This window comes from Schistosoma mansoni, chromosome 4 (assembly GCF_000237925.1).
Source record: "Schistosoma mansoni strain Puerto Rico chromosome 4, complete genome".
NCBI classification, from domain to species: Eukaryota; Metazoa; Platyhelminthes; class Trematoda; order Strigeidida; family Schistosomatidae; genus Schistosoma; species Schistosoma mansoni.
Window position 1 is genome coordinate 26,483,772 of NC_031498.1, and position 72,089 is coordinate 26,555,860.

General features: G+C 37.1%; 3 protein-coding genes across 3 annotated transcripts; 1 reads left to right on the forward strand and 2 right to left on the reverse strand.

The window, feature by feature from the left end:
* Positions 1-23,046: 23,046 nt before the first annotated feature.
* On the forward strand, positions 23,047-28,347 carry Smp_027220 (hypothetical protein). The gene is made up of 4 exons (XM_018797340.1): positions 23,047-23,108; positions 23,142-23,271; positions 23,308-23,412; positions 27,826-28,347. The coding sequence occupies exons 1-4, from the start codon at positions 23,079-23,081 to the stop codon at positions 28,146-28,148; spliced, it is 588 nt and encodes a 195-aa protein (XP_018652392.1). The 5' UTR covers positions 23,047-23,078; the 3' UTR covers positions 28,149-28,347.
* A 4,042-nt stretch (positions 28,348-32,389) lies between these two features.
* Smp_027210 (hypothetical protein) lies at positions 32,390-33,031 on the reverse strand (the record flags this gene model as incomplete). The annotated part of the gene is made up of 2 exons (XM_018797341.1): positions 32,390-32,746; positions 32,792-33,031. 2 exons carry the CDS (start codon positions 33,029-33,031, stop codon positions 32,390-32,392), a joined length of 597 nt encoding a protein of 198 aa, XP_018652393.1.
* A 1,738-nt stretch (positions 33,032-34,769) lies between these two features.
* Smp_136910 (DNAj-related) lies at positions 34,770-59,519 on the reverse strand (the record flags this gene model as incomplete). Its single annotated transcript, XM_018797343.1, has 7 exons — positions 34,770-34,895; positions 36,931-37,192; positions 40,400-40,608; positions 43,416-43,577; positions 44,384-44,532; positions 52,692-52,823; positions 59,438-59,519. The coding sequence occupies 7 exons, from the start codon at positions 59,517-59,519 to the stop codon at positions 34,770-34,772; spliced, it is 1,122 nt and encodes a 373-aa protein (XP_018652394.1).
* Positions 59,520-72,089: the final 12,570 nt, after the last annotated feature.

Here is a 72,089-nt window from a genome sequence, read left to right on the forward strand (position 1 = left end):
TTCTTTATACAAGAACTCCTCCTGGAGACCGTCTGGGGTTACTGCCGGTCCCAAGCCCGGATAAAGGAGGAAGGTTAGGCATGGAGTTAGCAACCCCATCTCGTAGAAAACTAACTCTCTAGAAAAACGCTACCCAAAAAAGTAAGTAAGCTTTATACTGGATTTATCAAAAGTTATTATAAACATGTTAGTGGGATGACAATAAAGTGTTTTTAAATTCACTTGGTATTGTTTGTTTGAATCTTCCCATTGATGTTTAGGACTGTAACTGATCAGTCTCTAATTGGCATATGTGCATACTATGCGTTTTGCCTCGATATAGCCTTATTTCACAAGCATTGTAAGCAAAGATGGATAGTGGCTAGCAGTGGAATCTAGAACGTGCGTTTCGTCCTATTTGGAACTTGTTAGTTACATCGTTCCCGTCTAACTCGAGTAGGCCTCCAATCATTCGACAAAGATCATCATCCTTGATGGTCTTCAACATAAAGAAGATGAATTCACATAGGAATTCATATAATTATATTACTGATTACATGCAGTAGTTATTAGTTAAAAATGTCACTTAAAAGTAAAATCACAGTGAATTGATGAGACTGTAACGACAATTGTACAATCAAAGATCAACTTAAATCAGTAGTTAAATTTTCATTATATGGTTGCATTTGACGAATTAACATCCGAAATAGAATTTGTAAAGTTCTAATAAACGGACATGGTCTGTAGAATAAATAAAAGCGGTAATGAGATAGCAACTAGATCATGCCGCTGATTATAAACTGATTCAAGTTGAAAATGATGACTGTTGTAATCCAAAGTGGTGATCTAAATTTATTGCATGTACTGTAAGACCTGAAAATCGTAAATTCAATCATACGTTGAACTATGCGTATATCCGTGTATTGCTGATACATTACATACTAGAACGAATCCTATCTTTAAACCATTTCAAATTTCTACAAGACATATGAATACAAATCTATTAGGTTTCTACATAATAATTCCATTCATTATACAATCTATATATTTCAAAGTTCAATAATTTTGATGGACTTTTGTTTTCTGAGCTGGATAGTGTCGTCGTAGACCTTTCATCGTCCTTCTAAACGACATCATCAGCACAAACTTCAGATAGAAGTTCAATAATGTTATTACCTTATTCATTGTTGACTATAAACTTTAAATCTTGTAAATATTATAATATATCAATTCATTGGTTGTAATGATTTCCAAAATTTATTGATCTATTAGTGTAATAGTAACCGGATTATTCATCAAGCTGTTTCAAACGGATACTGACATTACATGATCAATATATGAAGACTTCAAAAAGAAAAGGTATCAAAGAAAACAAAATCACGATAAAATTTAAAAACAACTGTTTCAGTATACCCTAATGAAAGTGATTCATTAACATTTCAATAAAGAAGACTACTACTACTACTACTACTACTACTAGTGGTCATAATTTCATGAATCATCATCATCAATGATCCTTATCATCTTACTAATCAACATTAGTTTATTACTTATATGTTGATGTCATATGAATTAAAAGAGATTCATTTGTTATATTAGTGTGTAGACAAGGTAATCAACGCTGACAACTGGTTTAAAAATAAAGTTAAATCAATTGAAACATCTTAAAAATTTACAATAGTTAAGTTATTTTAAAAAATTATATACTACTGAAAAGTTATTAAATTTCACTTGTCAAATAAACTAAACCACCAGGGAAGACATGGAAGCACTGGACGGCCGTTTCGTTCTATTGTTGGACTCCTCATCAGTGCACATCCATGACCTCGCCTAGCGAGATTCGAGCCCAGGACTTACCAGTCTCGCGCCAGAGCACTTAAACGATAGACCACTGTTTACTAAAATGAAAGATCAGTTACTTTGCTTTGCTATTTTGACGTGTATTCATCAGTTCAGGTATTCATGTAGAGAACGATACGTTGGGCTTATCATTAGGCAACCTAGCGAACAACTGGATGAATATCTTCGTGTGTCGTTTGAGCAAGGTCAAAGTCAATACCCAACTCTGTTTTGATACAGAAATCATGTGTCAGATAAAGCTAAATTATTCCGAGTAATCTATGTTATACATTTTCAGTTTCCCAATAGGGTTTGATCTCGTCTCTTACAAATAACATGAGCTATAGAGATATGTGCCAACGACCTTTGTTCATATGAAATAGAAGTGGAGTAAAGGATGTACGTTTTATCCCATTTGGAACTCATCAACTGGATGTATCTGGATTTTAGACTAGATTTCCACTCCGCGATATTAACCCAAGACTTATCGATTGAAATGCCCAACATATAAAATACTTAGCTACTGAGTCCAGGTAACTAGGTATATTAAACCTATACTCTAAAACCTTGTATCATTATATATATATATATATATATATATATCGAGGTAATCTTCACTAAAATTTAATGAAAAAGATCGACAACGGAATAATTATAGTGGCTGATCCTATGTTGGGCTCACGTAACTTATTCTAGCTTCTGGACAACCTAACTAATCCATTCTCCTCAAGCTTCATTTTGACCTTGCTAACTATTCGCTTGTCAACTTTGTTTTTATGCAAGCGTATGAGTTTGCATTTTCTATCTTACTGATCACATGTCTGTAACTTATTTTCCTCTGACTATAAATATCGATTCATGCTTGAATAAATCGATTTGGCTCACACGTCTTCTCCACCGCCCATCATTTCATTTCGCTTCGTTTTTCTGATCGTCCGTTTGGATCGACGAATGTATGAAATACACATATTCGAGATTCATTCTCGTATTTGACTTATTTAATTCCATTGCACACTAACGCGAATGATGTCGATGATTATATACGAGAATAGTCAGGATGTATATTTTGACAGCAATTATTTGAAAACACTCAGATACGATCCAAATGTAGTAAGATATAGGGTCACTTAATAATCACAAACCATATCAGACTGAATCATATTTATGTTTAAAGAAGAAATGCATGATACTCTTAGCGTTCATTGACCAAATAAGACTTAGTATATTACTTTATTTATTTTTGGTACCCTTCCTTTATTTTTCTTCACCCTTTTTATATCTCCTCTTCATTCCTTATAGATTTAACTTGGTGATGGGCATATAATTCGTACCACTCAATTTTCAATCATCGTTATTTTATTGTCAGTATGGAGATTTGTAGAGATTGTAGTACTTTTCAAAGTTACTATTTTAATTGGCTTATTCTTGAAATTACTAAAGAAAGAATTATATTTACGAAAACTTCAACCATTGAATTTAAAATAAGGTCAACACTTTGCTCGTCAATCTGATTCCTTGAAGAAAAAAACGATTGCTGAATGAAACGCCGATTGCTAATAATGTAGTGAACAAGAACACAAGTTGGGACAACTGAATGTATTTAGTCACAAAATTATAGAATATCTCAGTAAAATATAAGAACTATATAGTAAATAGTTGATTTACAAACTATCAATCAATTGTTTCAATTTTGAACGTTCCTTCTGCGAATACCAGTCCATCGTCTCCGATTATTACTGTTCATACATTTTCATACCAACTGAGTTTCGTTCCTGTTCTTTCGTTATCGACTTTCTACTAAAATACATTCAGTGCCCAATCATGGTTATATACTACTTATGTGAATATAGTGTAACCCATACTACAATAGTTCATCTAGTATCTTGTCATCAATTACTTACTTACGCCTGTTACTCCCAATGAAGCATAGGCCGCCGACCAGCATTCTCCAACCCACTCTGTCCTAAGCCTTCTTTCCTAGTTCTATCCAATTTTTGTTCATTCTTCTCATGTCTGTCTCTATTTTTCGGCGTAATGTGTTCTTTTGTCTTCCTTCAGGATTCCATGTGAGGGCTTGTCTTGTAACACAATTGGGTGATTTCCCCAATATGTGTCCAATCCACTTCCAGTGCTTCTTCCTGATTTCTTCCTCCATAGGCATCTGGTTTGTTGTCTCCCACAGTAACTTGTTGCTGATAGTGTCTGGCCATCGGATCCGAAGTATCTTGCTTAGACAACTGTTAATAAACACTTGTATCTTCTGGATAATGGCTTTTGTAATTCTCCACGTCTCCGCCCCATGCATTAGAACTGTCTTGACATTTGTATTGAAAATTCTAACCTTGGTGTTGGGTGTTTTTAATTGGTACTTGTTATTTCTCATGATTAGTTATATAGTCTATCTCATCGTTATCATTAGTTCAAAATCAATTACCCTGAAGCCTGTTGCTAATCTAATTAAAAAAACAATACTTCGCGCTTTTTGTTTTGTTATTTTAATTTAAATAACAAGATTTTCTAGTAGTTTCTTAAAACAAAATCTGAATAATAAACATCTGTTTAGATATAAACATACATGATTCATCAATTCTTTCCCAGTGTTGTTCATTTCATTAAAACAGAACAACAAATACTCTTTGAATAACAAGATATGTGTGAAATCAAATTATGTTTATGAAATTGATGTGATCAAAGAAACAAGAAGCTTTGACAAACTAAGGAGGCTATTTTTTTGGGGGGGGGGACGTTATTTCATTTTAATTCAAAGCTTGTAAAATAGTAACATTTAGTGTTGTCCCTAATCTATTCTACAGATCATAAACTTTCGTTTGATGTATGATTCACTGTCATAGCCTTTTCTGTCCCAAAGCTATTGTAATTTAAACGTTCATTAAAGGGTTCGAATCTCGCGAGACGGGATCGTGGATGCTCACTGCTGAGGAGTCCTACAATAGGAAAAAACGGCCTTCCAGTGCTTCCAGGTTTTCCATGATGCTCTAACTTCAATTGGCTCATGATCTCAACTCTATGTTCTTTTCATTATAATTTCTTGAATAAAACTATTTTTATTATTATTCATTAAATTTGCTTAGTAAATTTAGACTTTGACTGAATTATACTTTATTTACATGCATTGTTCGGACATAAAAAACATTTTCATATGTATAAGCGACCTTAATCGTATAAACCCCCACGATGTCCTAAAAGTATAAGATTCCTGATCCCTAAGAGGAATAAACTTGATGCCTTTTGTATCATTCAACATCCTGTTACAACTGAAGCTTCTATGAAGAAAACTGAAGATAACGACACTTGAGTGTTTACTGTTGACCGACGAGCGAATAAACCAACAATCAAAGCAGCCATCCAAGAACTTTCAAATATCAAATATACAAAAGTCAATAGGCTTAATTCATGTTATATGAATGTGAATGTTACTGAAAATATCACTCCGTTGACATAAAAATAATAAATTACAATTTTGTTTGAATGTTAAAAGGGCACTATTCACAAGAAATGGATCACTTATATCATAACATGTATTTTAATAATGATTACGATTATACACCTTCAAATCAATTTTAATATCAAATTCCTTTTGGTGATGTAAGCAAAGGGATGGAAAGTACATTTTTTGGGGGGTTGTTGTTTTTCATCTTTCAAGCTATCAACATATACATGTACTTTGTAAATTTCTCATATTTGAAATATACTGTGCTTATTACATCTTAAACACTTGTTGTTATTATAATATATTAACATATAATTCCATGACCTTAGACTATTTACTATCATGAATATTGAAAATTGAAATGGTAATAGTTCAGTACTGAACAGTATATTAAAAACAAAATCTATTAATAAAGTTAACCTGTACATAATCAGAGCTTGGCTTTTTTGGCATATCTGTTAACTATTAAAGTAATTTTCATAGCTGAAAGCGTGAGTCAATTGAAGCTAGATCACCAGGGAAAACCTGGAAGCACTGAACGGCCATTTCGTCCTATTTTGGGACTCCTCAGCAGTGCTCATCCACGACATCGCCTTGCTCAACATCGTGGATCGGTTGGAGTTAAACATTAACACCATCGGATGCTTACTCAGTGGTCTGGCGCGAGACTGGTAGACCCTGGGTTCGAATCTCGCGTGGCGGGATTGTGGATATGCACTGCTGAGGAGTCGCACAATAGGACGAAACGGCCGTCCAGTGTTTCCAGGTTTTCCCTGGTGGTCTAACTTCAATTGACTCACGCTTTCAACTATGAAAATACTAAATCTCCTCAAAAACCCCTTCTGATATTAAAGTAATGCAGAATAAATCAATGATCGTAATATTATGATGAACTACATGCTTGTTGGATCGAGTTAAGTAGCTAGATATTCACTTCAAACAGTAAATTAAGTATTAAAAACCGTCAGAATAAAAAAAATCAAACCCTATGGTTTGATCTAATTTAATAAAAAAAATAAAACTTATTTAAACAAGACCGCTGGGAAGTCAGTTGCTACTTCATTGAATTAATAGTGAATAACTCTGATTTGAATAAGAAAAATACGTTCTAGTGAATTTAGGAGCTTCCTCCTGGTAATTTTTAGTCAATAAACTAACATTTCATAAAAATTACCCTATGATAAAATATTTTGAATTAGTTTAATATAATAAAACTGAGAAACAGTTCATTCTTATCAACCGTTACGGTAAACGATTCTCCAAAAATGACTCGTAGATCATCAATGTAAGGAATCTGTGTAGATGGTTGGAAACCTACCTGAGTTGGACGGGCATGGTAACCTCCTAGTTTACGTCGAAGTCTCACCTCACAGCTAATACCTGACTTGAATCTCTCTTTTGTCGCATCCGGATACTTTGGCTACTTTAATGACCATATCTAACGAACATAACGTTGTTATAAAAATGAATTAGTAAGAATAGAGAGGAGAAACAGAGTAAGACCGATGTCGGATGTGCATATCCATAGCTTACAATCGACTGATCTGTGTTTGTCGCCCTTCACCTTGGCGAAGATCGGTAAACTGCGAAAAAGTGAAGCTCTATAAGGTAACTGTTGTGATGTACGGTGTCCAAAATCTGACACTGATACATAGCCTGCTACGCGCTAACCCCCTAATTTACTGCTTGAACGAGAACAAAAGAGTGAACGAGAAAGTGTATTGGGCTACCGAATAAAATGTTCAAATACTTATTCATACATATACCACTCTAATCTTCGGGAAATTGATTAGTTTCTTAGTCAGTGAAATGCACTTATCCTTTATGTCGTTTCTGATAACCATCGATTGACCATCTCACGACGGTACTTTTGATTGGCTTTCTATATCACCTTTTATCCTTGGGAAATAAGTCTTCTTTCTTGGATTTAACGAAAAGCGTTGAGGGAAATATCGTGTTATTTGTGGATATATGCTGTCAAATGAAGTCGAAGCCTCCCTTTCGAACAGTGACCCAGCAGGGGATACACCCTTGGGTGAGGCCGGATTCAGGTTTATTTCTGTTGATTTCGTTGGTCATTTCCTCGGCTTGTGATCATTTTGAAGATCACTACAAAATTTCTGCCTTCATTTGTGTATCAAACAAGGATATGAACATAAGTGATTGAAAAAAGATTGGATGACTGATCCAGCATTTTTGAATCTGGATTCCAAATTAGATTAAAGGATTATCAGACATTTTACACTTTGTGATCTAGTCAGGACCCAATAGATTGAAGCATTCGTCAGTAAAATGGCACTTGGATTTAATTATTAGATTACTGAATTTGACTGTACACTTGATAATTCCAGAAATTTTAATTGGGATGCCCAATGCAATCTTTATGTAATCGTTAGTAGGATGGATGCTTGGCCCATTAAGTTCATGTCAAGTTTTGTGAGGAATCAGAGTAACATCGGATGCAATGTCCAACTGCAAAGTAAGAATATGATCATTAACATCAACGGATAAATACTTGCGTAAGCATTGGGAACCAGATTTAGACAACACATGAACACGAGTGACCCTTTATGGCATTCGATAATGGGGTGAGGGTTCGCTGGGTTTGCAAAACCCCTCCTTATGGCTAATTACTCTACATTTTGCGTGTTTATGTTTATTGAATGGGCAGAAACGAGAGAAATGCCATTTAGAGGCTATGTGGAGCGATGTGAACTAGAGTCATGTACATTATATTTTCGGTTCGCGCGAGAAAATTTTCGCGAATCACGCTTTGCGACATTTATGATGCGATCTGAATAATTAATTTTCACCAAATCAAATGAATTGTGATTTGGACGTTTGATTAAAGTAATATCATTTTTAAGATTATTAATATAACGACATTCATTTGTGGTATCTTTCAACGTAAGATTGGGATCTGACTCGATTCTGCTTAAAATTCCAGTACGAATCCCTAAGTGTGACGATAATAGCAATGAGTATACAAATACACCGTTAGGTCACTTCTGACTGTCATCGACTGACTGTGGTGTGGGTTGCTTATATCCACATAAGTATTTTATGATGATGGTCAGGTATAGAATGTATTTCACTAGAAGATTGGTAAGTAAAGAACCGAAACGGAACGTAAATGGTATAAAAATGCATGAACATTGAAATCAGAGAAGATGGATTGATATTTGCAGAAGGAACAGTCAAGATTGCGACAATTAATTGTTATTTTGCAAATTAACTGTTTACTGTATGGTTATCAGATTTTAGGAGAGATAGTCTGTAATTTGTGCTTAAATACATCCGATTGTCCCCACCTTCTCATTAGGCTACTTCTGATTGGCTCATCATATTAGTAACCTCTGGAGAATTAGCAAGTATGATTTTGACGTATGTCTTTTAAATAGTGTGTCTATGGGATTCTTATATTTTACTGATTGTAAACTTAATTTTGGATCATTACGTGTTGTTATTTCTTTCATCGTTCATAAATTATGGTAAATTAATCACAAAACTGTTACTCAAATCCTTAGCACAAATATCCTTGTTACTTGAGTACTGTGGTTTATTATTTATGATACGTTGTAGTGTTGTATTTTATATATATAATCAAGTGAGTTTTATATCTAATTAGTACGAGATGATTTATTGATCTCTGAGGCGTTTTGTTCAAGACATCAGGAGGAAGTGAAAATCTTGAGCGTGTTATAATTTGTTAGCAAATACAACAACGGCGTTAGAAAAGTTAATGTTAGTAGGCACTAATGGGATATGGTTAAGCATCTTCGCTTTTTTGGACCGTCACTCCTTACTTAATGCTTTATACTTACGTACTTGATAGTCAGTCCTACTTTCTCACTATAGTACACATCCTCGCTTAGTCAGATACACCGTGCCTACCCACAAATATTCTCCGCCTTCTTAGTGCAAGTTAGCCGAATATAAACTCAAAAGAGTTTAGTATCATTGTCGTTAGATTCTACCATCTCAATTATCTACATTATCATTCACCGCCGTTCTTGTATAGTATACAGTGATTTTTCTAATTTCAGCTGTCTCTTTATACTAAAAAAAGACCGATGAACATACAATCAAACTGTTAGTGACATACCTATTGTTTTACATACACATAGAACTATCAGTTTTAAAAGAGCCTTATTGTCAATCATTAGCGTATACGTTCCTCCATAAGGTTTGTCACATTTAAGACTTCCATACTGCAAAGCTCTGGCTTTTTATCCGAATAGTAATTGCCTCGGAGGTCTGCAGGATTCTCAGTCTGAAGAAAATTCGGTAGACTGCTGTTAACACGATATATGATGGCGAAAGATTGCTCCATGTTGGCTGTATATTCCATCTGAATTAAATGGGCTAAAATGGAGCTAACTACACCTTTGCTTAATCACACTGAAAGGTGCTCACGAGCCCGAATATACAAATTCCTAGAACATTTGCTAATATAAATTACTCCACAGGCGCAGCTGAACTGATAGATACAGAAAGAAGTGGCTAATCTAGACAATTTATCTTTCAATCTCGGAGTGATCACTGGACATGTGGAAAACATTAATTGTAATGTACTTACATTAAAAGTTCTTTGGATTGATTTGCAAAACTTCAGTCTGAGCATTTCATTAGGTGAATCGCCTCTAAATTGTAAGCATATATACAGAGGCTTTTTAATCACAATTAGGCATTCCTTATGCTCTCTATTATTGTTTATGTTTCTATTTATAACTTTCTCCGGATACTCGTTTTCTTTCAGAGTCATGTAAAATGACTTTGTTTCATCTTTGACTGCATCTACAGAGCACATGGTCTTGATTTTATGGTTCAGTGTCTTAATCAGGTTCCTTTTGTATTGTAGAAGAACAAAACTAAGAAAATTTGTATATTGGCCCGCCCAAGTAGTTTTCTTGTTTATGTTTATTCTTAATGATCTGTCTTTTTTTCTTGTAGGTAGAACATCTAGAAAGGCTATTCTACCACCATTTTCTTCCTTACATGTGGAGTTTATGGACGAATGAACTGTACTCTATCGCTCCAGTGTTTCTGTCAAGCCAGTATGATCGCTAAAAAGAATAAACGTAACGTTCATATATCGGCAGTAAAATGAAAACTTGTTAATCTGTTATGCCAGTGGGCTGTTCTCCAGTTTAGAGAGAAAAATATCAGCCAATATAGGACCTAGTAGTGAACCCATCGTGATACCGTCTATTTGTCTATAGATTTCACATTGAATTTGAAATGTACAGTCATAGTAGATTTTAGTTATAATTCTTTGATAATCTCTACAGGGATTGTAGTTTATATTTCTTGTTCTCAAAGTTGTTCACAAATATATTCTACAGTCTCTCTGAGTGTGACATTTGTGAACAGTGACGTTATGTCAAAGGACATCATCGTTTGACCTTTCGTGTTTATGTTTTTAATCTTGTCGACGAATTGAGTGGTCTTAAAATGGTTACTAACCCCTTTGCTACAGTATGATTTGGGGAATCGTACATGTCCAAAATCGGTCTCAATGGGATATATGCCTTACACCTTACTTAATTTTCAAGATGATAATACCTAAAATAATAGTAAGTTAAATTAAATAAAGGCATTAAAACGTTATATTTATCAGGGAAACTAATACTAGTTTTAAATTTGTAGTATCAGTTTATTTGTTAAACCCATATACTTTATCCTAGCTACTGGCCAAGCCAATTCGCCTGTCATGAGTCATATTTTGATCTTGTTAATTATTCGCTTATTAACCTTGACTATACTTTTATATGAGCATATATGTGTACACTTCGTATCTTATTCATCATATGTCTGTCACTCATTTTTGTCCGACTATAAATGTTGATTAACGCTTGCTTAAATCGAGTTGGCTTCCCAGCCATCTCCAATACGCATTATCTTTCGCTTCGCTCTCGAGTTGGCTTCCCAGCCATCTCCAATACGCATCATCTTTCGCCTCGCTCTCGAGTTGGCTTCCCCGCCATCTCCAATGAGCATCATTTTTGCTTCGTTCCGCTCTCATCTATTTGCTTCATCACTCTGATTCCCTGGCCAGACCAATGAGTGTAGAAATTATATTTTATTCTAAATCCATTCTCGTATTTGACTTATTTAACTCCGTTATTCACTAACGCGGATAAAGTCATTTATTACATACGAGGATAGACAGTACGTACGATCAAAAAGGAATCAGATTTACAGCGCTACAGAATTGGATGCCTCGCCGAACGAACACGGACCAGAATCGACAACCTCTACGTACGAACTCACTACATAATTGGCGACCGCAACAAGCGAACACAAACCAAAAATGGAACCGCCGACGAAATATTCCGTTATGATTCGAATAATCATCATATGCTCATTATTACAATAATGTCATATCATCATCTAACGTGGAATTATTGTTTTTGTTCGTATTGACATTAAACTATGACATTTACGCAATCGAATCACTGATCAAACAAATTATAATTATATGGACATTACACGTTATGATATTCGAAACTCACTGGATTATTTTTATTATCCAATGACGTAAAATTTTCCTGATTTAAGTGAGTTCATTCCAATTTTTTTCGTGTCATTTTCGGTCTAATATTACACTCTATCATAGACATAAGTTTGGAGTCATACTCCCGATAGTAGGAACTTATGTTCTCGATGCAACTAATGTTCATTCATCCCATTGGTACGCAGCAATCGTCGTTTCCTAAACTTTCAGCGACAACCTAAACCGAACTTCCGCAATCTTTGTTTCACGATGATCCCTACTTTAATGTTTATACACAAACCAAATATTCGACGCCGCATTACCAGACGATTAATAATGATTATGTTCATATTATTTATTCATTCACATGTATAACTGAATGCTGTATCATCCGTTACCCATAAATACTATTCGATTACTGCTATTAATATTCTATTCTCAATGCACTGTACGCCAGAACATAGAGTTTAGAGCTAGTCTCTCAAAGATACACTCTTGTTCTTCACATCCAAGTCAGTCTCATTCGCTGTCATTTATTATCATATGTATTGGTATTTTTATTACGCCTTGATACGGTTTCGTAACAAACGAGGTTGAGCGCATATCCCTCTAACTACACAAACCACGATAGGCTGCATGACCATAAAGGAATACGACTCCGCATATCTCGTCTCAGCAGTCATTATCCTGTTCCTCTGGTCATTCTACTAATACATATTTAGCGATAACTCAACGCAAACGACAACGTACACTGACTTCGCATTTTATTATCATTATCAATAGCAGTATAGCAATGAATATCAATCGTTGGTGAAGTCATCATCCTACGGCTGGATTATTTTTATCCCACATAAACTTCAGTTATGTAAATTCGAATACACTCATCGCCAATCGAACCTATTTACTCTACTGCAGCTTATCAGAACATACTAATATTTCACTGTTTTTTATCCTCATGTTCAGTCAGCACCACAGAGCAATTACTGTTATACTTTATTTTCACGACATTTCGAATCGCTTATACGAACATGTTATTTTATCATTCGGACAGTCACTACATAAATGCATGTTAAATTTTTTTTGTACGCTTACCAATTTACTCATAATCACATGCTAGCATTTCAATTTTTGTCCGCATCTTGACAATATTCATGTACCTTTTTGCATAAGTATGACACATTCGTATAATACGCTCACCCCTTATTTGACAGGTGTTGTACAATTTTTTCCCTACATGTTAACACTGTTTACATACCGCTTCAGTGTTATTTTTCGAAAACAGACATTTTTTTTATAAATGTGCTATTTTCTACAAGGGGGCTATGTAGTATCAGTTTATTTGTTAAGCCCATATACTTTATCCTAGCTACTGGCCAAGCCAATTCGCCTGTCATGAGTCATATTTTGATCTTGTTAATTATTCGCTTATTAACCTTGACTATACTTTTATATGAGCATATATGTGTACACTTCGTATCTTATTCATCATATGTCTGTCACTCATTTTTGTCCGACTATAAATGTTGATTAACGCTTGCTTAAATCGAGTTGGCTTCCCAGCCATCTCCACTGCATGTCATTTCCGCCTCGTTCGCTTCCTTCGCTTATTCGCCTGTTCACTCGCTCGTTATTATTCGCTCAGGTGTTGCTAACTTTCTGACCTGAGTTATTCGACAATAAACTGTAGTTGCTGCTATCCTTTGTCTTCTGATTTTACGCGCCGTTAAGATTAGAATTATATCGGTTATCGAAACGAACGATTAACGAATCGCGGCACTACAAATTCACTTGGTGTTGTTCGATTGTATCTCGTAGGGTTTGAAGATAGATAAAGAAATCGTAATTGGGACAGAAAGACTCAGCATAATGCGATAAAATGTTGAAATTAAAATTAAATGTTATCAGGAGGATCATAGAAACAGATACAAACCAGTTGGGGGCAAAAGGTCTATAGAGAAGATAGATGGGAAGTAGATGGCTGTGAAGGAAGAAAAGTACGAAGATAAAATAATATTATGAGAGGTTAAGACCATGGTACCCCTTTCTTCTGAACAGATAATTCTCATTTTTATGGATGTAAAACTAGTACTTTGGGAATGGTGAAGATATATTTGCCACAAGTAAATAAATTTAGTAGTATCGTGATCATCAGTCTACCTAACTTTGAAAACCATTCAAAACTTGTTAGCATTGGACGGCCTTTTTGTATATTCTAAGGGGAGATCACAGTTTATTTGATACTTAGGAATAACAGTAAGATAAGAAACAATAAATAAGATCGTAGAATGAATCCATATGATTCCACTATAATTATTGTCATTGCTTTATTTACAGATGATCCAATGATTCCAACCTTTATTTATTTATTATTATTTATGTTGGTACAAAAAGGCACCAGATACAAATGCGCCTCACAAATCTTATTTGATTTGTGTGAGGGCTGTGATACTGCCCAGGTGCCCAGACTGAAGCAGGTGGTTTTCTTAGGGGGCCACACCCAGAGCCTTTGACCTAAGATCTGATCCACAAGACAGTGGAGCATTGTAAGGAGATGCAGGCCAGTGGTAGCCGGTGACCAACAATTGATTCATACTCCATTTGTTCCATCAGGATACTGGAGCCCATGTGCACCATTGGTTTGGAATCAGGGTTTTCCAACTCCCCTAAGTGAACTTTCCGTGTCCGCCAACCTGGTTAAAGCGCTGGATATTCGTTTTTCGTCCTCTCAATTTCGTAAACAACACCTGTGGCACGAGAAGGCAGTGAGTAGGACTTCCCTGGTAGAGGCTGTATACGCGTGGCCATGTGAGAGCATTTGGAGAGGGAGAGCGGATTCTCCACATTCTCGGCCGTACCAGGGCATTTTGGGGCTCAAATAAGAAGAAAGAGGAAGAGAATTTTTAGAAGAGATTTTCTATCACAAGACAGTTAATTCATTAATATTCTAGTGCTAATAAGAATCAATGTAATTTATATGGCATTACTGAGTTACATGCGTAACAATACAATGATAATACTTATGATGTTCAACCTTAACAGTAACTAAACTTTACTTTTTGCATAATAAATAAAAGCAACTGAATTGAAATTCATTTTATTACTCTTCTGTGTACTTTTTTGAAGACATATGTTATTGTTTTAGTTTCCTAATTTTTACTAATGATTTATAAATACCTGTTCAGATTGAAAATACTTCATATGGTAAACTGAATCATACTAGTTGAAGAAAATCAGATGTTTTATATGAATCCTTTATTTCTATTTGTTTCCAAGAAAAAAGAGAGAAAACATATTATGACCTTGTTTTTCTCACTTTTCTGGGAGGGAGGAGTATGGTTCTTTCATTAAGACAAACTTGATAATGACATAGACAGAGTTGGTTGATAATAAGTGATTATATGAAAAAATCCATTTTGAATATACGGAGTTAGTATAGAATATTGGATTTCGTTTATCTTATATATATATATATATATATATATATATATATATATATATATATAGCTATTCTAGAGTTACTGCCGGTCCCAAGCCCGGGTAAAGGAGGAGGGTTGGGCATGGGGTTAGCGACCCCATCCCGTAGAAAAGCTAACTTGCTAAAAAAAACGCTAACCAGAAAAAATAATTCAAACCATTTAAACTCTGCCCTGGCACTTGAAGGAATAATTATGACGTCTCATGATGAAAGCCGAAATTCTTCGGAAGTCACGAGACCGATGAACCTTCTGACAACCAGAGCAACACTTTTTATAGGTATATGGAACGTCCGGACAATGTGGGAGACAGGAAAGATCAGCCAAATAGCAATGGATATGAGGAGATACAACTTGGCAGTACTCGGAATCAGCGAAACCCATTGGACACAAACTGGACAACAAAGGCTAGGTACAGAAGAGATGCTGCTGTACTCCGGTCACAAAGGTGAAAATGCTCCACACGCTCAGGGAGTTGCTCTAATGCTGTCCAAAGAAGCACAAAATACACTTGTAGGATGGGATCTTCATGGACCCAGGATAATCAAAGCATCATTCAGAACAAAGAAGGAGGGGATCACAATGAACGTTATCCAAAGTTATGCACCCACCAATGATAGCAACGACGATGATAAAGATCAGTTCTATGAAAGGCTGCAATCAATTATATAGAAGTGCTCACGAAAGGACCTCACCATCCTGATGGAAGATCTAAATGCTAAAGTTGAAGTGGACAACACAGGATATGAAGATGTAATTGGACGACATGGATTAGGAGAGAGAAATGAAAATGGGGAGAGACTTGCAAACCTATGTGCATTCAACAAACTGGTTATAGGTGGCACAATATTCCCACACAAGCGCATACACAAGGCTACATGGATCTCACCGGATCACACCACAGAGAACCAGATAGATCATATCTGTATCAACAGGAAATTCCGAAGGATGATGGAAGATGTGAGAACCCGGAGAGGAGCTGACATAACTTCAGATCACCACCTGGTTGTGGCCAAGATGAAACTGAAGCTAAAGAAACACTGGACAACTGGACAAACAACACTACAAAGGTTCAATACAGCCTTCCTTCGAGATAGTGACAAGCTCCATGAATTCAAGATAACTCTCAACAACAGGTTCCAGGCTCTACAGGATCTACTGAAAGAACAAGAAACTACTTTGGAGGACAACTGGAAAGGGATAAAAGAAGCACTAACTTCAACGTGTCAGGAGGTTCTTGGTCCTAAGAAGCATCATCACAAGGAATGGATCTCTATGGGAACCCTAGACAAAATTCAAGAAAGGAAGAACAAGAAACTAGCAATTAACAACAGCCGAACACGAGCAGAGAAAGTCAAAGCACAAGCAGACTACGCAGAAGCAAACAGGGAAGTGAAGAAAAGCATTAAAGCCGACAAGCAGAAATACATGGGAGAACTAGCAACGGCGGCGGAAAAAGCTGCAAGAGAAGGGAATATGAAACAACTATATGATACAACGAAGAAATTGGCAGGGAGATATAGCAAACCAGAGAGACCAGTCAAGGACAAAGAAGGAAAGACAATCACTGAGATTCAAGAACAGAGGAAAAGATGGGCAGAATACTTCGAGGAACTGCTGAATAGACCAGCCCCATTGAATCCACCGAACATCGAAGCAGCCCACACCGACCTTCCAATAGATGTCACTCCACCAACGATCGAAGAAGTCAAGATGGCCATCAGACAAATCAAAAGTGGGAAGGCGGCAGGACCTGACAATATACCAGCTGAGGCTCTGAAGTCAGACATTGAAATGACTGCAAATATGCTTCACCTTCTATTCAAGAAGATTTGGGAAGAGGAACAAGTGCCAATGGACTGGAAAGAAGGATATCTCATCAAGATACCAAAGAAAGGAGATCTGAGCAAATGTGAGAACTACAGAGGCATCAGTTTGTTATCAGTACCAGGAAAAGTTTTCAACAGAGTGCTGCTGAATCGGATGAAAGACGCAGTAGACGCCGAACTTAGGGATCATCAGGCTGGATTCCGTAAGGATCGGTCGTACACAGACCAGATTGCGACACTACAGATCATCGTAGAACAATCAGTTGAGTGGAACTCATCACTATACGTCAACTTCATTGACTATGAGAAGGCGTTTGACAGCGTGGATAGGAGAACATTATGGAAACTTCTTCGACACTATGAAGTTCCTGAAAGGATAGTCAACATTATTCAAAACTCATACGATGGACTACAGTGCAAAGTGGTGCATGGAGGACAGCTGACAGATGCATTTCCAGTAGGGACCGGAGTCAGACAAGGCTGTCTACTCTCCCCATTCCTCTTTCTTCTGGCGATTGACTGGATTATGGAGACTTCGAAATCTAAGGGGAAGCACGGAATACAATGGACATCTCAGAGTCATTTAGATTATTTGGACTTCACAGATGACCTAACACTTCTATCTCATGCACACGAACATATTCAGACGAAGACAGCAAATGTAGCAGCAGCCTCTGCATCCAGAGTAAAGGAGGAGGATCGGGCGTAGAACATTCATTGAGGAAATCACAAAACCGCGTCATGAGCCAAGCACTAACTTGGAACTCTGAAGGAAAAACGAAAAGCGGAAGACCAAAGAACTCAGTGCGTCAGAGAATTAGAAGCAGACATCAAAAGGATCAATAGCAACTAGAAACAACTGGAATGGATTGCTCAAGACAGAATTGGATGAATAATTCTGATGGGCAACCTATGCTCTTCTACAATGGGTAACAGGCGTAAAGAACCAAGTAATATCAATGTGATAAATGTCGTTCTTCTTTTCATTGTAAACTATAAAATATAAATTACATTTTTATAAAATAAATACATGAATTACAATCTTTGTTTGTTTCATACTAAATCTTAAAATCGAATAATATATTCTCCTAATATTCATCATTTTTGTTCTGTTAAATTCACAAGAGAATGATTACGACTATTTAAGGTAAAAAGAAGTTTAAGGACAATGAGTAGTCACGTAGACCGTCGTATACCAAAGTTTTCCATTGTTTTTGGAGACATCGAACAAATGCTACCGGCCGGTAGCTTGAAGACTTATCGTAACGATAGATAGTCCTCCTCTTATTTTAAGAAGAAATAAAACTAGTGATCGGACAAATCATTATTAGAATCTTGGAACAGAACAGTCGAAACGTGAGGCCATCTTTTCAAGTACACAAATTTCTCAACACTTAATATAAAATAATAAGTGTGGTATGTACACAAAACAAAGAAAAGGCTAAACACTTGAGCCGCAATATTTTGACACTGCTCAGATGATCATAACCAATCGACCTAGGTTAAAAGTGATTCTTAAGGGGGCCCGTATGACTCCGTTTGAATCGCACGAATGGTTGTTACTGAAATATACTTATCGCTAACCCTCGTATACAATCATAGATTCAACTCATGTTGGTAAATAACGGGATTAAATAAGTCAGGTACGAGAATGGATTTCAAATACGTGTATCTCATACAATCATCGATCGAGAAAAATGATCGAAGAGAAGAGAGCAAAACAAGATGATATGCGGTGGAGTGAGCGAATAATTAGCAAGGACAAAATGTGACTCGAGCTGAATGAACAAACAGGTCTAGTGTCCATTGAAAAACAGTGCCATGTGTACTAGCCTCCCATTTTCTAGGACCATATCTTTGATCAAGTCACTTCCCTCGACATATCAGAGTGAACCAGTATATATCCTACTTTAGATGCTGCATTATCTGATGCACTAATCTTGAGCCTAGGTTTACTTCAGTGACAGTAAACGCAATATTGGCTTCACCGAACAACTTCTCTTTCGGCTCTGAAATTACATGTACAACAGAGTTTTATTACTGGGAATCTGAAGTTATCAGCATTTGGAATTAAAAAACCATACTGAGACCTCTTCTTTCTTTGACTTCTACGGACAATCTCTTAGGTTGTAAAGTGGTTAATCTGCTCTGTATAATATATATTTAATCTATACTGACTTTACTGATTGGCTAATATTTCTCAGTGTCGCTTGAAATGCGTTCAAGAGCGTCCATAAATTATAGTCTCGCCTTAAACTCTACCACTGTCATCAATTCTTATAATTTAGTGGCCACCATCTATGATGTACGATTATAATAACGTTATAAATTCCTTTGGGACCACTTGACGCTGCGTTTAATATTACCATCGGATTTGACTTTTTCGTCACTCTGTTGGTGCCAACATGTGCAAAGGAAGGCGATGAACTGAGACATCGCGACACATTTTTGGGCCTCATCCTTATTTCTACGTTGTCCACTGTCTAAATGAAAAACTAGTTCTAAATAAATTTCCAAAACAGTTCTATGACTTGAAAACTGATTTAAAAGCCGTATTTCTATCTCGCGGTAAATGACATTATACATTCGTCAAAAATTCATTAATCGGGTCTTACTGGAACAGTTTTTCCATAACTGCATCTCAAGAAAGCATTGATTTCCATTTATCCATACAATAAGATTAGACTAGTGATTTGGTTTTATATGACAGCGCAAGTAAAGCATATTTCGTGCCTTATAGGTAACCCTCGTGCTATTGATAGAAGAAACCAGAGAAGTAGTGAATAGGTCTTTATTTCGATCTTCGCGCAGTCACAGTGGAGCGTGGGATTATCTGTTCAGACAAACAAAGGCTCTCAACATTCCATATAAGATAATAGGGAATATAACGCTTACAAAAGGTAAGGAAGTGAATGAGTACTTGAACAATACTGTTTTAGCATATGCTTGGTTGTTTGGGGTCAACTCTTAACCAACCAACCTGAGCTGTTACACATATATTGTCATAGAAACAGCATTTTCATAAGGGCTATCAAAACTGCCCAACAAACAATGCTGACATAGTAAGGTTTTTATGGTTTTGTGAATTCAGTTGATTTTCACCATTTTGTTTAACGCTTATGCTAAAAATAGTTTGATATTGAAGATGGTAGCTTTTTTCATGGTTTTTAATGTTATACATCTGCTTCAGGTGATAACAACGCATAATGAACTATAAATATTAGCTCCTCTAGTTAGATATATAAGCAAACAAATCACTATATTCCAGGATATAGAGCAGACTTACTTGCGAAAGGTGCAGTTATGTGGAAATTTTACCAGGGACTAAAAAAACTTCTCGGTGCTACTATTTATTGCATGGAGCTTCAGTTCTTAGGTTGCTGATATTCTTGCAAAATAAGCAGTGACAGAGATATGTACTTATATAAACTGTGATTCAAAAAACTCACACAAATGCATGCTTTTTAACTAAACTCGCTAAGTGTATTGGAGCTTGAATGAAACACAATTAAATATGGGATGAGACTGATTATCAAAGACAGGTCGTAGTTGTTTGATAAAGTAACAAGCAAATCAAGGTAGTTTTAAGTCACAGATGTGTTATCAATTTCTTTGGATAATTATGCTACTGTGTTTGGCTGAAGGCATTGTAAAATCTCGTTGATAATTCTAGTGTATAGCAACCATCTTACAATCAATTTCGATTATGGTTAATTTCGTTAAGCCTTTTTATTAACTTACTTGACAGACATTGTCATTTGGATGATAACAGTTTGCATATTCTTTGTACTGTTATGACCACTGGAGCACGTGACACTCTAGTCAAAATGTATCATTCGATGACTCATACTCAGCTCCCATACATGTACGCACGCAAATCCTTTTATCAGCTTTTGTTTTGGTTTGCTGTGCCCTTATTCAATTTGACTGTAAATTGCTTGCTACTCGCTCGATTGCTGCTCTCTCGCTTGTTGATATTCGCTCAGGTACTGGTAGCTTTTCGACCTGAGTTATTTGACAATAAACTGTAAATGCTGCTTCTTTTTGCCTTCTGATTTCATGCACCGTTAAGATTGGTATTATAACAGTTATCAAACTGAACGATTAACGAAGCACGGCACCACAAGTGTCGAGACTCAATTAATTAGAAAGTGCGTTTAACAACTTGGATACAACTGTGACAGCAGTTTACCAATATCGTCCATGGTAAGCTCACAAAACACCAGATGTCAAACGCTACATGTTGGCTTATTACTCAACAGAAACAGTCTTAAATGTAGGCTTTGACTCGACAACTGTCGTCTCGAAAATCTCCAGAAACACAATCTTATGTGCAAGGATGGTTGTACACGGTTTTAATTCAGGTGACCTCTAGATCACCGTTTTTGCACGGATCAGAAAGCCAGGTTGGGAGTGAAAATATTTAGACCTGAAGGATGAATTCGTTTGAAGTGCAGCATTTGTAGATGAACAACGTCATCTTCTTTGTCTAGGTTATGGTAATGAGTTAGAAGGCGCATTCTCTTCTGAAGAATGTTGACTGTTATCATCATCTACATCCTGAGTCTGATGCACTGCGTTTACGTCTATATGTCTGAATTTCGTGCCTGAAGGTAACCTTCGTTCTACTGATAGAAGAAACCAGACTGGTAGTGAAAAGGTCTTCATTTTGGTCGTGAGACAGTCATAATAGAGCGGGGGGTTACCTGTTCAAACATACAAATCTTTTCAACTTTCATTATAAGATAATAAGGAACAGTGCCCATATGAGATAAGGAAGTGAATAAACACTTGAGCTCTATTATTTTGAAATGTAGTTAGTTGTTTAAGGTCAGCCCTAAAGTAATGAACCTAAGCTGTTACACTAACATAACTGACTTGATATACGTTAGAGAAAAAACGGGGTTCGGGATTCGTATATTTCTCACACTCATTGATACAGACAGACAGTCGGAGGGAAGAAGTAAAGAGAGCAAAGATAAGTGAAACGACGCGGAGGATGACGTTGAGAAAAAGAAGAACGAATCGACGCACATCAAAGAGGCATGTGAACCAACTCAATTGATCCAAGCCTGACTCGATATATATAGTCAGGCAAAAATAAGTTACAGACGCCCAGTGAATGGGTTAAGCAATTAACACACATACGACCATACGAAAACAGTCATGGTTAATGAGCAGATAATTAACAAGGTCGAAATATGGTTTGAGAAGATTGAATAAACTGGCCTATCTAGAAGCTAGAATAGCCTATGTGGATTTGATATAGTAGCAGCAACTACAAAGATCTAATTGTGAGATTTAATAACGAAAACCAATTGCAAAATAAGTCTGTTATACCTATTCACACAACATACTTGGTCTGCGTATAATCTTTAAATAATTATTTACTACAGAGATCCTATTACCTCATGCACTTTTTTCGGGAAGGTCTCAAAATTGTTGTAACTGGTATATCGTCGCGATAGCATAATTTCATTGAAAATTTGTCCTGTAACACGTCAGGTACTTGGTAACCTCCATCAGTGAACGATACCGCTGGATCATGGCAGCAGAGGAATCCTCGTCAATCAAGTAAACTCATTTGTGATTGCTATCTCCGAGAGGGCTTACATGTAGCATTCGTTTCATATCATGCATCATTTTCTTATTTAACATACCATTTTTGTAAGTGTTATTTTTCTACTGTTTTGCCTTGCTCATTAACATACACCTCGGTTTGTAGTGTTTATAATTTCTCTTCTATATCATTAGTAACAGTGAATATTTTTATATCTGGAATAAGCTCTTTTGCTAAAACCCACCACAACTGTCGAGTTTGTGAAGTGCGGCCATGTGCTCAGGGCACGCACCATACACACTATCAAAGATTTATAATAGTGTTGCTCCACTAAGAAACAGATGCAAAAAAACTATCTGATTTATTCTTTCTCGTCCCAAAAATATTGGACTTAAAGCGCTCACTGTATGAACTTTTTCACTACCCCTCTTTTTATGTTTTTCTAGTGTTAATGTTTGCGGTATTGGTTGCTGGAAGACCAGTATGTTCAATTTTCATTCACATCAAAGCTTAGGTACAAACGAGTTTTAATATAGTATCAGAGTCCCAGTTTCTTCTGGATTTACTACCCTTAAATGATGTGAATCATATTGTCGTGTTTCTAACAGGGGAAACTGTCTTTCCACCAAATATGGGTGGTGGGGGTAAGATAATATGATTTTTGAAGTAGTTTTTTCTAGTTTATCTAGGGATCCAGGAAAATGGGGTTCCTAACTGGCACTTTCTTGGTGTTCTAACGAACGAGAAGCCTAGCGCGATATATAAAGTTGGCAAACTTGCCAAAAGTTAGTTTTACCTTTTCTGTTATATTCTGTCCCATGACTTTTGGCCTCCCTCAGTGCTATAAGCAGTTTGGCTTTTTTTGTCTTGATACTTATATTTCCACGCTGGTAGCAGGAGTCATATGTTAAAACCTGTGAATGTGTGTTTCTTAAGCCTTCCATTTCGTTTGCCTGGAATAGCAATTAGAGATTTGGATTTTACACATTGTAGCGCAATGTAAAATGGCTTTATAGCCCACTGTAATGAATATCAAAGTCTGGTGAGACTGTAATCTATAAACGACCTTGAAAGTATACACCTTATAAGACCAAATGACTATAGACCTGTATAAGGAATTGGAGTTATAACTTACAGTTGATAGTTCGGGTTAGAAACAAAATTTGGAGTTTTCATCACGAGCTGACATCAGCTATAATGCCAAAAGGTTATTTTGCCAAATGGATGAATGAATTTCGCGTTAAAAAGCAGGACCTGTTATCTTTTACCTGATTGATCCGTCCATAAATTATGGTCCCCCTACCCAAGTCTATTTACTTATCACTAAAGGCGCGTGAACTCTGTCGACCAAATAGTTGATACAGCCCTAATAATCTCACTTAGAGTTCGTTAAAGTACTGTATACGATTCATACGGTGTACATCTGTGAACTGTGTAGCGAATAGTGTCCTCAAGAATCCTCATTGAATAAACTTGACAAATTAGTCATCTCAAGGATCAAAATTGTTGGACTACATCACTCAGTTCACTTCGGATACATTGCATATTTCTTGGACTAACAATATGGCTGCAGGTTTCTTGTCTCAATGCCCCCAAATGCCCTGTACGACCGAGAGTGGGGAGAGTCCTCTCTTTCCCTCGAAATGCTCTCATATGGCCATGCGTGTATAGCCTCTACCAGGGAAGTCCCACTTACTGCCTTCTCGTGCCACGGCTGTTGTTTACGAAATTGAGAGGACGAAAAGCGAATGTCCGGCGCTTTAATCGGGTTGGTGGACACGGAGAGTCCATCTAAGGGAGTTGGAAAACCCTTCAGTATCCTGAGGGAACAAATGGCGTATGAATCAATCGTTGGTCACTGGCTACAATGGGACTGTATCTCCTTACGATGCTCCACTGCCTTGTGGATCAGATCTTTAGGTCAAAAGCTCTGGGTGTGACCCCCTAAGAAAACCACCTGTTCCTGTTTGGGCACTCGGGCAGTATCATAGCACTCACACAAATCAAATAAGATGTGTGGTGCCCCTTTGTACCAATATTTATGTGTACAAATAAATATATAAATAAATTCTTGTCTCAGATAAATTCCTTGAATAATCTCCAAAGGGACGACCTTAAGCTGTCATGTTCATTATCCTTAACCCTGTGACCGAAGGCGAATAGATTAAACAAGAGCTTCAATAAGAACGTTTCTGAATATAATTTTAAGCATTAGAATTATCTAACGCAAACAGTAGTAATAATCGGATTCAAAGTACAGTATGATCATGTGGATAAAGGAGCTGAAATAGTAATGGTATTGAGTTTATATTGACTGGTAATTGTATTAATGTGTAAATGACGCAATAGAATATCGAGCAGTTGTACTGTAATGAATTAAATCCAGGATTACATTAGACAGGTCGAATCTACGTTGTACTGAAATGAGTCCAAACTGTCTAGAGTATCATTTAGTCGACGTATCTCAGTCTTCATTAGTAAGGACAGATCTATCGACCTACATTGATCCTCGCAATTTGTAACACTGAAGTCTCAAACTCACGTTGAATATATCTACAGATGTTGATATTACATGTCCTGATAGAGAATTCTAGTAATTCACTAGTCGATGCGAGAAATGAAACTCCAGACTTATTCGATTTGATCTCGGTTTTTGAACATTTTTAGAACGTTCTCACAGATAATTAGTGTTTCATAAAAGGAAAATATAAGACATATTAGTACCAAGATAAGAGTAGAGGATAATCGTAGGCTGCTAGTATTCGATCACAGGTGTCTTTGAAGCATTGCTCGTAGATCCTGGGACCACCGGGGAAGTAACGCAGTTGTTAGGAAACGGGTACTAGGTAAGGATGGAAAATCGATTGATGAAGTAGTGGAACTTCATCAGTTAAGATGGCTGGGACATGTGTTACGTACGCCTGACCACCGACTGCCCCGACGTGCAATGTTTTATGGTGTGGGAGTAGGTTGGAAGTAAGCTAGGGGCGGCCAAACCAAAACGTGGCACAAATCCATGAAGTCACTGATAAGTGGATTGAGTCATGTTGGTAGGTGTAGACTACCTGGTTGCGATTCACGAGATGATAGCAATCGATGGTTGGAGACCTTGAATGACATGGCTCAAAATCGTTTGCAATGGCGAAGGTGCATCCACTCTTTGTGTTCTGCCAAATTCTAATCTTCTGATTTCTTTATGTCCCTTTCTTTTTTCTCTTTTCAAATTTGTTTCACTGGATTATACTCCTTCAATAACATCTTCAAACCCTAATCTTTCACATTAATGCTTATACTCTTACTACCTCTACCACTATGGGATTTGAATCGACAACTGCATCTCTGTGCTAATGTGTTATGGCAACTCGAACTGATGTACGTACGTACGAAGTTCTACGTTGTGACTGATTGACTGACTATTAATATGAGTTATACTTTAACTCCTCATTATCCTACCAACTTAAAAATTTACGAAACAATATTTTTACAATTAACATTGAAGAATTATTTTAGTTAAACAATCGTTGATTTTCAACGATTGTTAGACAGATGTTTCATCTAAACATGGAACTCGTCAGTAGTGCACATTCATCATCCTACCGCGAATTGGATGGACGATTTTTACAACTCATATAGGTCAGTGATCTTCTATTCAGACGTTTGCTTATATCATTTCAATCAAATTAGTTACCTTATCAAGGATAAAAATGGAAATTGGTAATAAGTTGCTATGTAAGGTTTATAGTTTAAGAACAGGACTTGGATAATATTGGGTTCTCTGGGTATAAACGTATAAACGTCCAACATTCAGCAGTGAGTTCACTATTGTGAGATTCTCAAAAAGATAGATGTGCATGTTATTCGATCAGTCAGTCACAACGTAGGACCAGGCATATATGTATCGATCCAATTTGCCACACCTCATAAGCACAAGATTTTTTTAAAAGCATGTGCGTACTTTTATTAATAGATCAGTAGAATAATGTGACACAATTAACAGATAAATTATTAGGCAGGCAGAGTACAAAGATACGTACACAAGCAGACACTGTTGCCACGTTGTCTTCAATACATTACATAAACTGTCTCATTCAGATGTGCAAGCAACCGTCATGCTCGTTGCAGAATAATTTTGTTGACCCAATATGAAGACATGAGAAAATGGGTACGGTTCTATATAGGCCACCATAAGTCTAAGATAGTAAATAGTTCCCCAAAATAAATAGTTTTGTAAGCACTCGACAATTATCCTAACCTTGTTGGTATTACTGGACACCATCAGACCAAGGGACAGCATGCTGTGAAATTTTTCTCTTACTGTATTTAGTCATTTTAGGATTCCCATGTTATACTACTTCTGTATAAGGTCAAACACGTTCTTCCTCCCAACCATCTTTCTAGTTTTTTTTTAAGAAGCAATTGTTCACTAATATTTTTTAATTTCGCCGTATCTGCCATACTTTCATGTACACTAAGTGAAAAATCTTTATGGTAGCCGTAGAGTAGTGTCTGTCAACGCTTTTCGGTTTAGTTTTTCAGTGTCCTATGTTGTGTATCGTTGAAGATATTGTATGAACTACATTAAAAATTGTTAGCTAAAAGGACGGATCAATAGATAAAACAACCACCAATAATCTAAAACAAAAGTATTACCTTGGAAAACATTTCCATGATTGTTTCAATTTTATAATCGGAAACAGTCGATAAACAGTATTTAATTTTATCTTCGAATGAGGGCTCAATATGTACTCTAGTCTTTCTTCGAATAGAAAAGTTTCAGTAAAATCATCATCTCACCAGGTATCTCCTGCAGTGATAATAATCACTACAGAATATCTGGTTTATCGTCTATAAATTCCGTCTTCTGTTCAGTCAACAAGAGCTGTAATCAGCAAGTATATTTAATATGTAAAGTAAAAAGGATGATCAAATGGGTTACACTTGGATAAGTGATTTAATTTTTTGGTATTCTATGATACCAACCAGTTATCAGTTGTACGTGCTCCACACATCTGTATTAATGGGCTTACGCATATCTGAATCTGTAAATTCTTTTCAATCTCCAGAAACTTTTACAAAATGACAGTGAATCACTTTAATCACACTTTACGCAGTGATGATTAGTTGTTCATAACTTTTAACGGTTAACTAGTTTCGTTCTAGTAAAAACTGAAGTTCTAATTTATATTTATCTTTTGAAGATTCACAACTTCAAAATGTTATACAACCATTTGGTACTAATGCCTCTTTTCAATGCTCAAATGGAGTTGTACCTGCTCAGATTGGAATTTCTGTTGATCTTTTAACAAATCTGCCACAACAAACAGAAGAAATCACTCCAGAATCTACTGATAAGATGACTCAATTCACTCGATTCGCAGCTGAAAGTTTATTTAATTATGTTGCTAGTTTTGCACGTGATAATTCAACATCTGATCCTCTTGTACCAATGTCCGCAATTAAAAGATGGTTTGATACAATGTTACAGAAACTCTCTCTAGATGCATCGTTTTGGCGAAAGTGAATAACTCTATGCATTACCATTGATTTTTTAACACTGAAAAATTGCTTACAAATAGTTTATTTTACTATGCCTTGTTCCGACTAACTTATCCATCAAAACAACGTATTAAACAACATACTGTGTACAAATTATAATTCTAACCCAGTAATGAAATAGCCTTTAGTTGGTTACTTTTTTAATAGATATTAATTAGTAAATCATTACTACTGATTAAAGTTCCGAAGTGCTCACCGCTACACCACGAGGCCATTATCTATTTAAACACATGAATATTGGTACTAAGGGGCACCAGATACATATGCGCCACACTTTTTTTGTGTGAGGGCTGTGATGCTGCCCAGGTGCCCAAAATGAAACAGATGGTTTTCATAAGGGGCCACACCCGGAGCCTTTGACCTAAAGGTCTGATCCACAAGGCAGTGGAGCATCGTGAGGAGATGCAGTCCCATGGTACCGGTGACCAACAATTGGTTCATACGCCATTCGTTCCCTCAGGATCCTGGAGCCCATGTGCGCCATTGGTTTGGAATCAGGGTTTTCCAACTCCCCTAGGTGGACTCTCCGTGTCCACCAACCCAGTTAAAGCGCCGGACATTCGCTTTTCATCCTCTCAATTTCGTAAACAACACCCCCGCCACGAGAAGGCAGTGAGTAGGACTTCCCTGGTTGAGGCTATACACGCATGGCCATATGGAGTCTCACCACTCTCGGCCGTACCAAGGCATTTGGGGGCGATTAACGTTCAACTCCCTATATTTATTTATTTTGATTGAAACTACACATTTAAGTGAATAATATTGTTCGCATTTAGATCGGCATTAGGTGTTACTCCACTATACATGGATATCTATATGTGTATATGAGGAAATGAGATCAATCAAAACAATTTATAAGTTAATGATCACCATGAAATAGACCATGTAACTATCCTTAATAGATGAAAAGTACAGGTTAATGATGGTGTATTAGTAGTGACTAGAATAATAAGATTTTTAACCAATGGTTGAAAATAGGTAGTAGATCAAACTTGGTTAGATAGATCTTAAAATAATAATCACAGAAAATAGTTATCGAGATTATGTAATAAGAATTGTAAATAATCAGTTAGTAAAGAATACAAGCGAAAGGTGACGAGAAACAAGTAAGGGATCTGGTCAAAATATTATTAAAATCATTTACTAAGTTTAACCAACCCAAGAAAAGAGCAGGAGTGTCACGAATTTCTTATGAACACATAAACTAGGGTTAAAGATTCGAATGCTTACAGCTTCTGCCAAATGTAGACTGGATCAAACCCCACTGGAGAAGAACTAAACTAACTATGCGGTCGACCTCTCGAGACGATCGGTTTTTATCTACCGTATGAATAAACCAAACACTGGTACAAATGAGCACCAGAATAGATATACTCCACACAAACAAGAAAATAAGGTTGCGAAGTGATAGGTATAGGGTGGATATAATCAGGATAAATAAGAAAAAAATGATAAGAGGAAATTTAGTTCTTGGAAAGAATGAGCAGAGATAAATCTGTTACAGAAACACTTCACTTTTTCAAAGAATGTAAAAGGAGACTATAGCAAGATCACCATTTTTTTTCAACCTATGTCTGGTAATGTCTCAAGCCACTGAGATGCACCATCTCTTCATGATTATTCAGTATCCTATGTATACTCTATTGCACTACACATCTGATATTGGTTGAAATGATTTTATTTTGGCATAGTTGACTGATAGTTCAAATTAAAAGCAACGACTGGGTTTCGTGTTATAGGGCAGTGAATCAACCAAACTGTAAAACAAATCTATGGCCCATTTGAATAAACATTTTAGGGTTTCACACCAACATTCTCAATGGTGAATTAGTTTTTTCATGTTTCCCCAGTAAAAGTAAGATCTGATTGGACATTAAGCAAAGACGGACGAGTACTAAGCAAGCAGACTATTATTATAAGTAAAAAAGAGTTTTACGTTCATTATATTCAGATTTCACATTGCGACTGATGCGTATTTCATCCCAATAAATGGTAGTTCTGATCTATTATCTGGTTTACAGTTCTTGGTCATGGATAGTGGATATTTTTGTATCATCTAGTCTGCTGGTTTGATTATCTAGTATCGTGGTCTAGGATCCGTCATACTATACAGTTGATTATCTTATATATTGCATCTGAAGTATTATCGCAAACGACAAAACCATTTAACTATTCCTTTATATTTATTTCTCGACTCCCACCTTTAATATCAATCAAATTACTATAAGTAAGCATTCAGTTGATGTCACAGGTCATATAATAGGTCATTAAATTTACTTTCGAATAAAACATTATATTGGATTTCTATTATGATATATAGGTTATAAACCCCTTTAGCTGCCTGACTAGCCAATTTTCTCGAAAGTTCCTATCATTATCCACAAGATGAAACGTTAGCACAAATAAAAGGAAAATGAATGGGATTATGTTAGTATGGTTACTTGGTTGCTAGAAATGAACAATGGGACCTCTCTTCTAAAACCTTAATTACCAGTTCCTGTTATTCTGTATACTCATAGTGACCTCGTACACGAATTTTTTATTATTGTTTCTATAGCGAATGTAGAGTTGCGCGTTGTAATTAAAAATCTGATTGTATATCTTGCGCAGGAATCACACTGATAACTTTATCCGATGCAAGCAGTTTCTTAAGTGTTCTGTTTAAAACGTCCCGATCTTATTACGTTGTTCACATTGAATAGTTTTATGCACAACTGCTCTTAAAATACAGTGTTTTCTATACAACACTTGGTAAATGAATAAATAAATCCCTATGTGGAGATAAAACGCCAGTCCAGGTTTTTCAGCACTCATAAATTACGAAACTATAACTTAAATTCACAAACCTTTAATAATCTGCTCGTTATCATGTTAGGGAACCTCCTTAATATGACTATGTCAGTGGCAAACACCAAGGATTAAGCTTTCGTGATTATTTATCTCAGGCATTTCTAGAAGTGAACATTTTAGTAAACTTTTCTTGCTTGTTAACTCGATACTGGTGAAGTGACGTTAAGCGTACCAGCTTAAAATTCTATTCAGATCCTGCATTATTTAAAGTTATTTTTGATTGAATCACCTTAAAAATAAACTTTACTTTGCCCCTAGGTCAATAAATGTTTTGATAAAAGTATCACGTATGGACAAGCTTCAGAGATGTTTAAAATGACCAGGTGATTTTAAATCTACTTCCAGACACTGAGTAGAGTTTTTAGATATCATAAACATTTCGCAACAGAAGCGATGAAACTTATTGCAGTTAAGTGGTTATAGAATTGGTTTTCTAAGGCCTATAATCAACTTCCTGATTTAAGAATGTAGAAATATCGCAACACAATATCAATCTAAGTATAAATTTATTCATACTGACCATTTCTTACTAAATCTTTCTAATACCCACAAACAAATTCTTAGAAAACTTATTGTAAGGATGGCTCGTTGGCAAACTCTAGGAAGCTTCAAGAAGCCCAGAAAGAGCCGAAGACATTCCATCCAACCACTGCTAGGGGAATATTCTAGAATGTCAACTTGTAGCTTCCGTATTGGATGAATTAGGATGATCCTCTATGCGCCTATTGGCTGTCCGAAATGATGATTTACTTTCAGCCAGACTATAAATACACGAGATTTTTGTACCATATTTGACACTGTTTTGGGGAATAAAATTTCCTACTTACTAGTCTTCTGTCTTGCGACGTTGCGGGTTTGATCGTTCAAGTAGTACGCGGCATAGTAAGAATCAAAGCTCTAGATATAACATTTATCATCGCCTATAAAACCTTTATTTATAAATCCGATGAAGAGATACGAAAACTATAGGAGGAAAATCGCTGTCTTCATATAGATATGAAGTCATACGTGAAAAAACCGTGATCCACTTCAACATTCCTGACTCACTAGGTCGCCTATTATTCGGTGACGCACTAACAAAACAATTTCTTTTTGGGTTTACCACAAAATCTATGTAAGTCTGTTGGTTCTCTGCGCGTTTAACACTATTACTCTTACACTGACCACAAAAATCTCTACTAACCATTTTAAACTTTCTGAGCACCATGAAAAACTACTTGCACTGTTCGTTTTACTTGAATTAAGTCAAAAGTCATCCATTTCAAAATTTAGAGTAAAAAACCTAATAGTCGTTTTCTTAACTCTGACTGGATCATTCCTATTATATAATTCTATCGATGTTTTATAACAACCTAGTTAAAACAAGCTTTTATTTAGTTCTTGTTTTAAATGATTAACAATATCACTGACTTCTGCCATCGCTCCAATACCAGTCTCTCCACAAATCAATGTCTTCTGAACAGGATCTATACATTTCCAATGAAGTCTATCAACTAGACGTTCAATTTGTTCATGAGTAAAAGGATGTTGCCACATTAAAGTATTCATAGCAGGAGCAAAATATACTGGTTTATTGACAATATTTTGTTCACTGGGAAACCACCATGCACGTACAAGTGTTGTAAGTAGATTATCAGCTAGTCCATATGCCATCTTTGCCATTGTATTAGCACTCAATGGAGCCACTAGTAGTATATCTGCCCAATTTCTAAGCTATAATAATAACGACATTAGAATCAAATAATCATAAGTTCATACCTCAATATGTAACACAGGATCACCACGTTTTTTCCAACTTGTCCATTCGTCTATGTCTTTGTACACTGGGACACTTACAGTGTCTACTGAAAAAAAGTTAAGTGAATTGTCTGTAACAACTAGACGAACTTCAAATCCTATTTCTAGAAGTTTTTCTACTAAACATGGTATTTTGATTGCAGCAACACTGCCAGTAACACCAAGAATCAATTTGTTTCTTAGTAATTTGTCTTCATTCATTACTAACAAGTAGAGAGAAGAATAATTTAACTAGTTATATTTCCCAAAATGATGAATCAGATATGAACTACTACCTCGTACAGTCACATAGAGCGTCTCCGCGCACATCGATGACTGTGCCGATTATGTAATCCACAACATAGTACTTCAGAGAGAATAGCATATATTTACCGGATGATTTAGAGATCGAACTTAATGAAGTTCATAGTATATGAAACTGATTTGTTATTATCTATTTGAAAAGAAATAGAATTCCCAAACTTTGGTATGTATAAAGAAAGCTAACAAACAACATCCAAAGAAGCTCAGAAAAATCCAGTGTTACTCAATACTATTGCGAACATAGTTAAACTTCTAACAGAGTTAAAGTGGATTATGATGTTATTCCAATCACATAATCCAGCTTAGCTAAATGTTTAAGTATCTCTCATATCTCTCACTTCTTAAAATTTTTGCCTGTTATGGTGTTAGGAGATTTAACAACGTGAACTGATGTATACTAGTGCCATGTTTTATGTTGATAATGGTAGGTTAATTTAAAGGTCTACCTTAATATCACTATTTTCAACACAGGATTGACTAAATAGTGGAACAGTGTAGTAATGGTTAAGGAGTTCAACTTTCGACCATTAAGTCCAAAGTTAGGATCTCACTTCACCTGCTTTTATTTGGGAAACTTGCTAGAATTACAAACTTTTACACATCGAGTATTGTTTAAAGCCAAGTACTTGGAGAATGAATCGAAATTCGCCTTAAAATAACCATCGCTTGAATTGTAAACGTTCAACTAAACACACAATCAACGTTTATCTCCTCCGAATTCCAGAAGTAATTTAATAACTAGAGTAAGCAGAGAAATGCTTTCGATCGATAATATTTTAGAGAACTGACTTCAGCTATCTTGCATTATAAGTACTCATTTGAATTAATATTATTCATGTTACTTTGTAGAAGATGGTGGAGAAGATTTGTAGCTCAGATGGGTGATTTTGATGGAGTTTTGTTCTCTGAGCTGGATGGTTTGGTCGACCAAATCATACTTTGTAGAATCATAACTAGAATAGTACAGAACCCCAGTTATCAATTTATTTATAAAAGAAAATCGAGTTATAACACTGAGATGATCAGACAGTAATCGTGAGAAGAAACAAAACACATTAATTTACATCCATGACATATTACAATGGAAAGCATACCCTCATAAAAGACAATAAACAAATTCTATTCAAAATAGAAAATGTATAAATCTGTTAAATAGTAATTTATTTATACAAACTTTGGTTAAACAATTCAAACCATAATTACTAGTTGTAGGATTGGCCAAGTCCAACAGTAAAGCAAAATTTAAGGCACACATGACAGAGCTTAAGGCGGATAAGAAATGAACATACGACTGCGTTCAAAAGTTATACGTAATTTTATCACATAAAACAAAATAAGGGTAGGGTAATATTAGTAAAAAGATTTCAACTGTAGAAAAGAAGGAGAACAAGAAGAAGAGCATAATGAAGGGTATGGAATGAAAATCACCGACTGTTCTCTTATGTATACACAAAACAATCTAGTTAAAGAAAACTGTATACCTACGACATACATAATAACTTAGGACCGCCTGCCCGATATATATATATATATATATATATATATATATATATATATATATATATAGGGGGGGTAATAATTTTAAGGATAGACAAGGACATTAGACAATTAATAGCCAGTTTAAATGGCGGGGATTTTAAAATAAATCTTCAAGATTCACTGAGGCAGGTCCAGCACGTTTTGTGTATCGTCTATAACGTTTTAAATCAGTATCTTCAGCTGCTCGAATTCGATTCGCTTCTTGTTGATCTGCAAGGAATTTCTGAAATGGATTTTAAAAATTACTTTTTTAAGATTTGAATATGTACCTATGTGCAAACGAGGGTGAAGAAAGAGAGCTCTTGCTCCTAAATGACCACGCGTATACAGCCACTACCAGGGAAGGCTTATTCACTACCTTGTAGTGGACTGCATTTTGTTTACACTATTGAAACAACGAAAAGCGGATGTCCGGCGCTTTAATCTGTTGGTGGGTACAGAGGGTCCACCTAGGGGAGTTGGAAAACCCTAATTCTACACAAATAGTGCAGGTGAACCCCACAATCCTGAGAGGGAAAATGGTGTATGAACCTACTGTTGTTCACCGGCTACCATGGAACTGCATTTCCTAATGTTGCTTCACTGCCCTGTGAATTAGACCTCTAGGTCAAAGGCTTAGGGAGTGGCTCCCTAAGAAAGACACTTGTTTTGGTTTGGGTGCCCGGGCAGTATCCCAGCCAACACAAAAATGGAATGGCAAATACTTTGTGTAGCACGTATACATTTTGGTGGCCCTTTGTACTAATGTTTATGCGTTTAAATACAACATGTGATTAGTAATAGGATTTAACATTAGATGTTTGTTATTCATTCTAAGGCTGGACGTTTTCGTGTCAACCATAAAATAGTTTTAAAAATAATGAGTGATCAACGACTGAAACAACCTGTCAAGAAGTAAGTAGGATCAGTCTCATCGATAAACTCTTTTAAAGAGGAACTAGATTACTACAAAGACACTTATTCTAGAACCTAACACAAGTAGCCAACTGACCTACTATGCTCGTACTAATGAAAAACCGAACGCACACTTCCTGCTGGCTTTCTACACAGAAGTCCATCTTGGTTTTTAACATTGACAAAAAAAACATTTGATTCAAATAGTTTGATAGGTCAGAATTTAATATTTCTTATCTGTTGATTAACAACTGCGAGTTTATTAGGAAGCTAGGGTGACGAAAAGATCCTGTCAAAGAAACATTATCCTAGCACAAAAAATAGTAACTTTCGTGTGCATGTCTACTTCAGTATTTCTGCACATCATGACTACTTTTACGAACACTGTAAAAGCGATATAAAGCGTCTATTGAATTTCAATTCCTATTAGTTGCTTTCGAAAAACGTCCACCAACAGCTATTATTCACTTGGATTACTGACCACAGTGCATCTGTTATTTGATAAGAAAATTAGGAACAATTCTATGGATACTTCGCCTAATTAACTCAATCGGAACAGTGATCGGCGGTTATTGGATTTAAAAAAAATATGGAGCTAGATGATAATCAAGGAAAATAAATGCTTCCACATGAACAGAAAACTTGAGACTCGAGTAAGGGATTACCTACTGAATGCCTACAACAATATATAAATCATTTACCAAGTATACATTTATACACTCGATTTCCAGTTATATGTATTGTGTGGGAAAACTAATAATACATTCTGTCTATAAAAAAAACACGAGAGAAGTGGAGTACAGGTGTGTGACCTAAGGGCTGCCACACCAAGATGTGACATCAGTCCATGAGGTTAGTGACTACTATATTGAAATGTGTTAGTAAGTAAACATTATCAGGTTGATGCCTGCGAAGTTTTTATGATGGATGATTAGAATTGGGATGATACGGCTTAGAATTGACCGCGATGGCACCAATGTATCCACTTTCTGCCCCCTCTTGGATAGTGGGATTTGGAGTTGTCGTTTTGTTTTTCTTTTCTACCAATTCATTCTATTTGAATCACATTATGTGTTTAGTTTTTCCTATATCCACTGGTACTAATTGATGATTTCATCCCACTGTGTTGATATATGGTGTGCTGACTCGAATAGATGTACCAATGTTTCACGTTGCTTATGTTTGACTAATTATGAACTACTAGTTTAAAGCTGGCTGTCTCGACCACTTAGCTACCAGTCCACTGACTGTGATGACGAACACATACCTTACACTTGGTCAATACTTTGCACACCAACAATTCTCATTCAACCTATTCAAGTAACAAATCAATAGCACACTAAATTAGAAAAAAAACTACAAACCTGATAATTCTCGCTAATCCAAAGTTTTTGTGATAAATACTTCGCTTGCTGTTCTACGCCTGCATAATCCCATTCACTTTCACTTATTTTTAAGCGACGTCTAGTGATAAATATCCGCGCCTCTTCATCATATTCCCTACGAAGTATCCAATACTTTACAACCCAAGAAAGCATCCAACGTAACCATATATAACAAGTCCAGGGGAAAAACAATATTCTAACCAGTAGAACACGTTTTAGACTGGGTCGGCAACAATCACCTCTGAAATTAAATACAAAAGAAAAAGAGAAACTCCCCTTTGAGTGACTAATTTAATGGGGAAATGTGTGCTCACTAACACAAATATAAAGTGTTGGGTTTGCTTTCATCTGTCACTTGCTTTCTCATTCTACTTCCTTCTGTGCATTCCTTCAAACTACTTATTGATATTCAGTAACCCGTTTCATTTCTGATCACTTTTGAGCATATTGTACAACGTATATGTAGTCATAGCATTCTTGAGTATGGACACAAGTTGATAAGATTCAGTTTATTATTTTAATCGCGTCCCCTTAATACTTGCAATAGATATTTTCGAATTTTGTTTTGTGATAAAAGTTTCTACATTTTGATTCTCTTTATTCTCATTTTGAAATCATCTGCCATTATGATATCGACACAGCTATTAGCTGTCACATATCGTATGTTGATATACATAACTTCACATATCCATTTTAGGAGGAAATTTTCTGACTGCCCACGAGCTTAGTAAATACTGTAGAGACCTTATATAGTTCAGTAACTATAGTGCCATTTTTACAAACAATCCTGTTTTTTTGGTTTGTCGGATTTGACACACCACTTAATTGTGCCGTTGAAGCTTTGATAATAAATTAACATCGAAAATGAAATGGAAAACTGAACGACTAACTGACTGCAACATCATAAGATCTAGAATAGAAAACTAATAGATTCCAATTCTTTGGATAATTTCATCAAAACGGTAAGAAAACTATATATCAGAAGAATGAATAAAACTAATCGCCTTAACAACCAGTGAGCGACAGATTCACACTCTGAATTTCGTAAACAACACCCCCGCTACGAAAAGGCAGTGCCTGTATACGCGTGGGCATGTGAGAGCATTTTAGGAGGGAGAGCAAACTCTCCCCACCCTCGGCCGTACGACGGTATTTAGATGTAGACGTAAAAATGGGACATTTTATACTTGATCATATTCTATCTTTTTATTAACTCTTAGGTACAATGCAATTTGCTGCGCTGTAAAATATGAGCCTTGAAAAGAAAAAACATGGGTAGGCTTAAAGTAACTAGTCATAGGTACCATTGAGATATTATTCGTAAGTGAGCGTTACTAAGGTTACAACGCAGGAGCCCCTTGGTAAAAAGACAAAGTCAGTTGAAGAAGCTAAAAACTTTCCCTGACTGAATTAGTTAGGGGATATTTGTTACATAATTCCAGCCACTTCCTACTTTGACGTGTCATGTTACTATCAATAGACGGTTGAGAAAACTTTAGAATCGGACACGTGAGGCAATCCATGAGAACTTTAACTGTTGATTTGAGCCATGTCACGAGGTGTATACTTTCATGTTGTCATTATCTACAATTAAATATATTGGGTGACATGAAGAAAACATGAAGATGTGGTAGTATTTATTAACCTTTAAATCATGTATTATTTCATTTTTCACTATTTTAATTACTTCATCTCATATCTCTTTGAGATCGTATATTTCTCATATTTGGAGATTTTTATTGCCGCTGAGAACATTACTCCTCTGCGTGTATGTATGTCGAACTGAGGTGAGATCGTTTGAACTGTGTTAAGGTTTTAAATTGACTACGGCTAATTGATAATCTCTCCGAAAGATAATGTCTACTGCGGTGATAATAAGTGAATGAACTTAGATTCATATGTTATTAGGTCAGGTTTCATAAAATTCATAGTAATCAATGATCATTATTATTATATATGTGAATTGAGTATTGATAAGTCTATTAATTGAACGTTAAATCAGATTTCCTAATCGCTTCCATACTCCAACTTGAATACAAGAGAAAAAGAATAAAGTGTAAAATCAAAGACTAGAGATAAGGATTTAATTGGATTCCAGAAATTAATCAAATATGGATTTAGGAATACACCATCGTTATACTTAGATTAACAGTCAGATTTTTCTAAATTGAACTGAGTTATATTTGACAATAATAATCCAATAACTTACTGTATGAACACATATTTACTATATTATACAATTAAGCATCTATAATCCTTCTAAAGATGTGAATGAATAGTAGACACGATTGGAAAAATCAATTTTTCATATGCCATTTGCACTCAAATCGATTAAGCAATTACTCGACAATATCCACATACATAACAATATGAATTGTATGCATTTGTTTTAATGTGTAATGAGCACTTTACTTATTATCAATGACTAGTAAGTTTTTATCAGTTAATTGTCATTTTAACCCATCCGACTCAAAGAGAGCAAACAAGCTACAAAACATTACAAATCTTCATTTCACAATAAAATCGCCCCCGAATGCTCTGGTACGGCCGAGAGTCCTCTCTTACCTCGAAATGCTCTCATATGGCTACGCGTGTATAGCATCTACCAGGGAAGTCCTACTCACTGCCTTCTCGTGACACAGGTGTTGTTTACGAAATGGAGAGGACGAAAAGCGAATATCCGGCGCTTTAATCGGGTTGGTGGACACGGAAAGTTCATCTAGGGGAGTTGGAAAACCCTGATTCCAAACCAATGATGCACATGGGCTTCAGTATCCTGAGGGAACAAATGGCGTACGAATCAATCGTCGCTCATCGGCTACCATGGGACTGCATCACCTTATGATGCTCCACTATCTTGTGGATCAGACCTTTAGGTCAAAGGCTCTGGCTGCGGCCCCCTAAGAAAACCACCTGCTTCATTTTAGGCAACTGGGCAGTATCACAGCACTCACACAAATCAAATGAGATTTGTGTGGCGCATATTTATCTGGTGCTTCCTTGTACCAATATTCATGTGTTTAAATAAATAAATCACAATAAAATCTCATTGATATGAGGTTTAACCAAAGCGTCAAAATGCAGCTCTCTCTAAAAGATTAAAATGTTGTTTCCTTAGGTTATGATAAGCTTTAATTTCTCTCTTAACTAATGAGTTAACTGATGAAAAACTGGAATTAATTATTAAAAATATAGGCCTTAGAAGGATATCTGGAAAGTTTTAGATAATAGGTGGAAAATGTGAGCATTTTAATTTGAGGAATTGGTGCCAAACATGAACACATAAATGTATATACTGAAATCCATTAAAAATTGTAAGTATTACGCTTGGAAAGAAGAAAACACCTGCAAAACAACCGTTAGGAATTTAAGAAAGGAGAAGAAAAAACGCGAAACATTCAGAAGTGCATTAAATACAACGAAAACTGACCACTTCCAATTTATTTACCGAAGTTCAACAGTCTCCTTTAATATATTCCGAAGTAGTTGTTCTTCACGTTCTTTCAGTTCATCACGTGTTAAACGTCTGCCAACTTCATATTTGGATATATTTAAACGACCATCAGCAATAGCTAACTGTTTTGCTTTGGCACGATGTTTTGGATCTTTCAGTAAATAACTTAGAGCATGATTATAACTTGTCCACTGACCAGCATACTAAAAGAAATATATACAGCCAAGTTGTAAGGATTTTTTTCAGAAAAAAGAGGAATGATCAGTGAACAAACTGATATGACAGAGCAAGAATTAACCCTGATAGTTAGACATTCATTACAATGGACAGTAAATGATCCCATCATTACTATAACCTCTAATCATTTATTTATTGAGTAACTGTTAATCATGTTTACTCTTATTATGTTGTGAGGTAGTCCGAGTCTGATACTTATATATTCGTTTTACATATGTATCCCAAAACCAGTTACCTGAATGAGAAAGTCAAGAGTGAGTAGAGAGCATTTATTCGTTTACTGAATCGAGAATTTTGTGCACAACTCACTCATAAATTTTAGTAGTTGTATTCGTGAGTCTGTCTGAACAAGACAACCACTGAAAACCTGGAAGCACTGGACGGCCCTTTCTTCGTAGTATGGGAATCCTCAGCTGTGCGCATCCATGACCCCGCACGCGAGACATGAACCGCAGGACCTCCGCTCTCCACCTCAGACAATGGATGAAGGGTTGCGCAAGATCAAGGATCGATTGAAGTTAGACATTAACACTGTTGGATGCCAGCTTAATGGCCTGGAGGTTAAGCGTTCACGCGCGAGACCGAAGGTTTTGGTTTCGATTCCCGCATGCCGAGGTGTCCCATACTAAAACGAAACGGCCACCCAGTGCTTCCAAGTTTTCGATGGTGCTCTAGCTTAGATCGACTCATAAATTTCGCAATTTAAATTACTACAATCTCCATAAGTCCCTGTTCTGATCATCCATAAATCTAGAAACATGTTACTCAAAAACTTAAACCACATTTCAATCAATAGTGCATGCCTGTTTCCTAAGAAAGTGACCAGTAGAGTTTCTGACATTATTTGGTCTATCTGATTGGACCGGAGTACCACCTTTACCTGTCGAAAAATAAATCTGTTTTGAATCCAACCCCATGAACTGAGGTAATGGTATTTCAATTCTTGTGTTCAATACTTGGCATATAAGCATGTTAGTTTATTAGAAAAGAAAACCTATTCTTTTAGTCAGTAGTTCTGACTTTTCATTTCAGCTCATGGGGGACTTATGTCAATAATTCACTGTCGTGAGCAGGAATCAATCGAATAAACTGTATCACTGAATTTCGTGTATCTATCTATCTATCGCCATGTTAGTTACTCGTTTTAGTAATGATAAACCTCATTCACATATCGAATACTTTCTTATTACATAGGCAAAAACTCGTTAGAATAATGATTCATCTTTTACTGAAATGATGAGATTTACAGCTAGATACATTTATCTATTGTAGAGATTTGTAGCTTAGAATGACAATGAGAATAGTTTAGTGTAGGAAGGGTTAAATTCTGAAATTTACCACACTGAACATTACATTGTCATCGATAATTTAGCTTTATGACCATAATTTTTTTGTTGTATAGAAAAGATATTGCCATTCTTTATAATTAACCCGTGTTGAGGTTGGTTATAGGCATTTTGCCGTTGTTGTAATATGAGATAATCATGTAATTCAGATTTGTTGAAGATTATAACAGATTTACTACGATGGAAATTGTTGGGGGAGCCCCAAGATATCCCTCGTCAAAATCTCTAAAGGCCCGGAAATACGAAGAAACGTTTGAGCCAGTCGCCGTTGAGCAGGAGCTTCGCAGAAATATTTAGAAAATTTAGAATCACGTGTTACGGTTTTGATCGAATATTTACCTACACTTCTACTATATTTAGTGTGGTTCCGTGAATTTTCAGAAGCCCAGGGTCATGTATAACTCTATAGATACCCTCATTTTTTCCCATATATGAACTAACCTTAAGTAAAGCTTTTGGAGGTAGTCTTGACGGCCTGAGAGAGTATTTAGTGGCCCGAGATCTAACTCCAGTTCCATCGTGTGATTATCGTTATTGAAATATATATGTCGCCAATCCTCGTATATAATCATTGACCTAAATCGCGTTGGTGGATAACGGAATTAAATAAGTCAAATACGAGGATGAATTTTAAATACATATATCCTGTACAATCGTCGGTCGAAAAGAGAAGCAAAACAAGATGATGCGCAATGGAGAAAGCAAGTGAGCCAACTCGATTTAATCAAACGTTAATAGATATTTATAGTCAAACAAAAATAAGTTACAGACATGTGATGAGTAAGATGAGAAATGCACACACGTACGCTCATATAAAAACAGACAAGGTTGATAAGCGAATAATTAACAAGGTCAAAGTGTGATTCATAAAGGATGAACAAATTAGCCTATCCGAAAGCTAGAACATACTGTGTGGGCTTAACATAGTAATCGACACTACAAGCAACCACGGTGCTCAAAGACCGACTGCTTGAGGCCATTCACACACAAACTTTTTGTCAGTAGTTTTACGTGTTAGCAGTGTATTTTTAAGAATTTACGGCCATTTTCAAGATAAACCTTTTCTAGCCAGCTCTTTTCGTTGTGGAAAGTCAGTATCGCCCCAGATGATGATTATTCGGAGGAACCATTGTATTGTCATCACACATCTGTAGTCAGTAATAGAACTTGAACCTTAATGCTTGTAGTTCTACAGCTCTCTAAGCAACTTACCTGGGATGGTAGGATTTATCGGAGCAAATATTCCGGTCAATATAGCTCGATTAAGACACTACGATACTCAAGCTCCACCACTACATATTGAGGTAATAGCTAAAGGTGGGTAGCGAATATGCAAACCCTTTACAAATAATTATAATAATCATCATATAAATGAATCAATATATTTTGTTTGATATTTCTAATACAACAGTAATAATAAAACTTACTTGTATAGATGATATAATGAGAAGAATTGATACAATTACCAATCGAACATCAACTTTTGTCGAAACACGACGTCGATAATACTGATAGTAATGGTAGTACATTTGATCTGGATTATCAAGCATATAATCGTATTCTGATCGTTGTTCTGGATCACTAAGAATCTGAAATAATAGGGGGAAAAATTAAGTTACTTATGGTTTAAGTTGGAATAATATAAGTGTAAATTATATTAATTTGATGATGCTTTGAATATTTCAATGTCGTGAGTACAGTTGAGATGAGGTTCTGGGTGTTTCATGAAGACGGTTAATTAGTTGGTGACAATGTGAACCTTTTGCTAAATAAAGCAAGTTTAATATGTTTTATACACACCAGTCACTATTAAAACACCAGATGATTCCAAGGAGTCACAAACTGGTGAGTGGGATTGACCGTATTCTATGAGGAAGACTCTAGGTATCATGAGTCGAAATCGGTCTCAATGAATCAGATGTACTCATGAAGGTATAAATGTAAGCATTCGGATTTTTTTTTAAATGATGGAAGGATCGGGAGATAGACTTCTGAAAAACATAAACTACAATATCGTCATCCAGTGTTTAAGTTGATTCTTGTCACAGATTGATATTAATTATGGAACCATGGAAAAACAGAAACTAACAGAATGTTGTTTTGTTTTGGTTTAACTCTCTTCGGAAGTAGACACCCATAACCCAGTCAAGAATCCAACCTAGGCCCAAGATGCAGCAGCAAACATGTTGACTTTAGACTAGAAAGTTGAAATTCAGTGGTCATATTCCCAAGTTCAACTAATCGGTGCTACACAACGCGACATAATCAAGTATCACTAGCTTCTAACTGTTTCACTCCTAATATGCCTGAACTCCAAAGATCCTTTCACCAATTTAATGCTTCTTTAGATTAGCAAAGTTTAAATATAATTTGTTTAATTACTTATTAAACATACCTCATAGGCAGTATTGATTAAACGGAAGCGTTCCTCCGCTTTTATTTTATCCTCCGATGTTTTCTGTCTATCTGGATGATGTTTTCTTGCCATTTCATGATATGCTTTACGAATTCGACTTTTATCATCATCTCGGGTAACCTGTAAAACTGACATTTTTTTCCAAAAAAAACAGACGAAATTAAATCTCAGATGCGCTAACATAATATGGAGATATGAAAAACTGAGATAATTTAAAGCCTGACAAGCTGATCAGAGTTATATGATGTCTTAATATAATTTAGCAATATAGTATAGACTTGCACATTAGATACTAACCTACACCTTTTAAAGAGAAAGCTAGTGATATTACCTGAACAGTTAGATGGTGCGGGATTCGAACAAGCAACCCAATGGTTATAAGTTACATGTCTTAAATATTGAGCTACCATTACTTTAAAAAAGGTTAATTGAATATACCAATACCTAACACTGTGAAATGGGGAAGATGAATATTGTGGAATAAATCTAAACACTGTCTATTACATTTTTTAAAAGTGTAGAAAAAAGTTCGAGCCCAGTACTTATCACTTAAGACCATAGCACATAAACCTCCCTTAGAACAGATGCAATTTCCATCAACCTATCAGGATGCGAGTAAACTATTCAGCATTTCACTCTGCATTAATTTATGTCTGAACAAGATCAACTTTAAAAGTTGAGGACATGAGTGAGCTACAAGTATTGAATTTCAGATCCATTTAAAATATTTTAAAATATATTATGTACGGTAAAATCACTGGGTAATCTTGAGATTACGTGTACAGTACTTGATAGTGATGGAAAAATTCTTTAATGAAGCTATGGGCCTTCATTACCTGAGATGGTTGTGACATAAAAACCAGCTCGTAGTATACTCCAGTATATGATAGCGGAAAGTATAGGAGGACGTTTGGTAATATGTAGGAGCAACTAAACTAATAGATATCATCAATAGACTCTTATTTAGAGAATCAGGAATTCAAATCTAGCCCTACGTACTTCAGCTTATATTAATCAAATAATATCACCAGCACTTAAACAAAAAGTAAGTTGAACATACAAATCAGTATACACAACTGAGTTTTGACAAATATTAATCAGTAAAGATCAATTGTGTAGAATGTATGCCTTAGACACATAATAAAGAAAATTTATTAAAAATCTCACTCTAATGTCTTGTCTGTCGATTAAATTGTTTTTAAGTAAATGGAATACACCCATTGAGACATGAAATAAGAAAGAATGGTGGTTCAGTGAACAGTTCTTTTTTCGGCGAATACATTTTCAAAGCTGTACAATCCCAAATATACATATATACTTATTTTTCAAAACGATAACAATTACAATAATAGTGATAATAAAATTCTGTTAAACATGGTTTTGTTTTTGTTACAAGTCAACGTGATTTTTTTCTTCAGAAGGGGTTTTATGAAGAATTTAGTATTTTCATAGTTGAAATCATGAGTCAATTGAAGCTAGACCACCATGGAAAACCTGGATGCACTGCTTTAAGGCCGTTTCGTCCTATTATGGGACTCCTCAGCAGTGTGCATCCACGATCCCGCACTCGCGAGATTTGAACCCAGGACCTACCAGTCTTGCGTCAGAGCACTGGACCGATAGACCACTGAGCCGGCCACTATTCAACGGTGTTAATGTCTAACTTCAACCAATCCACGATGTTTTTGAGCAACCGTTCACCAATTGTCTTCAGTGAGTTGATATCTCTACAACAGCCTTGGTAGAACTCCAATGGTCACTGCTTCCCACTAGAACTCAAGGAAATATCTCTTGAAGTCAGTCACTAGTGAGCATATGATTATAGATCAGAAGGGGTTTTGTGAAGAATTTTTTTCTTCTCAATAAACATATGAATTCTCGACACTCACTTACATTATCCCTTACCCTCTTTAGTCAATTTATGTCAATGATTTGTTTTTAAACTAAGAGCTAGACATGAGTTACAATGTGTATACACGAAAGAAAACAACATTTTCCATGTAATCACTGGGAAGAGAGGAGGTTATAATCGATTAAAAATGACAAATAAGTTTTGAAAGAAATTCAATTGTTCAAAATCAATTAAAAAAGAACAAAAACAAAATCGAGACAAAATTAATTGTACAGAAGTTAGGACAAGGTATGACTGTTGTCATTTATGATTATTCAACTAATTCAACAACTACAGATTAGTAATCTTACCGTTAAACTATACGGATAATGATATTATCCGAATGCCTAAACTCAAAAAGAAGAGATAGAACTCGAACTCATGATATAATAGTTGAAGGTTAAGAGTTTTAAACATTGTATTACAGCTTCATAGCTATTATTAACATTAACAATTTTCATTAAATTGAGAAAGGAAAGAGGTAACGATGGAATATTCCTAAACTTAAATGAGTAACCAAGTAACTTGGAAATATTTATTCGATATTATCGATTAATATAACTCATTTACCGAGTTACAGGTTTATATACTGAAGAGTATAAACAACACTAATATTAATTGGCTATTCAAACTAAATAAGTCGGGACGGAAATCAAACCTTTAACCTAATTTCTAGAAATAAGATGATTTATAAATATCACTAAACTACCTCTAAACTTGATAAATTGAGCATTGGGTAGAAAGTTAATAATAAATATATTTTTGTTACATCTTAATGAGTAGAAAAATTATATTCCTGACGTTTATTCAGTAAATACTCTGAAGAAGTGGCCTAGATTATGTTACGAAACGTCAGAAATATAATTTTTCTACTCATTAGGATACAACAAAAATATATTTATTATCACTTCTAAACTATACTCCTTTTTGGGTCAATAAGCATACAGTTAGGTTGGATTAGGAAAAAAATTATTGAATTAATCAATGAATCCCGGGCAAATTTCCGAATACTTTCCTTTATGAATAAACGTTTGATAATTATTTATTTTCAGAAGGGGCTCTGGCTCGAGACTAGTAGGTCCTGGGTTCGAATCTCGCGAGTGCGGGATCGTGGATGCGTACTGCTGAGGAGTCCCATAATAGGACGAAACGGCCGTCCAGTGCTTCCAGGTTTTCTATGGTGGTCTAGCTTCAATTGACTCATGATCTCAACTCTATAAAATTATTTATTTATTTGAACACATAAATATTGGTACAAAGGGGTACCAGATACATATGCACCACACAATAACAATGAGAATGTTAAGAGATAAAGAATGTAACGTGCGTGTAAGAAAAAGAACAGTAACAAACAGAAATTAGTGTATGATAGTGAAATAATAATAAGAGAAGCAGTTCAGTTAGCAATGTTACCACCAGAAATTATTATTATTATTATTGGCTTTATTCAATTTGGTCCATTTTTATGAAGAAAGTAAAATACAATTACAGCAGGATTGCCACTGGTTTCTATTCTGAGCCATATATGATAACGTCTCTAGCCACTGTATTGCACCATCTCTAGGAACCCAACCAGGGAATCGTCAAGGACCAACAGAAGCCAGTCCTTTGCAGATTTCTTTCACACCACGACATCATGTCCTGCACTGACCACCTCTCCGCTTTTCCCAACCAGTCCCAGCGTCGGAAAACAATGCACGACGAGGAATTCTCTAGGATGACATTCGTAAAACATGTCCAAGTCACCGAAGCCGATGTTTCAAGATGGTGACACCAATAGATTATCGTCACTGGGCCCGAACACACGATGTCGAACCTCTGAATTACTAACATGGTGTTGCCACTGAATGTCAGCAATCCTTCGGAGACAACGATGATCGAACACAGAGAGTCGCCTAACATCCTCAACTCGGAAAGGCCAGGTTTCACAAACATAGAGCGAAACTGCTCTCACCGATGCGTTGTAGATCTGACCTTTCACAGGCAGAATAACATCACGAAGGAGCCAAAGATGGCCCAGATTGGCATAAGCTGCTCTGGCTTTCATTATACATGAATCGGTCTCATCGTTCACGCCACAACCGACAGCTACCCAGATACACGAACTTGTCGACTAATTTTATTTGCTCACTACCCAGGGTGAGTGCAGGATCAGGGTCCTGTCAGTCTTATAGAAGTACTTTGCACTTCGAAGGTCTAAAGCACAAACCATACCTACGGACACTAATTGCCAACTGATTAAGTGCGGATTGCATGGCTTGGGTATTATCGCACAGTAAGACAGTATCATCCGCATACTCAAGGCCGAGAAGCTTTTCTCCAGGTAACAGATTCACACCATCATTACTTACTTCCATCGGAGCTGTCTCCAGAACGTCATCGGTAGCAAAGTTGAAGAGGAGTGGTAAGATTGGACAACCCTGTTTAACCCCAGTGCATTAATGGAACAATGGGGAGAGGTGGTTGTATGCCTTCACTCTACCTGAGGTGTTTTTATATAGGGCTTTTAAGATGTTAATAAACTTCCCAGGCACACCCCTTTTTAAGAGACAATCCCAAAGAATAATCCTGTCCAACGAATCGAAAGCAGCCCTGACATCAAAAAACAATACGATCGTTGGCCTGTGATAAGTATGACAGTGTCCTAATATTTGGCGGAGGGTGAAAATATGATCAATACATCCTCGGCCAGAACGAAAACCAGCCTGCTTCTCGTCAGTCAATCTTTCTCCGGTTTTGAACAATCTACGAAGTATGACCGAAGCCAATAGTTTGGACGCAATCGGAAGCAAACTTATCTTTGTGAAAAACTCAGCCAGTTCCTTAACCAGAAAGTCATCATCATCTTTCAAAAGGGCCGAACGCAAGTCATCTGGGCCCGGCGATTTGTAGCACTTCAAGATTTGTAGTTCCTTGAGGACTTCCGCCTCATTTGGTGGATCAGTCGTCACAAGCCATGGAGGAAAGGACAATCTGGTCGATGTTGCCGGAGCAGCAGGCCAGTTGAATTGCCCTTCAAAGAATTCTGCCCATCGTCCAATACGTCATTATATGTTAGTGACTGGCATCCCGTCATCTTCGCTTACACCAGACTTCTTGATGCCAGTGGCTTGGATGAGTTGAAAGAGCTTCCAGGAGTTACCAGATGCAACTGCTGCTTCCAACTCCTTGGCACGATCCGACTAACAGGTTTCTCGGTCCTTAAGCAAACTTTGGCGAATTTCACCACGTAACAGTCGTCGTTTGTGGTCAAACTCACGGTCACCCAGAGTAAATCGAAGGGCTTCAATCAGTTGTGATGAGCCTGAAGAAACCCGGTGCTTATAAGAGGGAGAGGCTTTATAGAAGACTGTTTCTAGTTCTGGAATACATGTTTAGACTCTGATCATAATCTAATACGAGCACGCATTTGTCTGCGCCTCACTGGACGCAGAAAAACTACACTAAGACCCATTAAAATTGAACTGAGGGATGAGAAAGCCAAAAAAAGTTCCAGGAACAACTGACTTCACATCTAGGCAGTTCTGAAAACGACGTTGAACCAGATGTTGCTTGAGAAGATATACGAACATCTGTGGAAACAGCAGCAACATCTATTAATAATTTAAGCCGAAAGGTTACAAAAAACCGATGGATTTCTTCCAAGTCTATTGCACTGATGGATTCTCGTAAACTCATCCGATCAAGCACTGAACACTATGAAGAGCGAAAACAAATCAGATCTAGGCTAACCAAAAGTCTACGGAAAGACCATCGGCAGTGGTGCGCAACGAAATCAAAAGAGATGGAAAAGGCAGTGGCTGAAGGCAACACCAGACGACTCTTCAGACAAATGAAAGAACCGGAATTAAGAATTCAAGTGTAAGTGAGATGATCACGGAAAAAGACGAATCTCTTGTCTGATCTCAGGCCAAATGTTTAGAACGATGAGTGGAACATTTTAGGGAGCCATTCAGCTGGCCTTCAGCTACTCTACAGTTACCCACCATTCCCAAACAGTCTGAATGGAACATTAAAGTAGGTCCACCGACGCTTATTGAAGATCAAAAGGCTATAGTTAATCTGAAACGAGGCAAAGCAGCTGGTCCAGATGGATTGGCTTCAAAGGTCTTTAAGAATGGTGGTTCAGTTTTAGCCATTAGGTTGACTAATATTTTAGCTAAAATCTGGGAGTTGGACGTAATCCCATCTGACTGGTCATAATCACTGATTGTCCTGATATAACAGGAGGGGTCAAAATTATCCTGTGATAACCATAGAGGGATTAGTTTGACTAACATAGCATCTAAAACATTAGCCTCAATAATTATCGGGCACTTAACTAAGACTCGTGAACTGCAAACACGAGAAATTCAGGCTGGCTTCAGATCAGGTCGTGGCTGTATCGACTACATATTCAGTCAGGTTTTAGAACACAGGCGTGCTTGTCGGAGTCAGACAATGATAGTTTTTCTTGACTTAAAAGCGGCATTTGAATCTGTAGACCGAGAGGTTCTGTGGCAGTGTCTGTCATTGAAGGTGTACCTTAGAAGTACACAAACCTTGCGAAGGCTCTTTACTCGAATACTACCAGTCGAGTGAGAGCTTATGGTGAACTGTCATCTGATTTTTCAACCTCAAGTGGTGTCCGTCAAGGCTGTCCACTATCTCCATTTTTGTTTAACTTCATCACAGATCTACTGCTGGGAATAACGCTCTCGTCTACTGAACTTTCAGGAATTGATCTCCTACCAGGAGGTCCACTTATGAACTTAGAATACGCAGATGATATAGTCCTGTTTGGTGAAGACGCTGATAAAATGCAGTATTTTGGTAGCACTGAGTAACAATGAAAGGATGTTTGGAATTGGTTTCTCCTTCTCTAAACATATATTGTTGCTTCAGGACTAGCCTGCGTCAACACCTGAACTAAGGATAGGGAGTAAAGTAGTCGGACGTATCGAAGTCTGATCAGACCTAATGGGTTGGTGTTTGATGGAATCTCAACAAGGATTCAAAAAGCGCGTTTGGCTTTTGCCAACTTACGTTACCTATAGCGAGGGCGAAATATCCGTCTATCAATTAAGGGACGAGTATACTGTACAGCAGTTCGCTCTGTTCTACTTTAAGGCTGCGAAACGTGGTCATCAAGAGTAGAAGATACTCGCAAGTTACTGGTATTTGACCACAGATGCCTTAGAAATATTGAAAACTGCTGAGATCACTGGGTAAGTAATAGTGAGGTTAGACACAAGGTATTAGGGAATGATGGTAAACCAGTTGATGATGTTGTGAATCTTCATCAACTGAGATGGTTGGGCCACGTGTCGCGTATGCCTGAATACCGATGACCACAGCCCCCAAAATGCCCTGGTACGGCTGAGAGCGAGAGTCCGCTCTCCCTCTCGAAATGCTCTCTCATGGCCACGCGTATACAGCCCCTACCATGGAAGTCCTACTCACTGCCTTCTCGTGACACAGGTGTTGTTTACGAAATTGAGAGGACGAAAAGCGAATTTCCGGCGCTGGTGGACACGGAAATCCACCTAGGGGAGTTGGAAAACCCTAACTCCAAACCAATGGTGCACATGGGCTTCAGGATCCTGATGGAACGAATGGCGTATGAATCAATCGTTGATCACCGGCTACCATGGGACTGCATCTCCTCACGACGCTCCACTGCCTTGTGGATCAGACCTTTAGGTCAAAGGCTCTGGCTGTGGCCCCTTATGAAAACCATCTGCTTCAGTTTGGGCACCTGGGCAGTATCACAGCACTCACACAAATCAAATAAGATTTGTGTGACGCATATGTATCTGGTGCTTCCTTGTACCAATATTTATGTGTACAAATAAATAAATAAATAAAACAGCGCACAATGTTGACTAGTATTGGAGATGGTTGGAACAGGGTTAAGAGCGGCCACACCAAGTCATAGCACCAGTGCTTAAAGTCACTAACCTCTACTAGTCTGAGCCATGTTGATAGATGCAGACTGCTTGGTTGGGGTCCGCGTGACTATCATAACCAATTGTTGGAAACTCTATGTAACATGGCTCAGAATCGATCACAATGGCGTAGGTGTATACACTTTCTCCCGTAAACTGAGATTAAAATTGTACTATATCCCTAAATAAAATCTTTATTTTATATATTACCACCATTAAACTAACTACTTTTATGAATTCGGTGTTAATTTTGTTGTGCTAATGAGGTATAGCAACTTGGACCGACGCATATATGTGCCTGGTCCTACGTTGTAGCTGACTGACTGACTATTAGTACATCAGTGTGGTATACTAGTAGCATTTGAGCTTATCAACAAACACTTCTTAGACAGAATATCCTCACTCCAACCACTCGATTTTTAAAACTCTTTAAGACGTTATATAGTAATATACTAATTCCGAAACTTACCATCATAACAGGTTTCTTCACCACAGTAGATTCCATCAATTTGAGCATAAGATGACTGAGGTGTACGTAATAGGATAAGAATGAGTAAAAACTTTGTGGAACGTTCGAAATCTGTCAAATAAAACGCCATACCTATTTTTTAAATAAATAAACGTTTTAAGACCCAATATAGCTCTTTATTCTTAAGACAATAAGATTTACAGGTTTTTCACTCTAAAAATATAGTTCAATGGCATATATAAGCACAAAATTGGATGGATGAATGGAAGGTTTTACAGTCATGAGAATCTTTTGGATTTCTGTATGAAATACTGTAGGAGTAGTTACGTCACTAACAGAAATATGGGAAGTGAATACTGTCTTAGCCACCTGTTGTAATTGCTTAAACCAGCAAAGAGACTAGGTAGGTTTGCTCTTTTTCGCCAGTTCGTGTTAACGTTCTCCTCAATGATATCTACTTAACTTCTAAAGTGAGCAGTGATAACATATAAGTTACTTGAAAAACGGCTTTGATTGACTATCATATTATTGTATATAAAAATATAGGCTAATACGTGAGTATAATATATTCCTTTTATTATGCAACTGCAACGTACTTGTACAGAACATCAATGTTGATTCAATCCACTTAGCGAGTACAGATTAATGTACACGGCTATGAGCTACAACTTTTGGTGATAAGGCTAATCACGCTGCCACCAAATACCCAGATACGGTCGAAGGTGGGAAGAGTCCGTTCTCCCTCTCAAAATCCTCTCACATAACCACACGTATATAGCCACTACCAGTCCTACTCACTGCCTTCTCGTGACACAGGTGTTGTTCACAAAAGTGAGAGGATGAAAAGCGAATGTCCGGCGCTTTAACCGAGTTGGTGGACAAGGCGAGTCCACCTAGGGGAGTTGGAAAACCCTAACTCCAAACCAATGGTGCACATGGGCTCCAGTATCCTGAGGGAACAAATGGCGTACGAATCAATCGTTGATCACCGGCTACCATGGGACTGCATCTCCTCACGATGCTCCACTGCCTTGTGGATCAGACCTTTAGGTCAAAGGCTCTGGCTGTGGCCCCCTAAGAAAACCACCTGCTTCAGTTTGGGCACCTGAGCAGTATCACAGCACTCACACAAATCGAATGAGATTTGTGAGGCACATATGTATCTGGTGCTTCCTTGTACCAATATTTATGTGTTTAAATAAAATAAAATAAACTACCAGGGAAAGCTTACTCACTACCTTGGACTGCAGGTTATTTATACTATTAAGAGGACGAAAAGCGGATGTTCAGGGCTTTAATGGGGTTAATGGGTACAGAGAATCTACCTAGGGGAGTTGGAAAACCCTGATTCCAAACAAATGTTGTACATGAGCCCCACGATTCTGAGGGAAAAATGGTGTATAAACCTAATGTTAGTCACCGGCTTCCATGAGACTGCATCTCCTAACGTTGCTCCACTGCCTTACGGATCAGACTTCTACGTCAAAAGCTTGAGGAGTGGCTCCCTCAGAAAGCCACCTTATTCGGTTTGGGCGCCAGGACAGTATCTCAGCCCACACACAAATCGAATAATTAAGTGTGGAGCATATATGTTTGGCGCCCGATCGTACCAATATTTACCTGCTTGAATAATAAGAAGTAGCCACACTGCCCGGCAGCTTACATCGAAGTAGGAGTCCAGTGAGTGAAAGTGAAACCACTGCTCCACAAAAATTGTCATTACAAAATTGGTTTATATCTCCACAGACTTCAAGTGGTGAATTGGAAATAACCTGGATATTCGCATGTTTAAAAAATTTCACGCTGGCCCATATCATACTCATTCTTTAATCCCATTTACTTCTAGGAACTATATTTTTTTGTATTCAATCTTCCGCTGCAACATCAATTATTGTTCTCACTTTCTCGCTTTTTGTCTTGATTTCTTTTCCCTTTGTGTAGTGTAAGTTGAGACAACCTAGAGGGATACACATTTGTCCCAGACCCTTTATTCCTTACGATGGTGTGTTTTAGAAATTATACACATTAGTAAAGAGTGACGGATGATATTATTCATGATATGAAAAACCTAAGATTTAAAAACGAACTTCGAAGGAACTTTAGCCTTTCCTTTATCACGTTAGACCATTGTTTCTCAATTTTCGTCACAACACTGTGAAACCATGTGATGCACTTGTTGTGCCTCTCATACTAAATTTTTATTGTAAATGTGAAGACAAAATACGTGGGACTGGAAGAGGAAAATTTTATGAATGGATGTATACATTGTTTCAAATTTTCATACCCCATTAGCACAGATTTTGTCGCACACCAGACCACAAGGGCTGATAAGACTCCCAAGATAAGTGAAGCAGTCGACACGCTCAACTACTTCACTCCTTATCATTCGTTCAGGTGCCGATGCAACCCAATCCTGAAGTAGAATTTTTCATTTCGAGGGGGAGAATCGCATCCCGAACATGCGATCATTGTTAATAATTTTGGGCCGTCCCACCTAAAATTTCTAAGCATTGGCTAAACTAGTCGTGTAGACCTGGATAGACAGTCTGTGCCCCCAAATGCCCTGGTAGGGCCGACAGTGGAGAGAGTCCGCTCTTCCTCTCGAAATGCTCTCATGGCCAGCGAATATATAGCCTCTGCCAGGGAAGTCCTACTCACTGCCTTCTCGTGACACAGGTGTTGTTTACGAAATTGAGAGGACGAAAAGCGAATGTCCGGCGCTTTAACCGAGTTGGTGGACAAGGCGAGTCCACCTAGGGGAGTTGGAAAACCCTAACTCCAAACCAATGGTGCACATGGGCTCCAGTATCCTGAGGGAACAAATGGCGTACGAATCAATCGTTGATCACCGGCTACCATGGGACTGCATCTCCTCACGATGCTCCACTGCCTTGTGGATCAGACCTTTAGGTCAAAGGCTCTGGGTGTGGCCCCCTAAGAAAACCACCTGCTTCAGTTCGGGCACCTGGGCAGTATCACAGCCCTCAAGCAAATAGAATGAGATTTGTATGGCGCATATGTATCTGGTGCTTCCTTGTACCAATATTTATGTGTTTAAATAAATAAATAAAAACACAACTAACTCAAACAGTCAGCGTTTTCATGGACCGATGCTGTGTCTTGGTTTGATAACCAATAATTATAAATAAAAATGACTAGATGTCATAAATTTATTATTTTATTTTATTTAAACACATAAATATTGGTACAAGGAAGCACCAGATACATATGCGCCTCACAAATCTCATTTGATTTGTGTGAGGGTTGTGATACTGCTCAGGTGCCCAGACTGAAGCAGGTGGTTTTCTTAGGGGGCCACAGCCAGAGCCTTTGACCTAAAGGTCTGATCCACAAGGCAGTGGAGCATCGTGAGGAGATGCAGTCCCATGGTAGCCGGTGATCAACGATTGATTCGTACGCCATTTGTTCCCTCAGGATACTGGAGCCCATGTGCACCATTGGTTTGGAGTTAGGGTTTTCCAACTCCCCTAGGTGGACTCGCCTTGTCCACCAACCCGGTTAAAGCGCCGGACATTCGCTTTTCGTCCTCTCAATTTCGTAAACAACACCTGTGTCACGAGAAGGCAGTGAGTAGGACTTCCCTGGCAGAGGCTATATATTCGCTGGCCATGAGAGCATTTCGAGAGGAAGAGCGGACTCTCCCCACTCTCGGCCGTACCAGGGCATTTGGGGGCAGATGTCATAAAGGACCGAAGAGTATCAATTTCGAAGTTAGCACACTCCGCAAATGAATGAAAACTTGATTATTAGGCCCAATTTTTTGTCGACAGTATCAGAAAATTAGAAGATACTTCTCTAACTAGTACAAAACTACCCCAAGAGCTGAGAATGATCCACCCAGTTCTCAAACACTTAAAACTTTGAAACTATCCAAGATTTTATAGAAAACACTTATCGAAGAACCGGAGAAGTCTGACTTTTGAAGCCCATAAGTTAACAACTTAGCAATAATGTATTTTCTATGTAATAAGTTGAGGCCTACACATTGAATGAGATGATAGTATCAGTAGTGTTAAGAGTAAAGTAGGAGACTGTAGTTAATGGTCGAAAGGATGGGCGAACACCATAGCCACTAAATTACAAACCGAATCTCTTATTTCCTAATACAGTAGATACTTTAGAAGTACCTAGATATGGTTTTAACATCACGATTGAATATTTTTTGTCCCTCAGTCAATCAGCTACAACGTAGGACCAGGCACATATATGCATCGATCCAAGTTGCCATATCTCGTTAGCACAGCAAGATGAACACCGGATTCATAGAAATAGTTAATTTAGTGGTGGTAGTATATAAAAGATAGGTTGTATATAAGGATATAGTAAAGGAAGGAAGAACGTTATGAAGCAATTTTAATCTCAAGGTTTAAGGGAAGATAAAGAGTGTATACACCTACGCCATTGTGATCGATTCTGAGCCATGTCACCTAGAGTCTCCAACCATTGGTTACGATAGTCACGCGGACCCCAACCAGGTAGTCTGCATCTGCCAACATGGCTCAGGCTAGAAGTTAGTGACTTCAAACGCTGATGCCATGTTTTGGTTTGACCGCCCCTAACTCTCTTCCAACCATCCCCTACACTAGTCAGCATAGCGCCTCGTGGTAATCGGTGTTCAGGCATACGTAACACGTGGCCCAACCATCTCAGTCGATGAAGATTCATCACCTCATCAACTGATTTACCATCATTTCCTAATACCCTGCGTCGAACCTCACTATTACTTACCCGGTGATCCCAGCAGATGCGAGTAATATTTCTAAGGCATCTGTCCCTCAATTCTACTGCAAACCTATATCAGTATTACCTATCGACTTATTTGCATGAAGCATGGACAAATACATTTGATCATCCCATTGATTTCTAAAAAAACAAATGACATTTTAAAAAATTCAGCTAAATAAAATATATGTAACTAAGTAGCAAGTCCTCTGTCATATCTACCAAAATAATTATGGAGTGAATCCTTTGAAGGTATGTTCATTAGTCCACTTATTTAAAATAGTTGCTAAGGGAACAAAATTAGTTTATGTGAATGAGTACATTTCATTTTTGGAGTTTACTTTAAAGTTTCATATAACCAAATTTTACGTGGTACGTTGAAACCAGTTCCTATTTGGCGAAAAGAAACGGTGCACATAATATCATCACGTTAGTGAATGGTTGGGACGTGAAAAGAACTGAGTTGCATGGCGTTGCAGCATAGAAATACTATTCTTAGTGCCAAACTGAACAGAGACTTATAAAAGATGAGTAAACATGTGGTACAGTGATAAAAAAGATCCTAAGTTTAGTCAGCCTGGTTGCAAACAGTCTGGTTAACGCGACTAGGCAGACTGTTACTAATACGTCATAAATCGCAAATATCCTTAGCAATGAACATAGATGAATTTTAAAGTATGATCATTTTACAGGATGGACGGCGAAACTATAATTTATGGACGAGCCAGTCAGAAGCGTTTGAAGGATTTCAAGGCCACGGCGCCAATTTCAGTACCTGATGCTCATGCTCGGTCGGTTCACAGAGGATTTTAGAGAAGACGTGACAATTAAGCGGCTACAATAAATGGGACTACTAAGAAGTTCCTTTGTTTGTAATTGAGGTAATCAGATGACCTGTAGACCTTATGCAGACTACTGTGATGTTTTCCTTCAATGTAATATATGTTGGAGGAAGACGTCTGCTAGAATAGGAACTTCCCTCGCTTGATCCAGTTTGAAACTAAGGCAAATTATAATAAATGATAAGCTTACACAACCGGAATACACACAAAGAATATTGAAGCTATGTGGTCGAGGCTGAGAGAGCTTTTGAGACCTTGCCAAGGCCTCAGAGGCCAAATATTATGGAGCCACATGGATGAGTTCCTCTACCGTATGCGTTGCGATTTTAGGACCTATGAACCTCTTCCTAACCTTGACAAGTTTTTGGACCATGTAAAAGAAGTGTGCACACTTTAATATTCTTACTCTATACTGTTTCCCGATTGACTAATATTTATCAAGGTTACTTAGGACTCGTTCAAAGGTCGTTTATAATTATTAGTCAAGCCTGCTTCATAGGTGCAATCAAGCAATAAAGTATTAGTCAATGGACTCAACTAGGAGATTGTGAAGAAACGTAATGCTACTAGACTGCCAAAAATGTGGGTTTTCAGGGTGCCAACGTGAAATCCAAGATTTGAAGGTTGAGTGTTTATTCACTTTAAATAGACAAAAGTGAATGTTAATGTGCGGAGGTCATAACATTAAAAAAATATACCAGTGTGTAAAAATGTTAGATAGCTCACGCAATACCTAGATAGACATATTTTCACCTTCTTATCGATTACTTTGGAGTTATAGAAGAGGGAAATCTCTCGCCAATGAAAACTGTTGAGTTTTTCCGGTAAAGGAAAGCAAACCAAACAATTCCATCTTATCAGATCTAATAACTGTGCAGTGTTTATTGATTGCCAGAGTGACTGATGGATGACAAATAATCACTCGTGCGCATAATGGAACATTTCTAGGCATAAAGTCTTGTGGAAAATTTGGCTTGGTCGTGGAGTTAAGTCACATTAAAAACCAATCACTACAACTTAACTTCATCACTAAACCAGTGACATGCTTAGTGCAATTGCAAGCATAAAACAAAATTGTTTCGCCTTTTTCAGTGTTGAAGACAATATTTTTCACTTTAATCGGCATACTCCGAGAGTTTCAAACATAATACGACAGCTCACCTGAAACGCGGAGTAACGTCCACATGTAATGACCCGCGTCAGTTTGTAAGTTCCGTATCGAATATGTTACGCGGTAACTCATGTCGCTTCAATTTACATAATAACAGAAGAATGAGATGTTAGAGTGGCCGTGGTGAATATGCATTGTTTTTAGACAAACGGTATCTCGACATTGTGATCCTTTTATTTATTCTTGCCTTGGTGCCTTATATGTCTTCAATCTTCAGTAATAAGGATAGTAGGTTGGTGAACCTGTGTTAATCCCGACAGACTGGCTTCCAGTTGGGGTGATACCACTTATTTGGAAAAAACCTTCCAGTTACCGACCACTCAATAAGAAAAACGGGACCCCACTTTGAGTTTATTAGATCGCGGTTTGTGAACCTTTTTGCTATTACCTTGGAGATTGTCGGTGCTGGAGGGAGCGAAAAGATAAGACATATTGACATCCGAATCATCAGTAAAGATACAAAATGCCAGTAGAAGGTCACCTGGCATCCTATGATACAATGAGGGGAAAACGTTTAGACCTTTTAAACACTCATCATAAGAGAGTTTAGAAAGACCTGTCGATGGGTGTCGAGCCGCGACTGACTACGATCACCACTACAATAAGATCACGTGCCAGATATGGACTTGGATACCTCGACAGGCCAAACACCAGAAGGCTGTTAATGGTCCAGATAAGATATATTTGTCGGCGATCTCGTGGTATCGAAAGAATACCGAGGCGTGCCAAAAATTACAGGCAAAACGGTGGAGCTTAAGCTCGTTCGTACAAGCAAGGTGGACGACGGAACGAAAAGTGCTTTTGGTACAGTTGAACAAACAAAAACAGTAAAACAATCGCTGGTACAATTGGTTATAATAATAATTGTTTCCATCATACCAATCGCGTTTTCGTCATAAAAGTCGGTCACTACAGCCCCTTTACCAATTTCGTCCCCTCACACTGGGCACGCTCAAGTGAGTTAGTACTGTAAGTGTGCTCTTACTTAGGTGAGATATAAAATCCGAAACATCTCCTCGTCAAAGTATCTGAATGCTCGGCGAAGTGACTATAACGAACGATAACCTCTGCAAGCAGCTGCGTTGCAGTGCGTAGTTGTTTTCATGTCTTGACTTATTATTACTCCTACGTCTTTTTGTTCTTGAATGAGTGGAAGAGATGAACCATCAGTGGTACAATCTTAACTACTACCGTGTCCGATGTGCATGAGCACGCTCTTCTCAGAATTTACTTCCAAACCCCAACCAGGAGCCCATCTAACTAATTCGTCTTAGCTTGGAGATAAAAACGATCAGCCTCACTTCTTATTATTCTCTAGATTTTAACATCATCAGCGAATAATAGTGTTGACGACTTAAGAAATAGCGGTAATTCATCAATATAGAGGAGGAAAAGTAGAGGGTTTAAGATGGTGTCTTGAAGTACATCACTTTTGACCGGCTTCCACTCGGGTAGCGATCCATTGACCTTCACTCTCTATCTGCACTCACGTAAGAAGTTTTCCATCCATTCCTGTACAGTACAAGTTATTCCATAGCTGAAGAGCTTCTGCATAAGACCTAAGTGTGAAAGGTTGTCAAACATTTTGCAAAAATCTGTGAATATCATCCACAGACAGGTCGTTATCTAGGGTTGCTGTCCAATCCTCTCTCGCAATAAGTTAGTCAGGCATGAACGCCCGTTATGAAACCCATGTTGCTCAGGAGTTAACAGATCGTATGAATCCATGTGATTTACTAGCTTAACCCGAATTATCTTTTCAAGTAAATTAACGACTATGCTGGATAGGCTGACAGGCCGGTAGTTAGATACGATCCCTTTCCGTCCATCCTTAAATATAGGACTGACTATAGCATCTTTTCAATCTCTAGCGAGTTGAGCGAGTGAAACGGATATGTTGAAGTGCGTCGCGAGCGGTCTTAAAATGATATCCGCGAGCGATGACAGCAAACGTGGATGCAATCCGTCGGGGCCCGGTTTCTTAAAAAATTTGAGGTTAGTTATTGATGGAAGAAAAGTTTCCTCAGTCACATGTACAGATCCTATGGCTGGTATCTCGGTGTGATTGGGACAAGTATTTGTAACACTACACGTACAGCAGACTTCACTAAAGTAGTTTGAAAATGTCTCAGGTTTTTCTAAACCTGATTCCGCTAGTATATCTGAATTTTCGTGTAATAGTAAGGCGGGAATACCATCACCACGTTTTGTTCGCCGTTTAACGTACGAAAACAATCGCTTCTGACAAACACAACTATCATATGCCAATTGTCGTTCGTAAGTGGTACAAGATTTAGCTATGGTCTTTGCACATGTATTCCGGATTTTTAATATTTGCACTGAAGTGATGCCTGTCCTGTTGACAAGAATAAGTCCCATAAGTGTTACCCACGTTTCAACAACTTCCGGGTTTCCTTATTAATTCATGGAGGGCGATGTGACAGCTTACGTGTTGACCATGGGATAAACGGTTGTGTTACGGAATCGGATGTAGCCTCAAACTTATTCCATTCGTCATCGATCAATCTGTCGACCGACCAGTCAATCGAGATAGCAGAGTCTCTGATTGCCGGAATATTAGCTCTCCAGATATAGAGGCGATGTAGAGCAGGTGCAAATTGTATACCATGTGCTCGTAATTTAAAATGAAGTACAATATGATCACTATTCACTGGTGGAGGAAGGTGCTGATATGTCGACAGCATCTTCACAGTGGTGTGTGAGGACAAGGTCTATCAATGACGGATCATCTTCCAAAACAATATGTGTCGGTTCTACTATACATTGTACAAGTGCACACAGAATAATTGTTGATAATAGGTCGCTACTGAAACCCCCACCTGAAGCTGTGAGCTCTATCCAGTTGATATGTGGTGCGTTAAAGTCTCCAGTGATGAGACAACATTCTGCCTTGCTCGAAGAACAGATGCGGTCAGCAAGACGACAAAGACTACGATATATTCCTCCTATAGTCATCAACTCTTTTCTAGACTTAATTGTGCGACATGCTATCTCACATGTACAACTAACATGCGCCTCCGATATGATTGATTGTATGCGAAAGTTATCCCGGACATATAACATCATGCCTCCTCCCTCGAGACTTATAACTCTATCACGTCTAATATAAATGTAGCCTGCAATGATCTATATCTACGGTGAGCCAAGTTTCTGTGACAACAATAATATCGGGACTTAATTCATCCACCAAAAAACTTAGCTCGGACATTTTATTTGTAAGACTACGAGCATTCGTGTAGCGCAATTTAAGATGTTTTGGGAATCATACGTTCTACCCATACAGGTCTTGGAAGCCCACGCTTCCGAGACCTGACTACCTCAAAACCCTCAATCATAAGGTTCGTTTCGCCATTAAGCTTCCGAGATCTAAACTTTGTAAGAGCATTCTTCCACTTTATTCGATCCTAAAGCGACTAATCTGCTCGAATACGAATATTTGAATCAAGAGTTCTGTGTGCGTTATTCAATATTACATCCTTCTTTCCGAAATTCCTGAGTACTAACTTCAAGATTCTTCTTTGTTGGGTCTCGCCGTCAACTCATTTGCCGAGTCTTATTACTTTCGTGATATTTACCCCTGAAACCTCTTTAGGCAGTACATTTCCGATACCTCATTTCTTCAATCTTCTTCAGTCTTCAATAATAAGGAAAAAAGATCTACTGATCTATAATAATCTTTGCAGTTTGCTACACTGTGGAGGTCCAACCTCGTTTTGAATGTATCAACAGAAGGTGCTGATATTAAGCTTTCCCTATCTATCCCTCTTATAACCGACCAATTCAAAGAACCTGCAATTATAGAGACTATAAGCATGCAGACTGGGGCCTCTTGCGCTCACTGATCAAACTCTCAGACTGGGATGAAATCTCATGTAATAGTCTCATAGATGCCATCAACATATTCTATTTGATTGTTGACTCTTGTCTAGATTCCTGTGCACCAATTGAAACGTACAGGTTTAGTAAACCTTACGAATTATATATACCAGCTAAATTTCGCAATAAACTAAGACGCCTACAGACACGTTATTTTAAATCTAACGACTTCACCGAAGTTACACAAATAACAATAATTTTTGACCAAATTAAAGCTATAGCAGTCCTTTTCAGTAGTAATTTTGCAAATGACAAAGAATCCAGAAATGGCTCTGTTTCAAGAGCCATATGCGTGACTAGTAAATCAACAAAATCTATCTCCTTCACATGCTTGATAATTACTAAGTCTTTAAATACCTTTAAGGCTTCGAGAGGTCACGGCGCAGACGGGATTTCATCATTTATCTACAAGTATGTTGTTCGAGATATCCCACTTCTTCCCCTTAAGCTGTTTACTCTCTCCATATATCAGGTTCTTACCCTGACTGTCGGAAAACCGCGTACATCATATCACGTTACAAATCTGGAGATAAGACTGACATGAACAATTATCGGCCGATAAATACTACTTCAGTTATCTCTAGGATTATGGAAAAAATTATTAGTGACGAAATATCCAACTGTTTATTGACTGAATAATTTATTGATGATTCGCAACATGGATTTCTTAAAAATCAATCTTGCATGACATGTCACTTTGACTTCTTCAGTTTAGTCTATTCCCTTCTCAGCCGAAGATAAATAGTATTAGTGCTATACCTGGACATTTCTAAGGCCTTCGAAATGGCCAACCACAAACTTCTCATAAGTAAACTTGCATCTTATGGGGTTCAAAAACCTTTGCTAGGCTGGTTAGATTCCTTCCTCAGCAGTCGACATCAAATAGTTAAAATCAACTCTTCGTTGTCGAATGCCGTCCCTGTTAGAAGTGGGGTAATTCAGGGTAGTGTCTTAGGCCCTTTGCTTTTTTTAGTTTTTATTAACTACTTGTCGTTTACGAAACAGATAATGAAACAAACTTGCAAGTCTCCATGTCTTATAGGTTACATACTTCGGAACCTTTATGACAATGAATCACGTATTTTAATTTACAAAGTTTGTGTTCGACCACTCCTTGAATACTGCGCGATTATTCTTAGTGGCGTGCGCATAAAGGATAAATTAGGGCTGTAATCTATACAGAGACGATTTACACTTCGTACTCTTGGAACTGATTGTACATTGACATATAATTCTAGGTGTAGTAAACTCGGGCTTGATCCTTTATGGAAGAGGAGACTCAAACTAAATCTTATCTTCAAAATACTTAACAAACTATCCTTTACATCCAACCTAGCAATTCAATATGCAGAAACTTCACATTACGACATTCATTACTGCTTGTCACTAGCCCAACAAACATATTCTAAATCATCTCTCTATATGAATTACTTTACCTGTATATTTTCTAGACTCTGGAACAATCCCTCACAATCTGTCCGTACGATAAAATCTCTCCCATTATTTGTTCGCTCTATTGATGCATACTGCTTCTCTGAAAATGCATTAAATGCTCTGTAAGTGTATCTTACTCCACAAGCGAGATTATCGGAACTTTATATGTTTAGCTACTTACTTGCTGACACTTTACATTAATACTGACCCTAGCAACTCTAACTCGTTTGAATAATATCTAACATGAACAGTGGTAAACTTGACAGACATATTTTGGTAGTCATTGTTTTGTTGTTCCATGCTCTCTGCTCTAATCTTACTTTCCCTAGTTGTAGATATTTATCAATAATTCGTCCTGGCACTGGAAATAACCTTAAAGAACATCATAAATCATCAGGCTATCCACTTACGAAACAACTAAAAGTTCCCTGTTGGTGCATTGGATTGCCGTGATACATGTCATAAATAAACTACTTGACAATTACTGAACCAGCAAACATAAAACAAACTTATGTCACATGTTTGTTCTCCACATTTAATGTTACTATTTATATTAAATTGATCATGCCTGTAAACTGGTGTGAATTCTGTAATTATTATTTTCAGAATATATTATTTTTATATAATTATTAAAGGTGTTGCACTGGTTGTTAAAAAGAGCATCGGTCTCGTAAATTCTGAAGAATTTCGGCTTCCATTCTGAGGCGCTATTATTCTTCCTCCAACTCTGAGGACAGAGTCTACATGGCCCAAATTGTTTATTTTGGTTGGTGTATATTTAACAAGATTTTGTGTTATACGGGATTGGATTGCCGACACCATGCTCAACATCCCTCCTTTGCCAGGGCCTTAGACCAGCAGTATCTCTAGATGAGCTACAGAAAGAGCTAGAATTATGGTCTACTTCGTTATCAGTACTGCTCTAAAAATAGATCCAATCCTAAAATTGTAGATATATCATGATGTGACTACCTAACATATAAGATCTTACGTGGAAGTCACATCATTGTCTACACTGACTCATCGCGTCATAATAGTCACCGAAACATGATGAGAAACACATTTGGACTAGAGGCAGAACAATATATTCGATATGAATAAACGAGTTACACAAGAATGATCACACCTGAAAGGCTGGGCCGTGCCATCCGGTCAACTGCACCAAATCCACTGAATTGATCCTTCCTGCCTACTTCAATTTCGGGTTTTTCTCCCCGTTAAATGTTGAATGTCTACTTTCCCAGTTGTCTCGTGTTCCACTTTGAGGACTGTGTTGTTACAGCTCAATACCACCACTTCATTGCAACTATCAGGAACCTTCTATCAAAGGAGTTTATAGATCCTTCTGAGGTCGTCTCACCCCGATTAATATCAAGTGCTTTAAAGTCTCCTAATACGAAGAATCTATTGTTTGCTTTTCATATCTGAATATGCTCTTAAATTAAGTCATCAGCTAAACAGATTGAGCTGAAACAGATAACGCCAAGTATAAGTGTACAACATCGGATAGTTAGCTAACAACTACTGAATTTACAAGTTCCATTATCATGGGATTCGCAGACAGAGGAGCGGATATTTATATTATTGCCTATGTAGAAAGGGACGCCACCCCCTTTCCTACATTTATGTTTATCGATTCTTAGGTAGTGGTATTCGGATATTTCTGGAGTAACGTCGAAGTGATGAACTAACCAATATTCCGTCACAGCTATAATGAATGGCCTTAATTTGTCTACTAATGCTACTAGTTCATAGAATTTATTTCGTAGACTACGAGTATCTGCATACAAAAACTCCTGAGGAAAACGACCTACCCATACAGGCCTTGGTATCATTTGCTTGCAAGACAGGACTATTCAAAAATCCACTAGGCTGAGATTTTCTTTAGCATGGGTTTCTAGTTCAGCTGGTGTCGAATTCTTTTTTGTTCTATTTTCTAGCAACATATCCGATCTTACTAGAATGTCGATATTGTTTTGACCTTGAGCGTTACCTAACAGTAGATCACGTTGCTTTTTTGACCCTGTTATTACCTTAAGGCGTCTGTGTGGTCACGGTTCAACACTGTTTTTAGTCCTCTCACATATCCTTATCAATTTTTTGAGCTGAACTACGTCAGAGTTATCTGGCAAGATGCTACGGACAAACTCTTCGATCTTTTCCAAATCTTGCGCTTGTCTAAGTTGCGGATCAAGATCGTTTGAATCTAGTAAATTACTCACAATAATATTTGATGAGATTAAGTTCTCCTCAGTCACGTCAGGGTAGAGTTCTGTCTTGCTATTAGACTTTGGTAGTGTATTTTGTGACACAGAATGGGAGTTCACAAATGAATTGCCTAACAAGTGGGTGCAGCCTATAGCTTTTTTCGTTTCACTTTTCTCCGTAATGCCATCCACTTTTCATCAATGAAGACAGCCACTCCGGGACTATTCGGAACGGTGATAGTTTTATCCGGGTCTTCTATTTCCACTAAAGATGAATGACTATCCATGTCAATATCAAGTGACAGCTCACTCCTCGTTAGGTTTGGCGGGAATTTCACTCTTCTGTCCTTCACGGTCGGATGTTTAACGCGTCTCTTTATAGCAAGTAATACACTGACACATATTTTGCTATCAGTACTCATGTTGCCAGAGCAATCATCATATTTCATCTTACAGGCCAGAGCCAAGAGGCTCATAGCCTCCTGGACCAGTAACGTTTTATTCGTACAACAAAACATACAAAGCCAGTGCAAGTTGGTCTTCGGGCATCTTTTGTATGAAGTGGGACTTAAATGGGTACACAGCTTTTGAAACCACGTTTAACACTCATCACACTGTATTCCTTCATTTACTGGAAATAAACAGTTCGGCTGTCCACATTTATAAGTACTGCCAATACAATTAAGTTCGATACAAGCATAAGAACTCACAGAGATATGGGAATAAAAATTAGGTATAATTAAGAAAAAATCGTATATTCCAACGTGGTACCGTTCCCGAATATTACAAACAATTATTTACCCACACTTGCTACTCCCAATGGAGAAGTATAGCCCATCAACTAACATTCTCCATCCATCTGTGTCTGGGACATTACAATTCTTTCTACTTGTTATTCATCCTCTTCATGTCTGCTCCATTTCTCAAAGCGACGTGTTCTTTGGCATTCTTCATTAACGTTTACCCTCAGGATTCCGAGTTAGCACTTTCCTCTTAATGCAGTTTGATGATTCCCTCAATGTGTGATCTATCCACTCTCAACGTCTTTTCTTAATTTCCTCCTCAGTTGGAAGTTGGTTTGTTCTCTAGCACAGTAGGCTGTGGCTAATGGTATCCAGTCCACGGACATTCAGTATCTTATGTGGACAACTGTTTATAAATACTCGTACTTTTCTGATGATGGTTGTAGTAGTTCTGAAAGTTTCAGCTCTGTACAGTAGGATTGTTTTGACGTTCGTATTAAAGATCGTGACTTTGCTATTGGTTTAGAGGTGTTTTGATTTCCATATGTTCTTTGACCGTAGGAATGTCCTTGATTTGCCAAGATTTCTAAAACTTCAACAATATGCAATACACAAAATCGCAATTAATGTGGTTGATTTGATAGAATATGGCGAATAATCTTAAAAGCTTCATCCGAGTCAACCTAATGTGTCGTATCCATCAAAATGAGCGGGAATAGAACCCTCAATCAATTTATATGTTTTTGTTCAATCAAGATGGATGATATTCTGCCACGTGATGAAGAACTTGCGAAACTATGCGGTCTTGATAACTGGCTCCATACGAGTTGTTGAATTGGCGAATGAACATGGATGTGGCGAATGTAGGAAATGTCTCTTCAATGGTCGGTTTCCTTATCAAGCGCTAGTTGAACACTGCATTTAATTTGGCTAAAGTGTTTTTTATTCCACACTTATCATCCTTTCAGTTACAAATTTGTCGGGGGCATCGTTTAGGAATTGTGATTTTAGGAACAGTACTTTTTTCGAAACCGTGGATACATTCGGTCATCTTTTCATCTGACTCATGTGTTTGTTGATGGATTTCGTTGCATATCTAATATTATTATTAGGCAGGTTACAATGTTACTCAATTCATCTTCTATGGCGTCTACAAACTAGGTTTGGCTGAAGAATAACTGTCTGGTAAAGGATGAAACACGCGTCTCAATCAAAGTCAGAACATGGTGATTGGGGTAACAACGGTTCTAAATTTCATCATAAATACAAAGGTACAATTTTACCTAAACAAATAATACCACTCAGTTGTTCAACCAATAACTGTCCCCACAGTGATCGATCTAAATTACAATAAATAGAAAAATTGATAAGAAATATAAGAAAATTACCAAACGCTCCAAAAATAAGTGTTATTCTATCCTTTCTAGATAGATCAAGTGAAAATCCGTTCAAAAGATAATAGTTTAATCCTTTATAACACAAAGTGTTTCCAGTTCTAGGAAAGTGCTCCAATTCACAACCAAAATGCACGATCACAGTCAACTCAAGCATTACAATCGAAGAGAAAACAAACAATATGGCTGCCATCAATATAGAAACGACATGCTATCAATCTGTTCTTTCTCAATTGTGAAGTAATAAATGAATGAATATTATCAAATACATTAAGCAGTTTATCCTCCACATTTATTTTCTAAAGTATTGAAGGTAATAAATATATAGCGATGGTAAGAAGGTAGATGAATGATTTTGTCTCTATTTGGTTTATTTCCCGGTTTTGAAGAGAAAGAGTCTGCCAGGAGAGGACTCAATGGTGACACAATGGCTACAACACTCAATAGTCGACAGTATTCATTGTTTAATATAAGGTACACATTTATCGGATATGTAAGAGTTAAAGTTTTCATTTCAGATATGGAAATTGAAGTTTCTATATGTCTCACTATTTGCTCACTGCAAATAAAATACACTGTTACTCATAGGAGAATGTTACTGAATGAAGCTAATGCATCTCAAAATATCATGGAGTTAATTTTGACCGATCGATTTCTTATATTATCCATAAATACAAAGGAGTCCTTGACACTGTGCTCTACAATTTGTTTGAGGAATAGTTTGAAAGTTGGAACTGATTAGTTCGCTATAGCACGATAGGTTGTATTAATAATTTCTAAAGCGGGTTGAAGGGGGAAGCATTCTTGACCGATGTATTCGTTTTAGTAATAACGATATTCCTACATTGTCTACTTTGTGTTTATATGATGTCTATCGTGTCGATGAACTTTAAAAAAGAAAATATTTATCGAAGGAGAATTTTATTATTTTATTTCATTTGTCAAATTTATTTCAAGTTCATAAGACCAACACAAGTGCAAGTGTAAATAATAATCTAATCTCTTCAAATTGTATATACAACCTAGAGAGACTGGAACTCAATGATGATTGAAAGTCTATTCAGTATCACGCCATTAGGACACTGTGAATTCCACAAAATTTCAAATACATCTGAGTTAGTTATTTTTGTTATCATATTTGTTTACACTAAGCAAATCGTTATCAGTGATAGTTTTTGAACAAATAGTGACAATATATAAGGAGTAGAAATTTTAAAGAACAGCTATAGTAAGTATGAAGCACTTGCTTTTATTTCACTTAAACGTGTTACTTTTGCTTCTACGTGCCTCCGTACAAGTTGGTAAGTCATTAACGTTTCATTATTATACTGCTTACAATATCGTCATCCGTGTATGAATATGTGTATGGTTTTTTAAATTTTGACAACTTCAAATTGTGAAACTAAATAAAAATGTTGATGTTTGAGTTTAAAGAAATCATGTACTCGTTAATGTTAACATTCAGATATTTCCAGATGTTTTTCATTGTAAATGGAATTGTTTTGAAGGAGTTTTCTCTTGAAAAATTCTATCAAGGTAGCAGATAACTCTTTTAGGCAAAAGGACCTTCAAGTTGAGTGAATGGTTGTAAAACCTTCACCTAACCGATTATGGGTTGTTCCAAGCTCTTGAATTCTGATGACTTGTCATCAGAGGTGATCTCAAGTTTTCAAGTACAGTTAGTTTTATAACATGAGAAAGTTTTAGTTTCAACAAAACGAATCATTTTATTTAACATGTGAATGCGTTTTTGTGATGATTAAATTTGGAATGATACTTTGATCAACGTATTGGTGTGCGAACGCGTATCATGTTTTGAATTGTTTATAATAATACCAGTACAGTTTACATCTTGCAAATGTTCTGTGATCATACGAATAAACAGGAATATTCTGAACATGTCGTTTGATTGAAATTATTACAAATTGTGCTCACTTAATTATTCGTAAATGAACAACTGTAAAACATAAAATAACTTCTCCTAATTTCATTGTTTCACCTCATGTATTTGTTCGCATTTTCAATTAAACTCAATTATGCTCAAATTGTAGATGGTGCAGAACAACAGGCATATAGTTTGAATGATATTAAGGGTCGTTTAAAAATATTAAGAGGTAACTTTGTTTTCGATCCATCATTGTTGCACATTCTTTGCTATCATATATGAATGAGCGAATTGAGTACAAATTTGAGATTTCAATCCAGATGTACGCAGTTTTTCATCTGACTTGGTTCCTACTCTAGCTGTGTGATTCATCGCTCCCATTTACTTGAAGTAACAAATGAATAAATGTGTATTCAGTGAACATAAGGAATCAAATATGAGTAGGATAATCATGACCATCCTCCAGTTTCGTTGACTTAGTTCAAATAAAATGCCGAATCTAAATGCTTCTATAACTCAGAGTCAACAAACATAGGCTTTAGAAAGACCATGTAAAGATGATAAGGCGCGGATAGTCCAGGTATTCGAAGTATGGGACGACAGTTGGGGTGAATTGTAAAATTAAAGAATGATTTTCATACACGGATATCAGTATGAAATTTGAGATGGATATACAGATCGAGGAGCAAATGTAATAATGAATAAATGGGTAGATACACAGACGAATACAAAGATAGAAAGATGTTTGCATCAGTAGACAGATGGATGGTTGTAGATTGCTAGATAACCTACTAGATAAAATGGCAGATATATAGATAAATGGGCAGAGATAGGTAATTTGATAGATAGATTTGTACATAGATAGTTGTTTAGGTAGGTGGAGAGTTAGATTGATTGATACATAATGTACATTTTATGATATTAACATGTGTGTAATGAATGTCTAGTTTTCATTGTTTGCATTTAAATTTCTCTCCGTGAATGATATTCTTGCTATGCATTATGTATCTACAGTTATCTATTCGAATTCGCACATTTTTCATCTAGGTAATCTCTCTATATATTTCAACTATATCTTGTGT

What these genes read in the sequence shown, in the direction of transcription:
- Smp_027220 (XM_018797340.1), top strand. Translation starts at nt 23,079, where the DNA reads ATGTTTGCGGTATTGGTTGCTGGAAGACCA. An exon ending in TATTGGTTGCTGGAAGACCA is followed by an intron (nt 23,109 to 23,141) that starts GTATGTTCAATT and finishes ATCAAAGCTTAG; the next exon opens with GTACAAACGAGTTTTAATAT. An exon ending in AGTTGGCAAACTTGCCAAAA is followed by an intron (nt 23,413 to 27,825) that starts GTTAGTTTTACC and finishes TATCTTTTGAAG; the next exon opens with ATTCACAACTTCAAAATGTT.